At 40.4% G+C, this 72,089-nt stretch overlaps 1 protein-coding gene across 6 annotated transcripts; it reads right to left on the bottom strand.

Moving 5' to 3' along the window:
* Nucleotides 1-41,340: 41,340 nt before the first annotated feature.
* On the bottom strand, nucleotides 41,341-71,618 carry etv1 (ETS variant transcription factor 1). Of its 6 annotated transcripts, none has more exons than XM_033641507.2 (13): nucleotides 71,485-71,618; nucleotides 71,095-71,199; nucleotides 70,573-70,663; nucleotides 70,196-70,243; nucleotides 65,460-65,513; nucleotides 57,617-57,746; nucleotides 56,375-56,563; nucleotides 53,960-54,207; nucleotides 49,935-50,006; nucleotides 49,771-49,839; nucleotides 49,496-49,665; nucleotides 47,386-47,487; nucleotides 41,341-42,971 (listed from the first exon to the last, which is right to left on the bottom strand). In XM_033641507.2, the coding sequence occupies exons 2-13, from the start codon at nucleotides 71,137-71,139 to the stop codon at nucleotides 42,750-42,752; spliced, it is 1,440 nt and encodes a 479-aa protein (XP_033497398.1). In that variant the 5' UTR covers nucleotides 71,140-71,199; nucleotides 71,485-71,618; the 3' UTR covers nucleotides 41,341-42,749. The 6 variants fall into 6 exon arrangements, with proteins under 6 accessions (XP_033497398.1, XP_033497399.1, XP_078027504.1 ...); XM_033641508.2 differs by having other exon boundaries at nucleotides 49,935-50,003; XM_078171378.1 differs by having other exon boundaries at nucleotides 71,481-71,597.
* Between the last annotated feature and the right edge of the window lie 471 nt (nucleotides 71,619-72,089).

Below are 72,089 nucleotides of genomic sequence, written 5' to 3'. Positions count from 1 at the left end.
TTGAATTAAATAAAGCTTTCCTTCGGGGCAGCTGCCACAGCTGCTGTTTGTGGCATGTCAAAAGGCCCGCCACTTTAAGAGCACTTACATATGCTCCAAATTAGCAGGTCAGATAGGCGGACGCACGATGACAGGGCCGAGGCTGCCAGCGCGACAAGGGGCCCACAGCTGTGAGCAATTCACTGGCAGAGTGGGGGCTCTTTCAGACCCCTGATTATGAAGGGCAGCAGTGCACGTGCTCATACACACACATGCACTTCACAGGCGTGTAGCTGCAGGCACGTAGACACGCACCTATTCACAGATGTAGACGCAGGGGTCACTGCGGCATTTAAAAAGAATGACTGATTTATTAGAGGATGATGTGTACGGTGACCCGAGGAATCTTTTAGAAAACACTTATTAGAAATAATGAAAAAGAAATCAAACTGTGTCGACTGACACCAGACATCTGAAATATTTGTAACTGACTATTTGAACAGACAGGTGTAGTGCAATATTTTGTGTAGAAATATTGTATTGATTCAAATACATATATTTTTTTAAATCATTAATATTGTAAATACAAATTAAACTTTAAGAAGCCTTTTAATGAAATGAAATGCTTTTTCAGTCCACTATATTTTGCTTAAATAATTTAAATGAGGTGAACGGACTGAAAACTTTAACGTATTTGGTCAAACAGATGCTGGCTAATTTTTCCGTTGGGGACATAATCTGCAGTTAAATGAAGGCAATATATCGCAATATATGGTCTTGGTGTGACCAGTCTTTCCTCCACATCAATGTCTAAACCATCGAGATGTTTACTGATTTTTGGAGGAGGCCCTGCCACCTGCTCCTTGTGTGATCAAGAGGGAGCTGGTGGCAGTAGTGCAGCAGTACAAGTATTTTGGCACTGTCTTAGATGACAAGTTGAATTCTGACGTGAACAGGAAGCTGAGGAGTTTCAAAATTGCTCTACTCTGCTGTCATTGAGTCTGTTAATTCTTTTAACATTGTTGGTTTGGTAATCTGAGCCTTAAAAACAAGAACGAGTTGGGAAAAAGTGGTCAAGTTGTGCTGTAAGATCACTGGTGTTACTTTTAATAACCTGCAGCATCTGTATGAAGAGAGGGTCACCTCTAAAGCTCGGTCAACTGTCTCAGACTCTCAACATCACCTCCATGTTGAGTTTCAGATGCCTTACAGATCATCCTTTGTCTCGTCTGATATTGCTTATGTTAACCAGCAGTGACCACTAATGTCCATGATTTAGCCCTGACTGTCTGTTTTGTTGTACTCTGGACTACTGTCTGTATCTCAAATTGCCCCTCAAGGACATTAAAGCTTCACCTTATCTTATCTTATATATTTTATTACAATACTCAGCATATTGCAAGAAGTTTAAAATTTCAGTAACATTGTATCTTGACTTAAGTATTGTGCTAATATCATATCGTGGGGACTCTGGTGACTCCCACTCTTATTGCATTCATTGTTGTTGCTTTACTTTTTACTGCATTTATATCTGACAATTATTTTCACTGGCTAGATTTCAACTAAAAGAGGATTTAAAAATATTATTATACAGGGACAAGTAAGGAGCTCCAAGGTTTTTAGTAATAATTAGATAGATTGCGATAGTCTCTTTTGACATTGATTTATCATTTTGTGGCTGAGTAAATAGGCTTACTTGAGTACATTTTTGTTTTCTTAACTTACAGTAGGCTACATTCTGCACATATTTGGAATATGTTGTGAACAATTTAAAGTTAAATGAAGTCAAGGTTTTTAATACTCTGGATCGAATTCTTTGCAGTTAATGACTTGGTATTTTCCCTGGGGATGCAGTCGACCTCTGTTCCTTATCTTGGATACTGTTCTGCCTTTAGGCCTGTCTTACGCAAATAAACTGCATGTTTAAGTAGCAGTGATGTAATGTATATAGTGTGCCAGGTTTTGAAAGCTAATTTCATATGTGGTCAAATGTGGAATTACAGCATCTTAGTCCATTACATGATGCCACTGGGCTCAGAAAGATTCTCCCACTGACTGAAGGCCTTTGCAACCTGAATGTTTTTTTCGTCGGAAATTGTTGCACTGCAACTTTTTGCTGTCATTAGGAACAGGTTTGATTGTTCACGTTTTTCGCATCCTTTCGCATTCCTTTAGAGATGTTTGACCCAGAATCAGTGACACAGCTGCAACAAGACAGAGGAACGGGGCACACAGAATCATTTGACTAAGACGGCTCAGCTTCAACAGGTCAGATAGTGATATTCAGGTGGATGATGATAAAGAGCTCCGCCCCTTCCTGCAGCTGCGGTGCCAAATGAAAGACGGGCAGGAAGTGGTGACAGCCAGATAGGTGACTCTAGTGGAGAGAGGCAAAGGAGGACGTGTCTTATTGAAAGTCATGTGACATAGTCTGAGCAATAAGTGTACGTACGGAGGGGTGAAGTGGATGGTGAGTCAAACAAACACAGGGCTTTTACCCAGGAGACCATTGTACATGTCCCATTTAAAACCAAGAGTCAGCGTTGACTTATTTCAAGTTATGTCTGTAAGTTAAGCATGTTACATATAGGTAAGTAGTACATAGTGACAGTTACTTTAAACAAAACCATGAGCTTTTTTTTTTTTAAAAAAAAAAACCTTATCAAGCAGTTTTGGTGCCTAACTGCGACAATTAAACGTTAACTATGCGTTTAAAAAAGCAACCTTAGTACATGTTCCTGTCCCTGATAGCCCACTCTACAAGAGTCATGTATGTTGTTTTGGGCAACACATTCTCACTTTGACCTCGTCACATTTTGACATTTTGGTCATGGACTTTTCACATCCACATATGATATGCAAGGTACCCTGGGTGTGTTGGTTGTTGACATTCTGGAACACCGCGTCAAGTTTTCTACTTTCAAGATACACTTCCGTTTTCACAGGAAATTTAACATTTACATAGACTATAGTCTCTTTCAAAATAAACACACTACGTCAGTACAACACTGCGAATAGACTTTCTTTTCCTTCAACAACAAAAACATGTAGTTGGATTTAGGATTTACGTCTTTTTGCATTGGTTTGTGACGCTGCAGGTCACTGCCAATGCGATGGATTTCCACGACTTTGGAGTGAGATTGTGCTCTTTTGGGAGGCTTTGTTGACCTGAAACTTGTTTAGGTATGAGGACTTGTTGTGTACATAGAGTAGTTGCATGTTTAGGCTATAAATAAATTTCTCTGATGCATTGCCTGTATTTTTTACAAGCATTGTCCTAAATCTGGCTAACTGCGTTTACACTGAGCTTCAAGTCCTCCAGTACACAAGCTGACAATCTGAAGTTCAACCCGTCATAACCAACGAGCACTGTCCACATCCTCTCTGAGCTGTAAATCTGACTGCTACCATTTAATACTGCAAAAATAATGAACACAAAAAGGAAAATATTTGCGTCATAGCAACGTTGCTGTTTATTGAGGGTTTGGATGTGATGAGCAGAGGCCTTTTAAAATGATGTCAACACTTTACTTCACTTATGTATCCAGCGAGACACGCCTGTCACATCGTAATCAACCGTTGTGAACAATCATCTAATGACTTGTCACTCAAGGTCTGCTGGGCAATTATGTTGCATTTGCATGGCAGTGAATGGTGTTTATGACAAATAATCCCTGTCCTAATTGCTTGTCTGTTTTCCTTAAGATGTGTACTGCTGATAGGATGTGATTAGCTGGAGGCTGAAGAGTAAAGCAAAGTTGACACTGATCACGCAGGTTATGTTTAGCAGCAGAGGGCGGCCTTTTAAAGATTGTCTCAAATATTGGGGGCTGCTTTTGTGTTGTTTTTGTAGGAGCTCCTAGAGTACCCCACACACACACCGCCCCTGAGCAGTCCATATGGCTGTGCAACTTCACTGAAGTTCATCGAGTACAATTAACAAAAGTTGGGTGAAGCTTATAAATCAACAGAGCAGTATTCAGGAGAGAATTGTATGGAAGACCTGACAGGACGTTTGTGTAATAACAAAACTGTACCTACAAAAACTGAGTTTAATCTTATTGTTTGATGAAATCGTTTTACACCCCATTGATTTGAACTTTGTTTTTGTAGAGGCCTATTTATTTGGGGAGGGTTTGTTTGGGGATTTTTTATTTTGTTTTAACAGTCAAGACAATTACTTTATAGCATCATCCAGCAACTCCATACATCCTGCAAATCATTCAACTCTTAAACCAACCGAAGCACCTTGGCACATCAAACAGTGAGTGCAATTAAACCAAAGACGGCGTTGATCATATCTCCCGTTATGGTGTCTGTGGGCAGCTATATTTGAAATTAACTGATAGCCACAATAATAGATATGTCCTTCATGATAATCAGATTTGCAGGAGTCAGAGTGATGTGCCTAATGTTAACATATTTATGGAGGCAACAATGCAGAAGTGCTCACATTGACTTTAACAGTATATTTATCATGACCAAGGCCAAAAAAGTGCACCAGATATCCACCAGGCAGCACACTGAGGACAGTCCGCCCCAGTCAATAGTTGCGCATGGAGCAGGGGGTCCTGTCCCTCCCTACTGATAGCAGCGAGCATGAGTTCCATGTTCCCAGAAAGTGGTGAGGTCCGGGCGGGGGGGGGGGCAATGTAATGCGAGCCGCGCTCTGGCTGCTACGCGTCCGTCCAAGTGGATCGCGGTCGCTCTAGAAAATTCTTGTAATTCCAGAAGACGTGCTAAAGTATGTTTCAAAAGCTTCCCAGTAGGTTATCAGAATCGCCTCGCTTATTTTTGACAGGCCAAGTGTCGTAGATTTCAGCTGTGGCTCAGCTGAACTTTCATAAGCTTAAAAGGAATCAATACTAATTTTGGAGCGTTTACTTTGCAACTGGCCTTTCCTCACAGCTCCTGACAACCCGGTCTCACTCTGAAGTCGTCAAAATCCAGCGCTTAGGCAGTGACAGTGTCAGACACCAACGAAAAAAGCTATCCTTTAATGTCGGCATGATACGCAGCCGGTCGCTGTTATAGTTTAATGGTACCCGGCGACATCAGGGGAAACATGGCAGGACAAGAACAAAAATAGCCCGGTGAAAGTCTGAGTGGGGTGGTGGATGGGTCCAACAAACACTGACTTTCACCCAGGAGAGCAGTGTTTGCATCCCGTGATATTATAAAGCCAAACCCTGTTCTTTTTTCATAAACCCAACCACATGCTTTTGTTGTTGAAGGAAAAAAAAACGTTTATTACTGATGTAGTGCTTTTATTTTGAAAGAGACTGTATGTGAACGTTAAATTTCCTGTGAAAACAGAAGTGTATTTTGAAAGAAGACAATGCATGTAACAGGCAGAAGTTGACACGACGTACCAGTCCATCATGATGAGGTCGGAGTGAGAATTTGTTGACCCTGATGGTCCAGTCAAGGCATGAACTTGTTCAGAATTTGTTCAGAACATGTAGTGAGTTGACAACTTGCCACATATTGGACTGTCATTAAATATTGTTGCCCCTTCTACTTTTTGTTTCCATGATGGACCTTTATTTTTTTGCTCTAAACCATAATATGAAATGAAACACCTAGTTTCAAGTGTGATTGTTCTTGCAGTGACTAAAATCTGAGAAATGTACAAAATAAAATAAAAGTCTACAGCCACTTGGAGGAAACAGCATAATAATAATAATGATAATAAATAAATAATAAGAAGTAATCTATAGAGTGCTTTTCATGGTAATCAAAGATGCTTCATAAAAGGTTGAAAATGATCTTAAAAATAGAATACCCAAAAATATATTTCACACAACATTATTAAAAGCTCATACATTTGGTCTGTGTTAAAAGTTATGTTTTCTTTTCTCTATAATCGTTTCTGTTATTGACCTTTTCTCCTCTTCATACCAGTTAACACACAGGGATAAATAAAATGTGTTTGCAAGCTGTGTCCTGTTGTAAAATGATTACATTTTTGGCTCCTTTCAAAGTGTAGCTCAGTTTGAAGAGGACTAAAACCCAGATTTTTAGGAATCACTGAGGTTTGTTCTCACATGAATGAAACAACATTTCAAAGTTCAGAAAAGACATTTATTATTCCATTAAGACACAGCCGACAGAAGGCCACATCTGAACCAGATTACGACTCACTCAGGTTCTTTTCTGTGTCCTCTTCAATTATCACATATTACTTGACTTTATCCACAGACTCCTGCAGGAACAACAGTTGTCAAACACAATTTAGAATAAATATATCCTCTCTGACTGTATATCAGCGGACACCTTTATAACCGGGCACTCTGGTTCTGGATTTGAGGTCGTTATTGTTTCGTGTTGTCCTGTGGCGGGGCAGAAAGGCTGTGACTCAGCTGTTTGCATGCAACATTGGAGAATAATGGATGTGAAGGCACACCAAACACGGCCTTTAAAAAATGCATGAGCGCCCCCCAAAAACCTCCCTCTCCCTCCGCAGAATAGAGCTATCACTGGTGCCTGTTATCTCCCCGAACCCCCAGGTAGAAAATGGTAATGATACCACTTAACATCGCTGCACATATGGAGGGAAAATGGAAATGCCAACAGCACCTCAACTATAAAGCAAATCAAATTGAAATATTAATCCGCTGATTAATATAACATTATGAGAGCCCATTCTCTTTGTTGTTAAACAACAAAGGGTTGCAAAATAAGCAACTGCCTAAGAGGTAAGGGGTTTAAAAGAGTCCCACAGAGGTGCTAAAGCCCCTTTCAAACATCATTACTCTGCATAATGTATTCCCTTCCACAGTGCTGAGATTTGATATTGATGTTTACTCATTTATTTTTTAATTAACGTTCGTTGTTAATGAATTCTTTGATGAGAGGCATTTTGTAAATCATTATCCTTGGAAGAGGAAAAAAGGGATGCATAGCTCTTGCCCCTTATACTCGTGACAGAAGAAAAAATGCAAGGTGTAAGGGGAAAAAAGTTGCACACGAGAAGTAGGGTCATTGTTTAAAGTTTGTTTTTTGATGTGATGATTTTTTTTCTCCCCCCTTGCGCTCGCCTCCCCGTGTTGTTGCTGTTTTTCTGATTGCATCTTCTATCTACAGGGATGAGCGTTACGGAGCCGACCGGGGACTCGTGCAGGAGCTCTGTGTGTGAGGGAGCCAGTGTGGATACTTAGCTAATTACAGGAATATAACTCAAGGCTTTCGCAGAGTCGCTCCAGTGGGGGGAGGAGGAGGGCTGCAGTTGTACCCATGGAGCCCTTGGTGGAACTCTGTCCTTCCCCTCTTTAATATTGATCGCTGGGGAGCTCTTGGAGGACACAAAGTAGGCTCGGAGGCTGGGAAAGTTTGTTGGACCAACAGTTTACTCTTTCTCACAAGTGTTACAAACACCAAACACTTTTTCAATCACATGAGCTCGTCTGAGTGATCTGCTGCCCCTCATCCGTCCTCTGCTGTGTGTCTGACATCCAGTTTGTCTTGTACCAGATCAGTGATGATTATCAGAATGTCTTTTCCCTTTTTTCATGCAGTTAAAGTTGGAGTGATTTCAATCCGTTTACTTTTCAAAGTAAATCTTAAATAATACATAATTATTGTGTAATTTCTTCATTGTTAACAAATCCCAACAATCAGTCCTCCAGCACTGTTGGCAGAAGAAAATGTTGGCAAACTACAAATCACGTCAGCGATTGTGTCAGTGTCTCTTAAATGACCTAGTATTTGAGCTGAATGTGGGGCACCTGCTGTTCAGGAGGTACAGCAGATCGTCCACTAATCGGAAGTTTGGCGGTTCGACCCCGGCTCCTCCACTCCACATGTTGAAGTATTCTTGGGCAAGAAACTGAACCCCAAATTGCTCCCGATGGCTGTTGCATGGGTGTGTGAACGTGTGTGTGAACAGGTGAATGTGACATGTAGTGTAAAAGCGCTTTCAGTGGTCAGAAGACTAGAAAAGTGCTTCACAAGTCCAGTCCATTACTTTGTTATTGGGAGGCAGAGGGAATGTTCAATGGCGTGTCACCTGGGCGAAATGCCTGCCAAGTCCCAGACCACTGCAGACCACAATTTGAGACCAACAAACAATAAAACTGCTGGTTGGTAAGAGAATCCTCGTTGTGTTTCCAGCAGCTTTTTAGGCTCCAGACGTCGGTGTTTGTTGTGACCATCACTGTTATCACGGATAGTGTAGGCTGACCAAATGTCCTCTTTTGCCCGGACATGTCCACTTTTCACGTCCCGTCCGGGGCGTCCAGGGTTTTTTTATAAACTGATGATAATGTCCGGTTTTCCGTGTGTTTGTGTGTGTGTTAGAGTGCGGCACGGGCAGCGTATTTCTGTCCGAACCCGAACCGAGCCCGACATTATTTAATGACCAAAGCACTGAGTTTGTGTCACACAGTGGTTACAGGCTATTTAACAGGCCAGGCGTGCTCAGCTGTGGAGAGGGAGACCTCCGTGTTTGAGACGGAGCGGGAGGTGGGAGGTCCGACGCTTCTAGCGAGAGGAGAGGGAGAAATAAAACAAAATTAGATAAAATAGGAAAAACCTGTCTCCCTCTTTTATTTTCAGCGTTTAATCAAGGCGGAGGCGGGCGGCTGGAGGTCCGAGACTTCCAGCGAGGAGAGAGGTAGAAACAAACAGCCAGTGTGTGTGTGTTATGTTCAGGTGTTGTAACGTAAATAACAGTGCCCAAGCAATAAACAGGACAGACAATAGGATATTATTTATTTTTACACTACATTTTCACTGAAAGCTGACCGAATCCGACCCGAGCCCAAATACAATTTATAGCTACATTTCTGACCAAACCCGGCCCGACCTGTCAGGTACCATCGGGCTCAGATCGCCACACTCTAGTGTGCCGATGTGTCCCCTATTGGGGCCTATCTGAATTTCTGTCTTTGAGAGATATTATTTTGTAATATAACTGAATTTTCTATCCATACATATAAATTTTAAATATATTAAAATGATAAGGCATCTTTGAGTAAACTGCGAGTATCATTTAAGTAGGCTATGTCATGGCCGGCTGAGTGTCCACTTTTTTGGAAATCAAAATATGGTCACCCTAGGATAGTGCAACAAAATGTTTTATCGAGTAATTCCTACTTTTCGTGTTTGCACCCTATGTCATAGTGTGATGTGCACCTTCCTACAAAGGAACTACACGTCTATTTATTTACTTTTACTATTTATTTAGTATTTATTTACTTTAATTTCACAGATAAGAAACAATAAATTGTGAAGACAATAAAGCCTCCATGAAAATAGCATTGTAAGTCTTGTGTGTGATTTATACTTCGGGATTTATCTCAGCTTCATGGTAGAGGGATGCTCTGCTCATTGCTAGGCTAATTTATACAATGTAAAATACCATAGGCTTGTGCTAGAAACATTAGCATGTTGTATTTGTTTGGAAACGTGTTGACAGACACGACAGACAGTTGTTTTGTCAGTGAACCTTGTGAGTTGTAATGGAGCTGAATTTTGTAACATTACCTTTGTCAAATGTTGCTGTTGTCCCTGGCTTCATATGAGCAGAGGAAAAGTCCGCTAGCCACTAGGCCAATTTATACAATGTAAAATGCCATAGGCTTGTGCTAAAAACATTAGCATGTTGTATTTGTGGGAAAAATGTGTCCAGATAAAGACAAGTGTTTGTCTCTGAATGCTGCGAGTTATAGTGAAGCTGATTTGTGTATGTTTAATGTGTGTTTTGAATCAACTAAACTTCACTTCATAGAATCCCTGTTGCCGACTAGTGTTTTGGAGGTGTAACTGCAGAGTGACAGACACACTACTGAGCAAGTATAAATGCTCACAACGGCGTAGGCCATGTGTGTAGTGCTAAAATGCTATTCAAAGGTACTCTGTGGAGTTTTGACCACTAGTGGCGCTTTGGAGCCTCGTTGTGATGAGCAAGCTCCTTTTTTGGTTGATGTTTCGTGTTCTACTGACACGCCAGTCTGTACTCATGCACTGTTCGGATGTTTTCCTACACAAAGTAATGCACAGAAATTCGTAGGTATTCATTGTAATCATGAACCAGTAATTTGTGTATAATCCAAGTATTTGGGAGGGCTGTGATCACATGACTCAGGAGGCAGGTTAGGGTGGTGGATGGGTCACAAAACAAAATGTTTTCCCAAGAGAGTGGTGTTTGGAACCATGTGAACATCAAGCCCTTTTAAATTATGCTGTCAACATGTTTCTGTTACTAAACGTAATCTCCGTAACTCCAAGGTCAATACATAACTTTACATCAGGTATGTAAAGTCATTTGTGTAGCGCTAATTCGTAGGATATCACACCATGACCGTGCAGGTGCTGCAGGGAGGAAGGAGACTGCTTGCTGATGCACACATTGATGTATGAACAAAGCTGGTTTAAAACACCAAAAAATGTCTTTGCAAATGTTTAATGGGGAGGGAAATGCATTTAACATGCTTGTTAGACCTCGAGGATACACACAGTGTGTTTTGGTGTTTGTTGTTTACAAGAAAACTCCGTAGGGCTCATTTAAATCACAGCGAGGAGAGAGGTCAGCAGGGACACGCATCACTTAATAATGATTTTCCAATATTGACGAGAAGATGCGGGAAAATGTTGCAGAGTGTTGTTCAGGGACTGTGTGTCTATGATACTGTAGGCTAGTCTCAGTGTGAGGTTTGGACCAGTTGGCCACAGATGAGTCTCAAGCCCCCAACCCATCTGGAGCCATCTTGGAGATGAAGCAAAAACCTGGAGCCTGTCCATCTCTTGGCAGGGCCGGTCTCGTCTCTACACATACAACGCTGATCGTCTCTAATCCTACCAAAGAATTAATTGCTTAATTGGATCAATTAGATGTCCCAATAGGTCTTGATGACGTGCGGTAGGTGCATCAAATAATTATGAATCAAATCTGAATCAATATTTGAAAGGACTGTGTGGTTGTTTTATCCAGGTCTCTTGAATGCTGAGAGTTATTTGCATCTCCGTCACACGATATTGAGACAATGCCAGACAAGTTTCCAATCGTACTTAATATTCATTTGCTCGTGTCACAATCTCATTTCAATCATGCAAGCAGTTTTTCAAGTTTTGCGTCACTCGACGACATTATGCAGTGCTTGTTTTTAGAGACAGGAGAACTATTTTCATGACTTATGGCATTTGCAGTATCTCAAAGATCGCACTGCTGTTTTTCTTCCTTCAAGCCAGTTTTAAATGGAGCCAAACTGCACAGCTTTAAAGGCACATTCATCAAAAAGCGAGTGCGAGTGCACTGCAGATGCTGCCACTTTTTCTTAAAAAAAAAAAAAAAAAGAAAAAAAAAAGATTGCAAGTAGAATTATGGCTTTTCATCAGCCGATAAATTTCACTTGTGATTAATTGCAACACTCACTTTTGGGATCACTTCTACACAAAAGAGCATTTCTGCTTTGTAAAATTCATATAAAAGAAATGCAAATCAATGGTGTTCTTGGCACCAAACATATGCTGCCACAATGCCAACAAGCCTGCCCCTGACAACCCCAGCTGGGGGCTTGTAAGACTTGCTCTTGGCAAAAGACGTTTTTTCCACCCGCTTTGCAAATGATCACCAATTAATACGAACAGCATCCAATTCTAATTTTGCACCTGGTAAGATTGTGAGTATCTTGTAAAGCTCTTCTAAGCTATGGATCCAAATTACTGGATGTTTTCCTCCCCTCCCTTTTTGGGATCACAGCAGAAAAAAAAAAGGATGGCAAAAGTCCACAACCCATTGAGACCAACATCAGTGGGAACCATGAAAATGACCGTTTAGTCAGAAAGGTGTTTGTGTGCTTCGGATATGAAAAGGGAATTTAGCTGTGGGGGTTTCAGAGGCGAGAAAGTGTGGGATATTTTATCCTCCTGCATGCAACGATATGAGCCTAATGCAAAAATAGATCTGTAGAAGACAAAACATTTTCCTCTTCTTATGAAAATGTATTTTATTTTCTTGGATCCACACAACTTTATCCTCTATCATCTAAAAACAAGAGCCAGTTTTCCCAGTTTCTTCACTTTAAAACTTTCAGGAGATGCAGGAGAGAGAAACCAGGGATGTGTTTATCACTTGGTAACACAGCAGCATCCATCCATGTGATGAATTCCACATATTTCCCAAAGAAAATGAAAGTACAACAATTCAAAAGGCGTTTCACGTCACTAATTGCTCATCAGAGTTCTTAGCATCTCTCCCTCTCTCTTTCTCCTTCTCTCCATCTCTCACTCTGAAATTGATACTCGCCATACGACTTATGATGGATAGGAAGCTTTAATGAGCTCTTACAAGCAATTAAGTAATCAGGGAACCCTGCTGCTCGGCGCTGGAGCTAGCAAGAGCAGTGACAAACGGAGGCCCATCAGCACTGTAATCAGCACAGGACACAGTCACCGCTGCTCACCACTCCCTAACCAAGGGCAGCGATGGGCAGAGCAGCAGGCTCCCGGCTCCTGTTATTGTTTTGTCTGCAAATAGTCTGAACTTTGTGACTCCAAGATGTGCTCTCGCTCTCGAGAGTTACATAGCTGTCTCGTTGGCGTGAGGCTCGAAACTTTACACATGACGGCGTATAACAAAAACAAAGACAAGTGAATAAAGAGCACATCTGAGGTGTTTGTGCCAAACAGAGCAGTGACAGACTCACACACCTTTATACTGGAGGAGCAGTAACGGGAAACAGGTGTGGTGGCAGCTCCCAGATACTCCTCATTAGGCTCATAATACTCAGCACCTGTTTGTGGGAATATATGAGAAAAAAAGACACAAAAATACAAATAAAAACAACAAAAAATGAACTATTTTAAATAAAATCACACAAATTTATCAATTAAAAAGAAAACAAACCTGCAATTATTTAGCTGTTTTGCAAATATTATTGTAAAACATGATGTAAAACTAAGAGAAGTCCAGCAACTCAAATCTGTAAATTCAAGATTATTCCCTTATATTTTAGTGATTTTTTGGTTTTCTCCTGTGAACACAGTTTCAGTGTGAATCAAACTGGCTCTAATTTCTTTGTTGCAGTGATTCTGTTTCCATTATCCTTTAAATACAGATTTCTATCCTGCTATAAAAATAAAATATGAAGGAAATTTTGAGTTTATTGAAATGAAGATAACAGAATAAAGGCAGTAAAAGGAAAATCCTGCTTTAGGATCATCTACAAACAAACAAACAAACAAACAGAAAACATTATTTTTAATGATGCAGCCTTATAACATGCTGTCTCTCTTCCAGCATAACTTGTGTTTTTCTGACTTCTTTCAGCAATAGACCACATAAAATAAAAAAAATATATTTGATACTAACATACATTTAAACTTAAGGGCACTTGGAGACTGCAGATCTCCAAATGCCCTCTCTTAGGATGTTAATTGAAAAAAAAAAATCATGTAGCTGCCCAGTGATTTCGTATCCACTCCAAAATTAAATGGGTTCATCCTTCCTTGAATCATGCTTCACCCTTTCACCCAGTTTCATGAATATCAGGCCTGTCATTTTTCTGTAATCCTGCTGACAAACAAAAACACAAACAAACAGAGCAGAAAACATAACTTCTTTGGTGGAGTAATAATGTAGCTAGTGACAAACGTAAATTACTCACTGATAATCAGACCCAAGCAGAATCTGCAGATATTTTTTTTCACAGTTATCAGCTGTGATTCACAGTGAAAATCTAAGAAATTTAGCACAATGTTTTCATGCTTTTTTTTTTTATTCTCAGAAAATCTGCAGAGATGTCACCCGAACAGGGCCATCTGATGAATAATGCATCTGTGCAGCTAGAATGAGCTCTTAGCCTGTTTGAGCTCTTTGTTTTAGTTTAGTTTCCTAAATACAAACACGCTGTAGACAATCTGGTGTATCTGCCATTTTTAACAGATTCCGTCCTGTGTCATTGTTACAGATGTAAAATCAGTAGCATGCAGGGGAAAATGATTACAGAACCTTGAAGCACTTGAAACTGTAAAATAATGCTAACGCTGTGGGCTAGCTAACTGTTAGCATTAGCTTGATAGCAGCTAGGAATGCTTTAATGTGTTATTAAAATCTACCTTAACTCACTGATTCATAACTGTATCAGAAATGTATTTGGTGAACACATAACCTCACTAAGCTTTGTTAACTAACATTTTGGAAAATACTCTTATCTGCTTTCTTGCTAAGAAATCAACACTGTCGCTACAGCTTACCCTGATTTTAGTTAATGTGACTTACTCTTGTTTTAGTTATTTAATGTAGCTGTTTTAAGCCCGTCTGATCTTGTTACATTCTTGTTTATTTTTCATTTTTGTTGTAGAGTGGTTGCCTGTTGACATATTAAGTCCCTAAGACCTTTGCAGTTTTTGTGTTTTGCTATTAGCTAAAGCAATTTGTAACCTTTGTTTAGAAAAGTGCTCTATAAATTAAGTTTCTTATTATTATTATTATTTTCGTTTCCTCTCTTATCTGTGCTATAACAGGTAACTATACAGGCTGTTCTCATGCACTGTTTGTATGTTTTTCAACTAAAGTAATGCATCAAAATTCGCACATATCCTACGTAATGATGAGCATGTAATTTGTGCAATCATGTGACCAAAGTGCTGATGGGAATAAAGAAGGAAGTGGTCCTGAATGGTCTACTCAGGAGGCAGGTTGAGGTGGTGGATAGGTCACAAAACACAGGACTTTCCCCAGGAGACCAGTGTTCAGAACTTTGAGTCATATTAAGGTACATCGTCACCATGTTTCTTTTCCTAAACCCAACCACAGTCACTTTACTTGCCTAAATCTAACCTCTGTAACTTAACGCTAACATGTTACTTTATGGTACGGACATAATGTCATTCGTGGGGTGCTAATTTGTAGGATAGCATTTGAACCATTGTATGAGAATATGTTGAACTATGGAGCTGGAGCAGGGAGGTGATTAGCTTAGCTTAGCATAAAGACTAGAAGCAGGGAAAACAGCTGGCCTGAATCTGTCCTAAGTCCCAAAACAGGAAGTCACTGTGTGAAATATCTTGTTACAACTCCTTGTAAATCCACAACTTTTATATTTGTGTTAACGTGCTAATTAATGTTCTTTAGAGGTGATAGGCATATTTTTGAACAGTTGTAATGACCTAATGAGCTCTAATTATTTTAACTTTTACTCTTTTTAAATATAGTATTGAAACTCTTTGATGTTACAGGACAGTTTGACCTTCTGCTGTTTGTATGTGGTAAACAATTATGTTGTGACGGGGAAAATGAAATCTAACTCCAGGATTCTGCGTTCTCAGCTCGCTGCTCACCCGGGGCGTCTGAGCTGGTGAGCTCCACGTTCTCAGCTCCGCGTTCTCACCCACCCAAAGCATGTTGCACGCCCCAGGGCGGTGTGACACGTCTCCCACACTCTCCGACTCCTCTGAATAATTCTGCCCCGACCATACGCATCACATCTCATGCCGTTTTGGGGGGCCTGAGACAATGCATTGAAAATCAAATATGTTGCTTATTAATAGGACGACTTTGGCGAACGCTACCTGGAGAAATGCCGGAGGGGGGAGCTGCTGTAGCGGAGAGGGACGCCTACAGTGTGGTTTCTCTCTCTTCTGTGCAAAAGGAGAAAAAAACAGCTGAGGGTGCAGATTTCTCATCGCTAAACTGGCACAGTTGATGTAGGTGCACACACACACACACACACACACACACACGAGAGCGAGCACACACACTTTATGGAAATCAGAGAGCCAGGGTGTGTTAGTCAGCCATGCATGAACAGCACAGAGCTTCATGTGATTATTGTATGTATGGGGAGAAAGAGATGGAGAGATGAAGGGACAGAGGACAAAACAAAAATCATCCATTACATGGACTTTTCTTGGTTTCAAGCTAAGGGGAAATGTAACTAAGTACATTTACTCAAGTACTCCGAGTACAAATTTGAGGTACTTGTATTTCCACTATTGTCATTAAATGCTAATTTATACTAAACAACAGGCACTGCAAAACATCAAAATTAATTTGAAAGAAAAAATAAAACGACATAAAAACATAGATGAATTGTGCAGGAGTATGACAGGAAATAGATAAGTAGCATAGCGCATGAAAATGAAACAGCTATTGCCTTCCAGGGACAAACAGGTCAGAGTCTCTGCAGGAAGAAATGCAAGGCATTCTGAAATTTCCAGAATTTGTCTGATTTATGATCAAGATCATGAGTCAGTTTCTCCAAAGCAGAAAAGCCGAAGTGTGTGATATCCACATGCAGACCATGGGGACCTGTGGAGCGAACCACCACAGCAAGATACACTTTGTAATCCAAAATGAAAGTATTACTAACAGAGATATGGTGTGTGTGTATCAAAAAGATCTTCCAAAGCAGTGTTGTAAGGTAGTTACAATGGGCCGTAGTGCACGCTATCATGCACATATAATCTCATCACATGATCAGAGTCTTGACATTGGATAACATCAACATATTATATATCAACAATCATCACTGCTATCTGTACATTACAAAAAATACCCCCAAAAATAAAAAACACTAATTTATATTTAATAATTTCAATGGTTAATTTATGCAATAGTTGATTTATAGTTTTAGAATAAGCATATAACCACCTCACGGGTCCCTGGGCACCCACACTGCCCGCACTGTCTATATTTACGTCCCTGTTCCAAATCATGGTTTAACAGGTAAAATGACGAAGACAGTGTAAACTGTTAAGCTGTAACCTCCTGGATCAAAGAATGAACCTCTTTCCAAAATGTCTGGATGTGATCACATGACCAGAACAAACTGTGTTTTACACTTCACACACAGGTTTGAGCTGCTGGGGAATGTTTCTGAAGGCGAATAGGTATAAAATAAGACCTTTGGTAAAACTTAAAATTTTTGTTCATGTATATAAAGTACATTTCAGAAAGATTCGATTGCAAATCCTGGTCTAATCTGCACAACCATATAACTACCACAACAGCTTCACATGGTCATAAAGAATCAGAGTTCTGCAATGGAGCACACATCTCTGAGATTTTTTCCCATGAGGAATTTGAGACCATGGCATTTTCTAATCCTGACAGGTTCAGGTGGATCCATTCTTTCTTAAGAGAGATTCTACAAAGTGACAAATCTTAATGAGGGACGTTAAAATAAGTCTCAGTGGTAAATATTGTACTTTTTACTGCACCACATTTGTCTGACAGCTTCAGTTCACTTTACAAATCAGGGTTTCACTCATGCTGTTTGGCATGTCGGAGATGGGCCATTAGCTTAGTACCTGCTAGGCTGTGTGCTCACCTTTAATCTGGTAACTTAAGATCCAGACATTCAAGAGGTTTTTACTGGGAGATGAAGTATCAGCAGAGGTCTCTGTTTCTCCAAAACAAAGAGGATTGGTGATTTAAATCAGTAAAAAACACAGAATAAAACAGTTTCATATTAAAAAATGAGTGTTCATCTGACACTTCTGACTTCTAACTGTGGTGGCCGACGCGATAACGTGAATGGCCCTATATAGAGCCAGTGTTTGGTTTGTCTGTTGTGGGCTACTGTAGAAACATGGTGGTGCAACATGGTGATCTCGGAAGATGAGGACTCCCTATGTAGATATATACAGCTCATTCTACGGTGACAAAAACACAACAATTCTGATTTTCAGGTGATTATACACTAAAGAAAACATAATTATTATATTATATTCCATTTCTGACAATATTTCCCCCTAAATCCTACAAACTGGACCTTTAATATACAGTAGTAATAATATTAATCCAAAACATCATAAAGGCCTATATTAGCAACACAGACAAGGACCCAAGAATACTTTTACTTTCCATACCTTCACTGAATTTTACTGATACACTTACATACTTTAACTTTAGCAAGGTTTTGAATGCAGTACCTTTACTTGAAGTGGAGTATCTTTTACAGTGTACTTTAAAAGGGTGTGAATACTCCTTGCCCCACTGGATTGAAGACACACAAACACATATGCCACGTAAGTCAAAACACGGCCTGATGTTCAGGTGACAGCGCTATCATTAAAATAGTGCCAGTTATTTTCATTAGCTACCATCTGCTTCATTATATTGCTCTTTATACAAACATGGACTCCTCTCACACACTGTTCAGTTAGTTCATGAAATGGACTGAAAAAGGCTGCCGACATCTGCATGTGTCTCTCAGGCTAAACGGAGAGCGAGCAGCGCCGCGCCGCTAACTTGGCGTCATTTCCTCGGATTCCGTACAGATTGCAGCAGCTAATTATGATCTAATAACTGGCAGACTGTCTGTTTCAATATTATTACAGGAAGAGTAGGTTAAATGAATAGCTCATCATCTGCCCCCTGTATCAGTCATGTTGTTTTAATGATCATAATTCCACCATTAAATCTTAATAATACGTCAAGATCACAAGGGAGACATGTCAATTTGGGGCTTCAATGAGAATTAAGCCAAGGATCGCTGAAGTTGAGCCTGTTTTTTCTTTTTTCCTGGGAAGGCTTGATTTCGTTAGCCGTGTGTCCTCACACACACACACACACACACACACACACACAGAGCAGAACAGACACAGAGCTGTCTCTGAGTCAATCTGATACCAAGAAATTCATTTCTGTCCTCTGACTGATGTGTTGATGTTGAACAGGAAAGAAGCTAAATGTTTTGTAGCTGCGGTATTCTGTGTAATAATATCTAAATATATTTTCATTCTCATTTAGTGAGGAGCTCCTTTTTCTTTTCCTTTTTTTAGGAAGCCAAGCCTTTAGTTGCCAGAGGAAAATGTTGACATTCTGCATTTCTGCCCAGCACGGATATGTTACATTTACACGTTTCACATCAGCGTTTCTGAAGTGATGTAGTATATGAGCTGACTGAGTTGGAAGGGATGGTGGATAGCAAAGCTGCAGACCACTGTTCAAGACCAACAAACAACATAACTGCTTGTTTTTTATCGAGTCTTCAGTGGCTTTTTAGCCACCAGACCTGGGTGTTTTTTAGTGATCTATTTGTGCACCCCAGATCAGGTAATTTAAGGGTGCAGTCAGACCTAAAATTGTCTTGCTTTGGTCTGAATCAGGGATTAATTTTGTTCCAAAGTTGAATTGGTTCGTGTTCTCACGGCAGCATTTACAAGTGGACCAGATCAAATGCCTTGTGCGAGAAAGCTGCTCTTGATTGGTCAGAATTTCCATGTGGGAAAAATCCAGGAAGTAAAGCAAACGTTGAAGAAGAGTACACTTGCAAGATAAATGTGACACTTTCTAATGTCACAATGGAGGGACAACTACGCAGGTTGATTTTAGCGCTGCTCATCGTGGACTATATTGCTGTCATTGTTCATTTTAGTCAAACCATACAGTTTGAAAACGAGGCGCAGCTCCAACTAGAAAACAATGTTTTGATGCATTGGATGTGCTGAATGTGCATATTAAGGCAGTACAGGAGGAGGTGCACATTAATAATCCTCCAGGACTGTAACATGCTCATGTTTAACCCAAACAATGTGTCATGTGACTGCAGCTGGTTCAGATCCAGGTCGGAGCACGTTCTCACCACAAACGAACTGCACCAGAGTTTGTTTGTAACTGGACCGAGACCTTCTTGAAGAGGTGGACTCAGTCCGGGTGTTTTGGTGCACACCTGAGTGTGAATGCTTTCTTCACACCTGCCCAAATAAACTGCACTTAGGAGTCAAAACCAACTTGAGTCCGATTGAACCGAACCAAAGGTGTAAAAGAACCTTAAGTCAAAACATGATCTTTTTCTAACCATAACCAAGTGTATCTGTGCCCAAACCAACCACAGTTTAACCACAGCGTTGTTGAGTTTAAAAGTTTTAACATATCAGCTACACATTAATGTACAATTTCAACTGATTCACAGTTTGCAAAAACATACAATGCCGACATTTATTCTGGTGACTGGGTCAAAAAATGTGTCATGACCTGGGAAACAGCAATTGACAAAACAGTGTCAAATAAGGTCCATGTAGAAGCTGTTCTGGAGCTTTCAATTATATAACATGATCTTCATCAGTAGATGAAGATAGCCCAGTTGGAAATGAAGATTCTCATTTTTCCCTTTTTCACCAAGTGTTCATGATTTAGTTTCAAAGTCCATTCTTTACCTTATGGTCCATTTAGTAGCTGCCTTGGAACTTTTGAGCATATTACATGACCTTTATTAGAAAATGGGACTTGCCCAGTTGACCTGAAAATGGATATATGTATATGTAAATATATTTATTTATTTTAACTGAGCACTTTAAACATTTTTTGTCTTTGTTTCTCTTCAAAGTTGAGTTTTGAAGTTCATTCTTGACACTGGAAACAGCAGCTGACAAAACAGTCTAACCTCAGAGTCTATTTAGTAGCTGTTTGGAGCTTTTGATAATATTACATGATCTTCATCAACAGACTGAATTGACATGGAAATGTACATGTTTATATAAATGTTGCAAAAAGTCGATTCATGGTCTTGGAAACAGACAAAATCTCATGGTACATGTGGTAGCTTTTCTAATTTAAAAGCCTTTTTCACACATACTGAAGTCCTTAAAATGAAATTTAAAACATATATTTGTTTACTGTTGTTTATCTTCTTTATTATTATCACAATTGTTTTCGTTATCTTTCATCATGTACTGACCGTCTAAATTTTGTGTTCTCGAATGACTTGAAAAGCGCTTATGAATGAAATACATTTTTATTTTATTATTATCATTTAAAATATTATATAAATATATTTTTGTACAAAATTACACTTTTGAGAAAAACTCAAAAAGGGTACCTTAAAAGTTTTAAGATTTTTTGAAAGCCAACATCTGAAGAAAATAAGTCGAGACTAAAATGGCGGTGTGTTTGATGCTGGAGGATCATTTCTTGGAAGACTCTTTGGATCCTCTGTTGGAGTCTCAATTACAGCACATTAAACTTTGAAAGGCCTCCAAGGACCTGGAGTACCGGCACTTTTTGGATGGACTTCTAGAGTCTCTTTTAAAAAAAGAAAAAGAAATGCAGTGCTTTGAGGTACAAACCTGTATTCTAATCACTCTTCCCTCAAGGTTTTCTGTTTGTGAGGTAGAGACAGTGACTGCACACAGCTCCCAGCTAAGAATAGCTGCAGGAGAGGGGAGAAAGTGAGGAAAGTGAGGCAACACGAAAGGCAGAGAGAGGAAAAAAACGGTGGGGAGAAAAAAGAGGAAGTGGGCGACAGAGAGGAAAATAACTCAGGAGGGAGTGTGAATGAGACAATGGCTCTGTCAAAGAGTCAAACGAAGTAAACATCAGCGGTGCGATCCGGCGGTGACTCGGTCTGGCTCGGGACTAAACACGACACTGGGACGATCAATCTAAATCAATCAAGTGTCTGAGGGGGTGGTGTGTGTGTGTGTGTGTGTGTGTGTGTGTGTGGACAGGCGTGGGTGGCATTGTTGTGGTGACGGGGTGTACCCTGTCCCGAGGCCACTGTCCTTGTTAGAAAGAGTGGAAATACATGTGTGTACACAGTATGTGTGTGTGAGAATGAGTCTATTGCTGCACAGTTAATAACAGATCATTGTGTGTGTGTGTGTGTGTGTGTGTGTGTGTGTGTGTGTGTGTGTACAGCTAATGAATGTATTGAAGGACAGTCGATCGGGGTGCACAGAGGTCGTATTCTGTAGTTGTAATATGTTGCCACAGCCACTAACGGAGGAGGGGACGCTCACACAGGAAGTTCACTTTACATTGTTAAGAGACGTCGGTTCATTAGTGTCGTGGTTCCATTGTCCCCATGAGTTACATCCATATAGGATGATGTGGCGCCTCAGGATTTATGTCCATCTGATACAGCTTGTCCTTTATGTAGCAAAGTGGAAGTAAGTCATGGAAGAAGTACTCTGATTGTTTTCTGAAGTAAAGGTAGCGATACAAAAGTGTAGAAATACTCTGTTACAAGCAGCGTTGGAGGTATCACATTACAAAATAATATGTAAAAGTCCTCAGAATGATTTTTGTTGTAACATAACACATTAGTTTTGCAATTCAAGTAATCAGTTATTTAGTTACTTTTAAAATCTTATTGTATTTCCTTGTTTCTTTTGTTGCCATTAGTTGCATGTTTGAGAGACAGTGGGGGAAAACAGCATGTTGATTAGCACATTTCACTCAGGACCACTTTCGTCAAAGAAATCTTTGTTTCCATTTGCAGTATTATATTTGGCGGTATGGCTCTGTTCTGGGGCCTCTCTGCCTTTCCTAGGTCTATGCAGAAAGCCTAAGGTGGAGAGAGCATAAAACCTTTTTAGAACACTGCAGAGAAAAGTTGCAGCAGTGTGAACTGGCCGGTCTCAGCTCAACTCAAGCTGGCTTATGGTGTCAAATTGCCGGCAGCTGGTTTTAGAACGTCAAGCTTGTTGGCTGTTTTAACAGCCAGTCCACTGGTTGAGTCAAAATGACCGTAGACGACATGTTCACTCACTGCAGCAGGTGCTCCATCTCCACCAAGCACTCTGTTTCCGTGTGCCAGTGTCGGACAGTGGGTCATTGACTGATTAATTGCCGCTGGTTACTTAAATTATTGTGGCATATCTATGATGAATACAGTCCATCTGATGTCCGTTTTTTGATTTTTGCCGTTTCATGACGATTACAAATGCAGCTGTATCCAGTATCTCACTATCACTATCCTCATTCATATTTTAAGAAGCCATAAATTATATTCAGCCACAAAATAAACCTGAAAAGCTGCAAATCAGAACAGAGGTACAGAGAGCTGTTGCATAGAGATGACACACTGTCTCATCTAGTTGCATTTGTGTGAACCAGCAGGTTTTTTAGAACGTTGCATTGCAAGTAGTTGCCTGTTTCAACTCGTCTTGTCTCGAATATTTGGTCTGAACTGAGCTTAACGTGTTACTTTTTCAGTAGGTAATGCTGTAATGTAACAAGTTACTTTTGAAAATAATGTTACAAGTAAAAGTCTTGCATTTAAAATTTTATCATAATTATTGATGCATCTATCCATCCATCCATCCATCATCCATCCATCCATCCATCCATCCATCTATCTCGTTGTTTCTATCAGACCATCAGCTACCAAACATCCCCGCTGTTGAAGTGGACACCTAAAATAAAGCACTGCCAAAAATAACAATGTCTCTTCACATGCTCTAATGCCAGTTGATCAATAGTAATTACCTACCTGTGGACCTGGCTAGCGGAGCCTCTCGGGCCCCTGGGGGTTTCACTATAGACAGCTCACTATCCAGTCCCAGGTAACTCCATAGGACAGACCTTTTAATTGCTTTGTTCACTGCAAGTAATTGAGGGTTGGAGCGCGTTTGCCACGAGGAGTGTGACTTCACTTGGCCTCCGTTTAATTATTCCCGTAACACGAGCCTTCTGCCTTAATTTTCACTTTGCGCGCGGCATCTTGAGGTGCGAATACAACTGGAAATATAGGTTGGTAACTGTATACGGCACGCTGAGCGGAGCCAGATGCACTACAAACGCAGCCATATGGATAGACGGAGAAGTGTTTCTGTGTGTTTTTCTCCATCAGTGCGGAGGAACATATTGCCAGACACTCGATGCATCTTTTTAGCACAGCAACTGTCCCACTGCTCTAATTTGATCTCATCCCTTGCTAGGCCTCAAACCAGACACGTGGAACTGTATCAATATAGTTTCATTAGCATACTGATTAATCAACTGGTTAATTAGACAAATTTCCTATAGGCTGATTACGCCTCCCGACCTCTTGGTGTGAAGACATATAGAGTGCATGAGTAATTTAATTATTCTGACTGTCAGACGAGGCAAGGTAGGAATTTATATTTTATATTTTATAACACTCGTCACACACAAAGAGAGTTCACAGTGCTTCAGGTTAGACATCAAAGTAACATTGCAAACATGTAAAACTTCAGGAGAAACAGAAACCATGTCGTCTGTTTGCGTCTATGTGCATGTTTGTAAACATAAAGCAAGTTTTAAGACATGTAAAAATACTCTACTTTGGTACTTTTGGTGCCTTTAAGTGTATTCTATGCAGGAATAGTCGATTACTGTTTGTAAACCCAACATTCATTGGGGCTCAGGAGCTAGACAGGGTCCACTAATTGAAAATCGATGGGTGATCCCGGCTCCTTCAGTCCGCATGTTAAAGTATCCTTGGGCAAGACACTTAACCCCAAATTGTGTGTGAGTGTGTGTGAATGTTTAACTAGGCAGGTGGCACCTTGTGTGGTAATCTTGGCCACCAGTGTTTGAATGTGTGGGCGCAACCCGTTCTCATTCACCTAAATCCCGAAGCTTTGTCACACTCCTCAGTTTCTTATAGTGACGCAGAGGGAACCCTTTAGCATATCAGTATGATGCACAGCTGAAACACATCGGAACACGTGGTTGTTATTGTGAAACTGTCCACTTAGACTTTGTTAGGTTTAGAAAAACAGATCATGTTTGGCTTAAAATAAACATTTTCGTCACATAACATAATGTGCCATCAATACGTTATGTGAGTGATGTCAGTGTGTGACGACATCATGCCGGACAGAAACTGTGGTCTCCTGGATGAAAGTCCTGTTTTGTTTGACCCACCCATCTCCCCTTTATCCCACCCTCCGGACTTTCTCACTTTATATACTACGTCAGTTGCTCCCAGCGTCAAGTATTATCATGGATGGGTTTCTGCTTAACATGCTGAAGGGTGCCTTTGGTGTCGATATCACACATAGCATCAGTATTTAACATCCCAGGAATGAGAACAAGCAGCCTTTGAGTGGTCAGAAGACTAGAAAGGTGCTTTATAAATGTAAGTCCAATTACCATTTCATCACAGCACATCCTCCCCACACTTCAAGCCACTGTTGTAGGAACATCACATTTGTTGTAATGTAAAAGCCGATACTCTAGCAAGCTAACTAAGCTAACCGCCAGCACTGACCTGTCCAACAGAGAACAGGCTGACTTCAGTGTCATCAGCAAAAGTGGAAGTGAATGTTTTAAGCTTTGGATGAGCGGAAAGTTGCTTAGTGGCGCATGAAGCCAAAAAAGCTCAAATTCTGTGGTATAAAATGACCCTGATCTGCGGCATCATGTGGCCCAAAGAGGAAGCACATCAGAGACTTACACCAGCTGAGCAGCTAACTTAAGATTTAGTTTTCCGCTAACTTGAGTGGGCATGAAATGATTCAATTGAAATTCTTCTAAACATTCAAATTGTGATCAATTCGGATAGTGAAGTGAGTCATTTTGCGAAGGATGTGACGCTTAAAAAAATGTATCCACTCATTTCGAGAAGTCTTTAACAGTGTAAGTCTATGGGCGCCTTTTTGGAAGTTGTAATTCCACTGTTTGACCACTATGTAAAATTGGTTTCAAAGCCCAGCACGGTTCTTGGGGGCTTGGTCCCAACCTCACCTGACTGCTGTGCCCAGGAGCATCTCCAACCTCCTCCAAAGATTCATAAATAACCCTTTTCAGCCATTGTTGAAATTCCACTTTTTCTCTACATGAGCAAAGTCATCTGAGATAACACTGCAGTTTGTGGTACTCTGCAAACTCTCTAGAAAAAATTACTTATTTCTACTGCTGAAGCTTTACATGTTCAACTCTACATGCTTGTACTTAGGGTGAGAATACTGTGGGCTATTTGGACCAATGGTCAAAAAATAAATATGAAAACAATACTAAACTGATGGGACACAAAAAAGCTTCTGTCCAGATATTACTCTGATCTATAACCTTTAAAACAACCTCAGTGTTCAACTCTACAGCATGAACTCGTCCCCGTGCTCTTGGCCTCTGTTTGTCCTGTATAACCCACACTTGCAGCAGTGAGGCGGAGCGGGTGCTGCCGTGAGGTGCGATGGGTGCCGGCGCTGGCACCGCCAGGCTCGGGTGGCCGTGCAACAGTATCTGCAGGCTGCCATCCTTCTGTTCGCAGAGCATCTGAAGAAAGCAAACTGCACTGTTGCTCACACTCCCCGATCCCGTTGTTGTCATTGGCTGGCAGCCACCAATAGTGAGCCAACTGAGTTAACAGACACTTCCGCTCAGCACATAAGGAACCATCTGTTTTAAAAGCTAGAAATAAATAAATAAAGGGCGCTCTCTCCCTCTCGTGCTTCCTCTCTCCCCCACTTTCTCCTTCCACCACGAATCTACAGTAAGCAGAGCCCTGCTATTATCTTGCACCTCACTCTTCATCATTTGCAATCAACAGCCAGCTACTAAAATTACTGCTGTGACTATATTGAATCTCTACTGCCCTGTATTGGCCTTTCAAATTTAGCCAGGACGAGAAACTAACCAATTTCTTATTTGAGAAAACTATTTTATTCCATCTATTTTTCTGGTAAATAACAAAATTGTCAATTTATTTTTTTTGCCTCGCTCATAACGCATCATCAAATGTGGTGTTGCAGCATTTACAGCACACAAAAGTAATTTGTAATTTATTGGACATTAGCGAGGTCAGAATCATATTGAAGCCTGATGTTTGTAACATCTTGAAAATCACGGTTGTGCACCCACTCTTGGCTGCGTCGAGCTCCTCAGACGTGCCAGCTTGTAGCTAAATAAATATTGGCTGAGGGGCATTTGAAAAAACATATTGTCCTGGCTCAGCACTCGGTCCCCCTGCCCTCTGTTGCCAAAACAAGACGACGGGGGTCCGGAGCAGAATCTCTTCTCACATGAGCGCTCTGGTAATGGTCAGCTCGCTGCCGCGGCCCTGCAGCCTTTGTGTCTGTGCTTGCAGGTCCTTGAGTGTAATGTATTTACTCGGCTCTTCATGGCGTGGCTTGCGGAGAGAGGGTCCTGGAAGCGTGCCATTTGCGCTATCACACTACGCCTTTGTTTCTCATGCGGCTTACGAGAAGAAGGGTGTGCTTGTCCTGTGTGTTTTGCAGGTTTCGTGATAGCCAGAGATATCTTTGACGCTGCTATTTCTGACATGTGTTTTGAGATAGAGCCTTTAAATACGACTGTTTACCACAGCAGGGTTTATTTTTTCTGGCATTTTTAGTGACTGTGAACTCCTCCTGTATGTTGACAATTGCTCACTTTGGTTTGTGTGCATTCACTGTACATGTGATCTAATTTAAGGCCAAGACGTGATGCTTTCATGGATTTCAAAATTACCTCATGCAGGAAAACAGTAGTTATACTGTATTTATATTTATGTTTGACATAATTATTGTTATATTATGATATGCTCCCAAATGTTCCCTTTTCCCTTCTGAGCACACATTTAATTTTCACTTTTTCCCCCCACGGTTCATCTTGTGCAGAGAAACAGAATAACTTTAAGAAAAATATTACTAAAACATTACCGCCTGCATTCAATTTAACCGGCGAATACCCCATGAGTTCCTCTCTCCAAGAAATTAAGGTGTATCGTAACAAGTGCATTATTTAGTAGATTTGACATGGCTGCCACATATTCGCAGAGAAAGAATTAATACGCCCGTGGAAAGGAAAGCAGAAGAAGAAGAAGAAGAAGAAGAGAACTGAAAATAATTAATTATCAGAGCCTATTTCGAGTCCTCCTCTTAAGCCTATTTAAGGGGCATTAGGTATTATGAATGTGAGGTGGTCTAAATTTACCCCCGTAATATCTATCCTCATCTGACTACATTAGTATACTTTTCCAGGCTCTGCAGGCTCCTCGCTTGCTATTTAAATCACATTGCATGACTCTGAAATCCAGACTCGTCTGTTTCTTCTTTCACATGCAGATATTTTTCTTCCCACCAGGATTAATCTCTCCGTGTGGTTTACAATCAGATTTACACACCTGAAACTGAAAAAAGATAAACCTGACATAAGTATTTGCTAAACGGGTGAAAGGCGCCTGTAAGTGACTTCAAGAAATGAATTATGTATACGCTAAAGAGAACTCATTTGGGAATTAAGGAGGATAAGTAGCAGTCCATTTTGTGCCTGTTAGGGGCCCTCTCTGAGCTACGGTGGCTGCATTAGGGGAGAGCTAATGGGCCCTGGGGGGGGGGGGTGAGAGTGGGATGGAGGAGCAGAGGGGGGGAGGGGTTGGGCCCTTTGCCGCCCGAGGTCTGTGGGCCCCGGTGACAGATGGTTGGCCACCTCACTGGGTGGCTGCGGCTGCAAGGTCTGTCGTGAGGCTGATCCGCGGCGTTGACAGCGACGCAAAGATCAAACGACATTGTGGAAGGTGAAGAGACGGGTGGCGTGCCCCGCCAGAGACGGAGAGACGGGGTTAGAGCTCCGCCGATTTGGGATTTTTGGAGGAAGTTGCCAATGTGGATATTTTTAGACCTAAGTCAGTGTTGTTCAGTGCCTGGAAAACCCCCTGAAATACTGGAAAAATCACAAGTGTTGGCATCGTTTTGTAACAAGATGCTCCTGGATACAGAACACAGAGCATCATGGGACACTAATACATATAAGCTTTAAAGAAATACCTGATACTCAGTCATGTGTATCAGTCCATGTCAATCTGATGACCACAGAGCATAAAACTGTTTGTTGAACCTTCCCTACGACTCTATTCTCCTTTGTAGCATTTTATTCATTCATCAATAATGTTTCTTGGTAATTAATTCCTGATTTAAAGGCAGCAGTGAATCACAGAGATTCTCCTCCACTGAATAAATGCTGTGGGTCAACCTGTGTGAAAGAGCTGCTAACATCACCAGAGTTTATGGTTTTATGGGGTTAATTTAACATTTTATTGTTCCATGATGTAAATACAGACTGTTTGCACCTTGACAAGAACACATCAGATTTTTTTTTTCCTTCAATTTTTTTAATGGGAAAGCAAATTTTTAGATTTAAACATATTGGCTCCTGGCAACTGTTTGGCTTTTATGAGGAGTTGTGCAAATGTTTGGAAGTGTGTTGTTTTCTCCTCCTTTGATCCGAAATTTGTCTTGTGTTTAAATATTTGAACTTTCGCCGCAGATTTTGGACAGACTGTGTAGTGGTTTTAGAAAATAAAGCACGTAACCTGTTTCTACAGCCAATCAGCTTGTTGTGAAGTCCACTGGTCAAGTCAAAATGACTGCAGATGGCGAGTTCACTTACCGCTGAGTCCTCTGTTTCTGTTGTCACGATGTGCCAGTGTCAGATGCTGCTGTTGTTCGCTGTATGTGCTTATGCCCCGCCCACATACACACATATCTTATTGACTGATTAATGGATTAATTGGAACTGATTATTTTTATCATTGTGGCATATTGATTATGAAAACAGTCCATCTGATGCTGGTTTTGTTTCTGTTTTTCACTGTTTCATCACTACTACAAATGCAGCTGTAGCCAGTATCTCACTATCACTATCCTCATTCATATTTTAGAAGCTACAAATTATATTGAGCCACAAAATAAACCTGAAAAGCTGCAAATCAGAACAGAAGTACAGAGAGTTGTTGCACAGAGATGATACACCGTCTCATTTCATTGCATTGGTGTGAACCATCAGGTTTTCACAACGTTGCACAACAGCACAGTTAGGCAACTACTTGCCTGTTTCAACTCATCTTGTCATGTATCTTTGGTCTGAACTGGGCGTAAGGGAATTATTTGACGGCATGTTTAGCTAATACTGGTTGCATGCTAGCTGCATAACATATAGAGTGCATGCATGGTGGTTAATACGTCTTGTAACAAAATATTCATATAAAATAATGGACATAGGTTCTGTAAAGTGACCCATTGGTTTGTGGACTGTTGCTCTGAAGCCTAAAGCTGGCTTTTCGGCCATCTCCATCTTGGTTTTTTGATTTGATTTGATTTATTTATTTTGAACATTTAAAACAAATATCAAAAAAATGAATTAAAAAATATAGTACAGTTGTCATTAAGGGGGAAATTAGCCATAGAGACCAAACCGTTTTTTGTACCAGGCTGTAAACACGTTTATTTCTGCTGTGCAGTTGGGCATTTTAACATGGGGGTCTATGGGGACAAACTCACTTCTGGAGCCAGCCTCAAGTGGCCATTAGAGGAACTGCAGTTTTTGAAACTTCCTCATTGGCTTCATTTTTCAGCCTTGGAGGTTGCAGCTTGGGAATATTTCATAAAACTGGCTACGCACCTGACAGACCAACCTCCTTATTTACTTGTCGCCATGTGTTACTGTTTATGTGTCAGTGATGCTCCATGGGCGTATTGATGGCTACAAACAGACAAATACACTTCTCTCCCATTTCCATAAAGAGATGCATTTCCTTGCAGGTGTCAATGTGTACTTTAATAACGGTCACAAAATAAAACTGTGTAGAAATGAAGTCTTAAAACAGTGACGTACTGTACTGTATTTTATCCAACAGGAATAAAACCTCCTCTTTATAAAATACTCTCTTGGTTGAAGTGTTTTTCTCGAACACAGAGCCATACTTCATTCATCCCAACAAAATCACTCAACACATCTTACACTCAAAAATATAGTTACTAAGAAAGACACCATCTAAAAACATTGGTACTGTTGTATTAAAGCCCTTGAATGCTGATTAATTGTTACTACAGTAGAAACACAAATTATTGCTGCTTATGAATGTGAATTTAATCAAGTTATAGAATAAACCAAAATCCAAACACATTAACGTCACTGCAGGTGTTATAGCCTGTTTTTATCTACCTGTCAGGTCAGAAAGAAACTGCATCACATCAGCAGTGAACTGCGTGAAACTGCCAATATCCAATTTTTCATTAAAGTGAAGTAGCCGCACGCTGTGTTCTCATTTTTGGATAACTGTTTATTAAGACAGCAACATTACAGCAAACAGCTTTCATCAGGTTTCATCACACTCTGATGAAAGCTGTTTGCACAAACACTGGTGTCTTTATAAAGTTACAGAAATGAGAACATCACGTGCAGCCATACTTCACATGAATGTGAAATAATTTTCACCTTAGCCAGCACCCATATATTTAAAGTCATATATGTTCTAGTAACTGAATGTCAGTTTCATACGTTGAGCTGCCTGAGTTGAGTTTGTCTGTGCAGATAGACTGCAGAGTGTGTGTTAGCAGGTAGTTTGCACCATGTGCTGGGTGAAGTCTGTCAAATCTCGTTACAACGACAGAAGGCATCACATTCATTCATCTAAAAATAAGGTCTTAATTGGGATTGAAATGTCTTAAATAAATCCTTCCAAAGTCCTAAAATGTTAACACATGGGAAGTAGGCTTTTCTAATCTTTATCTTTTTTTCTGATTTTCCATTTTCTCATGACTCTCAGAGTCTTATTTTACACCTTTTTTCGTCCCCGTCTTTACCTCAGTACTTCACATGTTCACCTTTACTCCTGTATTAATGTGTTTTTATTATGTGTGGTCATTGCTGGACCTCCCTATAGACAACATAGGCAGCCACTTAGGGTGCCATCCAGAGGGTGGGGGTGACGAAATAGCTAATTTATTAATTCATATATTTATTTTTTTACATTCAAAAAAATCCGACCTAATGGAAATGGTTGACTGGACTGTATATGGAGAGCATTAAAGTAAGGATGCTTTCGCACCTGCCTGTTTGGTTTGGTTCAATCCAACTCAAGTTTGTTTGCCCCCTCAGTGCGGTTCGTTTGGGCAGGTGTGAACACAGCAATCACACTCAGGTGTGCACCAAAACAACCAGACTGAGACCTTCTTGAAGAGGTGGTCTCAGTCCGGTTACAAACAAACTCTGGTGCGGTTGGTTTGTGGTGAGAAGGTGTTCCGACCTGGATGTGAACCAACTGCAGTCACATGACACATTGTTTGGGTTAAACATGAGCATGTTACAGTCCTGGAGGATTATTAACGTGCACCTCCTCCTGTACTGCCTTAATATGCACATTCAGCACATCCAATGCATCAAAACATTGTTTTCTAGTTGGAGCAATAATACTAATACTTGTTTTGGGGGCTGACAGAGGAAGCTTACCTAGAGCGCTGAACGCGCTGGGTCCAGCACTGTGTGTGGTTATGTATGAGTGTTTTTTATCTTGTGTGTCCTGTGCCACTGTGGCAAAACCAATTGCCCCTCGGGGACAAATAAAGGTCTTGAACTTTAACTTAATGTCCTGCAGATCAAGATCCTGGAACCAAAAACAATTATAGGTTTTATTTCCGGTTTATGATGCTAAAAGCAGAGGAACAACTGTCTGCTAGCTAGCTGTCACTGCACCCTGGACGATGTGGGAAAGTGCCAGTTCAATGGAAATGGTCTGTTTTACCAAGTTTTTGTGACATGGCTGAAACCAGCACAATGCAAAGCATAAGCGGTTGATGTATTTTATGCACATTTTTTTTAAACTTGGCATGATGGGAATTTAGGAGGAGGAATCCTGCACACAGAGTGAGAAACAAAACCGCCAAGAAAACCAACAAATACTTGGTCTCAGCCACAAGACAAAAAAAGTCATGTTTTATGTTGTTTCTAATCCGAAGTAACTGATATTCATGGTTTATTTTTTCCTTTTCAATATTCATTTTTGTAAAACTTGTATCAAATTTAATTCTTGGCGGGAAAAAAAGTCCTACAGTGTCTTAAATTTAACATGCTTAAAGCTGTGGGAACCCTGGGAAGGAAATACAAAACAAAGCTTTACATCAAGCCTCTTTTTAGTTTCACTTATTTGTTTTCTGTAACATTGTTTTTATTAAATGAAGTTTAAAATGTGTGTAAATGTCCAAACTGTCATGATTTAATTGAATAAAATGGTATTAAAGAAGAACAAAGAAACTGCCTATATATTGCTCCATTGCAGTGTAGTTCATGCTCTGGACATACTGCATTACACAGTAACATGTCATTGCTCATGTAATTTACCAACATTGTGACAAGCGAAAGACATAAAAGTGTTTTTACGAGTGTCTGTGAAACTAAAGACTTGATAAATCCCCATTCAAAACGAGTACGGCATCAATTCCCCACCGCCAGAGCCCCATGGGCACGAGAGACTGGGCCCGTCGGGCGATTAGCCCGTCTTACATTCCCGGTGATCGGATTAGACGATTCCCACAGTCTAGTCTGAAACTACTCCCGACCCGCAGCTCCGGAGAGCATCTCAATATCCAATTTCACAGCTTTCTAAACCTGGATCACGGAGGCTATTTATTACTGTCACAGGCTTTTGTGTTGGGGGGCGGAGGAGTTTGGCTTTTGTGTTTCATCTGCTGTGGAGCAGGAAGATGATCAACAAGAGTGTAAGAAGTGTAATGAGTGGGGAACCAGTGGTGTTGCCTCAAACCTCCTAAATAAAAAACACAGCAGCTAAATTAGACCAGGACGACGCAGCAGTCAGCAGCTTCTCCAGGACCTTTGATCCACACGCTGCAGTGACGACTGCTCAACACAATTATGACCCCTGTGTGTGTGTGTGTGTGTGTGTGTGTGTGTGTGTGTGTGTGTGTGTGTGTCCTACAGTACACCAGGCCTCATGCAGCAACATTCCCTTAAATTTCTCTTATATTTTCTCTAAATTTTCTGTTAAGAGAAAAAAAATCAACTCCACATGCACCAAACATTCTTAAGGGCTCAGTCACACATGAGCAAATTAACAGTGGCTAATATTCACTCCCGTCCTCCTCAATTCAGTGCGAGCAGAGGAGTGCATAAAACATACGACATATGCTTCCAGTGACATAGCAAATTTGCATTGTCTGTAGTTCAACCTTGACCTACGAAATCGCAGCTTCAACCAGTGTGGAGGAAACTGATTGTTGCCTCATCTTACCAGTCAATGATACTGACCATGAAAAACCACAAACAATCTGACATGAGAGATGCTAACTGATTGGCAGCGAGTCTGGAGACGGGCATGTAATGTAAGAAAATGGAAAATGTACCAAAAACATCATATTTCACTGTATTTATCAGCAAGCTTGCTAACATTAGCTAGCAAGCTCGGTTTCTGTGTCCGTCGCGTCAGGCACTGCCCTTGTTCAGCACGAATACAGCCTCAGCAAGCAATAGTCACTCATCTATAGACCCTTTAACTGTTAGCAAACAGTATGACGTGTTTTGGTGGGCGGGACTTAGCTGGAGGGAAAACAATTCTCCACAAACATTAGCTAGCGCTAGCAAGTTCTTTTGGCGCACACTGGCACAAACTGGACGGTTTGTAAATGCGGAGCACTGTCTGAATGTACTGTTTGGTTATCCAGAGCACCACACTCCAAGAGTGACAGAGCGCACTCTCGGGACTCGGTCTGTGGAGACGGAGCAGCAGAACGCTGAGCAGACTGAATCTGTGATTAACTTAACCGTTGGTTAATCCATGTAGAAATATAACGCTCTGTTTCTTCAACCAGCAGGGCTCTCATTTTAGTGTAGAGCATCAGACTGAATTTATGAACGCACCATGTCAGGTCACTCACCCTCCAGGACCATGTGTGTTACTTGAATAACTCATATTTATTAGACACAAATTCTTTCGATGCAATGGGCGTGACACGAATTATGTGAAATAGGTGAATTAAGCAGCACAAATTATCTGAGTAGCACGACTTCGCATTATACTCTTATTCGCAAGAGGAAAATCTGAACGACCAATTTGCGCCGTGATAGCCAATCAGCATTGAGATCCTCCTGGGATGTGTGACGCTGAAGACATACCAGCGGAAGTTCATTCATTGATTCACTAACTTTGGGCCTTGCTAAAATATAAATGGGTGTCTTATAAAAAATCTGCTCCTGCGTACAGTTAAAATTAGCTGAAAAAAAACAAACAAACATTTTTTGTACCAGGCTGTAAACATGTTTATTTCTGCTGTAAAGTTTGGCATTTTAACATGGAGTTCTATGGGGACTGATTCTTGTTTTAGAGCCAGCCCCAAGTGGCCATTCAATGAACTGCAGTTTTTGGCACTTCTTCATTTACTTCATTTTCAGCCTGGAGGGTTGGCGCTTAGCATTGTGTTTTCCTCAAAGAGTATTTACTGTTTCAAATTAGTAGAAAAAACATGTCATTTCTGGGAGACGGGGCTGGTTTCCTTGTGTTTGACAGTTTGACGAGATGTTTTGAGTCCTCTTGACCACACGTACATTTTTTCCTTTATTTAGACATTTTAAGAGTTGAATAAATCTGTTGAATCCCAGAAATCAATTTGTACTAACAAAGTCAAAACAAACTGTGGATACAAATAAAAAAGTTGAAATTTTTTTTTGTATATTGTTTCCTTAATGAGGCCCGTTGTGTTTTCTGTAACTAACACAAAAAGAAATGAAAAACAAAAATGTTGACCTGAATTTGGGAATTGTGACTTCTGCAGAAAATGGGGATGTTTTGTGAAGTTTGTGATTACGGCTCAGGATAGTGTTCAGGAGTAAAATAGAGTTCACTAAGTGATTTTGGACAGATGTAGCCTTAGTGCTGGTTGGCTGGCCAGAAAAGAGCCTCCTGGATAATAAAAGCATTTATAAGGCAGTCTTAAAGTGGACCAGCAGCTGTAATAGGGGCCTCCATTATAGAGGCTTTATAATTTCCTTGCTTTTTCCTTTTAGAGCCTCTGTTGTTCCTCTGAATTACCCCTGAATGATTTATGCTCACTGGTCTGGCCACTGATAGACCCTGGCAACACAGATAGAAACACACTTAGGGCTTTTTGGTGTGTAAACACACTGTATTAAAAGCCAACTTGTTTCAAACAGCCAAACACATTTGCCGCGGCGGGGGCCTGCTTGGTGTCATTTCACTCGTCAAACACTGCAGTGTCACAGCCAATCAGGGGACTCCAGGGGCAACACAAGCCATTTAACCTGAGCAAACACAGCGTGTCACGAAGCCTGAGGATGACTTAAGAGCCTGAGCAAACACTGGCGTGAGCCATCGGGCACGAATCAAGGCGGCCCGGCTGAGGACAAGTCACTCTTGTAATGGCTTTGTGATGACTCAAGATCGAGCGGCCATCTGTTTGTTACAGTGGGGGAGGACCACAATTCGCAGTTCAGATACACAGAATATTAGCTGGTAGTGCAGCGGAGGAGGGGAGGATTTGGCTGGTGGCACAGGATGTAAAGCATATGTCCATAAATGGTGAATATGTTGATAGCTGAGGCCCTGATTCCCTGAACTGGGGCCAGATAACAGGATTTGCATGGTGATTTTCAGCCTCAGTGACACAACACCTTCAGAGGTGTAAGACAAGTAATCCTGCGAGTGACCTTAAGACTCTCCTCTCCTCGAACAGACACACAGGTGGAAAACACTCTCATCAGACATTCACCGCTGACATGAAAAACTCACCACATATTTAAAGCACCGAGACGTTTGCATGAGATTTCAATGATGTGAGTTTGAATAAACCGCAGTCATTTGTGTCCGGTCTGTAACCGTGAAGTTCATTTGAACAGCAAAAGTCAAACCACATGCAGCCTCAGAGGCTGAGCGCACGGCCATGAACCAGGACTTTAGACACAATGAGGTCCCCTTTGACCATGGGTGGATTGTGAGACAGTGGGGCCCTGGGCACAGACAGGCAGAGGGCCCCACCACCTCTGCTACAAACAAGCAAAACACACGCATCTTTCTATGTTTCTTTATGGTCATTTTTGTTCTCCATGTAGTTGTTTTCTGTCTTCTTTTAGTTGCTTTGCCCAATTTTGTAGTTGTTTTGTGTCTCTCAGCAGTTCCTCCTCATCTCTCAGTGGTCTCTTAAAGTCTTTCCCTGGTTGGGTGAGTGTGTGCAGGTGAAGGCCCAGTTCAGTAATCCCTTCATGGCCTCAACATATTATACCTCCCCCACCTTCCTCTTACAAATTCAGATGAGTGAGTTAAAGTAATGTAAAATACTCCATGCTAAACAAAAATCTGAACATTGGATGAAGCCAGGTTCAAAATTCTTGTTTCATTTCACTGACATATTAAAAGTCAAAAGTTCTTCCAGAAGGAATTTGGGATCTCTCTTTTATCATGTATTAAATCAGAAGATACTGTCAACAGCCACAAAAAAAGATGTATGACCAAACCCCTGTGTGAAAACCTTGAGAACATAGACAGGAATAAAACTGTGAAGTTTGGTGAGTGTAGGAGCTGCTGCAGTGAAGATTGCTGGCTCAGTATGAGAGAAAACTCATTTTTACTAATGGCCTTAGTTTGAAAGGTATCACACATCCAACTGTCTCAGATGCAGGTGTGCTGGAAAATATCACTTGAGTCTTTAAGCAGACACACACTGCTCCTGCTCAGCGTCACAATTTATTATTAACGTTTCGGTCCAGCTGGACCTTGGTCAAGAGTGTTCAACACCAATATTTCTAACACTGAGCTTAAATAAACTGCCCCACCCATTTCACAGGTGTGCACAGGTGACAGCCTGTGCAACATGTCACATATCCAGCAAACGAAAGATGTTTGTTGGTGGTGTTGAACACTCTTGATGAAGGTTTTCATAGACAATGATCTAAAAAGATGTGTAGCTATTATTTTTAGACCAAAACTAAAACACTTCAGGTGAATAGGGTAAAAATGTTTAACTTCTAGATGTCAGCGTGAAACTTCCCCAGTTGATTACTAACATTAAGACATGTATTTTTTGTATTAGAAGTTTCCAGAAAATTGAATGTAAAAATATGCAAATGAGGCATTATTTTTTATTAAATATGCACAACTCTAGCACAGAAATCTGAACTAAATAAACACCTCAATGTGTTTTTTGGACGTTTTCTTTCCACTAGTCTGAAAGACGACATGTTACGGTAGCAAAGGAGCCCAAATTCTTAAACTCACCAGTGCATGAAAAACTTAAATCACATTTTTGGGACGATCTAAGCACTGTATCAAAGCCAGTGATATACTTCTGGTTGGAAAATGATCACTGTTATTGGCCAAAAAGCATTTAAATTTTAAATATTATATATTTAGTATTTAAATTTTAAATATTATATACTATAAACACCCTGGAAAATATCTGCCACATTTAAGTTTCAGTTGTGGGCAGTAAACCCTTCAAAATCCCCTAAATTACTCCTCAAAAATACAGAGAAAAGGACCAGTTTCCTCAAATAGAAGCTTCAACTGAGCGACTGTCTTTAATATTAGAAATGATGTTAAGAGTTACAGTATCAGAGCCTCCTTGGTCAAACTGCACCAGGGTGTCTACAGGTATCAAACAGTTAAGTTTAATGCTTTTTAAAACCAATTGTAACATTAGAAATGTGGACTTTTGCATGGAAAGACTTCAGTATTTTCACAAAAATAAATCTAAAAATTGATTAACAAAATTAGATAAAATGTTTGTAGTAGTTAGGACCTCACAAACTTAAATTTAAGACCATTTTATTACTATTAAAGCCTTGTTGTAACACTCAATGTAAGACTTTTTAAGGACCTGTAATACCTGTGCACTGATAGAATTAAACCTAGATGATGTTGTTTATTGTAGTCTTTTCATAATATAATGTTTGCACAGTATTTTCTCACAGAGGTTATTATTTCAGATTATGGGGGAAAATCCAAATTAGAAGTGTCATTCATCATATTAAAGGCTTTACTGCTGTTTTCTGGTTTGTACATGTCGGATTAGATGTTGTTAAATATCCTCAGGGAAGCAATCAGGTGTTTTAAGTTAAGGGCAATTCCCTGCTCTACACACAATCAATAAAAAAATCTAAGAGTGGGGACTGTAATGGGGTTGGCTCGTAACCTGCTCTGACAAATTAAGGCAAGTCGTGTTTTTTCATTACTTACACATCCGTTTTCATTTTTCCCATCAGTGGAACCAATTAAACAATGCTTCCTTAAATTAGTCATTGATTTTTTAGCAATAGTGACACTTTGCAGAAGGAAATAATAACTTTAAGGGAGTGTTACTGTTGTGGGTTTTTTTCATTACTGCCAGTCTTGTGAGAGCAGAGACAATTCACCTACATGAAAAAGTGGTGTCTTAAATTAGCCATTGATTTTTCCTCAGGTGTCACTTTGGTTAAATGCTTTGTGGTTGGGAGTTTTCTCTCCAACCTGGAAATTGACAAGAGTCCATAATCTATTAGTCTTCTCACACACAGACACACATTTGTTTGGCGTTTTTTCACTTACAGTATGTAAATTTATGACCTGAAACTCTTTTCAGCCCACAGAGAAGTGATAAAGTTCATTGTTCCCGCATATTTTCATGGACAAAAAATTTAAAACGTTTCCATGACTTTCAAGGACCCATAATAAAATTTCCACGATCATTCACAATGTATAAAACAAACAGAACTGTATAGTACACTATAGTACTCCAAATGTTAATTATATAATTATATGTAATTATAGGCACATGTGGAGCAGCAGAGTGGGGGAGTGACAGCTGACAGATCGATCAGCGTGTTGCTTAATTTGTTTTAAAAAGAAAAAAAAGAAGCTTCGAAAATCTTCGTAACTACCACGCTCAACATTCAGAGCAGCTAAAACCAAACCAAAGGGCCAGTGACGCTCCAAGTGACAAATGTCCTACACTGTCCATGTTAATTACTCAATCTCAAAAATATGGTCCAGTTAAAAAGTATTCATGCGGCAAAGGTCTGGAAACTGTGAGATTCATGACCCTACATGTTAAATCACACTGTCACAACATTATTTTTCTTGCCCCAGTTGCACAGCGTTATTCAAACACATCAGATTCAAACTCCATTCAAACATAATTCCAGCTACATGTAGCTGCATATATGGAGGGATAGATAGAAGACAATGAAGAAACGTGAAAATGGCGCATATTAAAGCAACATATGAGTTACGGAAAATATATTAGTCTCGTTATGTTGCATTATGTGAAAGGTTTTCCACGGAACAGTGCTGTAACAGTTAATTCAAGGGATGCGCCGACTGTAAAATTGTAGGCTGATACCAATGATTTTTATGTTGTTGTTGGTTATTTTGTTCTTTTTTATTAATTGTGTCTTTTGTGATGGAGGAAAAAAAAAAATCACCGTAAAACTGTTTTAAAGACATTCAGCTCTTCATCACACTCTCTGAATGAGCACATGATTAATCTTACAAATTTAGGAAAGAACCTTTAAAATACTTCCTTTCGTAATAAAAATATTTCAAAAACAAAAACTGCTTTATAATATCTATTTTATATCACTGTGAGTTCGTACAACTGTATTTATTTCTCACCAAAATCTACATTTTACAAGATTACATTTCATGACATTTTAATTTATCTTCACCCAACACTCATTTTTACTCGATAGAGCTTGAAGGCATCATATTGTAATTTAACGCAACCTCCATCAGCAGTTAGTTTTATTTACTGCTCACAGCGTAGCATTGTCATGGAAACAGGGAGCATCCCCTGATGTCGATAGTGAGTTTACTGTGTCCTTTTGTCCCGACGGTGTCACGGGTAAGATTTGTTCGCCCCAAACATATTTTCTATTGTCACAGGGAAGACGAGATGCTGTTAGTCTCAAGCCCTGCTTTTTAGCCCGTGAACAATTGATGTGACACAACTGAAAAACATCGGCTGCTGCCGTCAGTGAATGGAGTCTCATCAGCCGAGAGGCCGATGGTAGTCAACAAGGTGAATTCCGGCTGATACCGATGTGCGGCTGATGAATCGGTGCATCCCTAATTAATTTCATTATACACAACTAAATTGCATGACTTTTCCAAGACTTTCAAGGACTTTACTAATTCCATGACATTTCCAAAACTTTTAAGTATTTTACTAATCCCTTGATGTTTCAAAAACATTTAAGGTTTTCACTAATTCCATGACTTTTCCAAAACTTACAAGAATTTTACTAACCCATGATGTTTCCAAAACCTTTAAGGATTTTACTAATTCCATGACTTTTCCAAAACTTTCAAAAATGTTTTACGAATTCCACAAATTTTCCAACGTTTTAAGTATTTTACCAATCCCATAGCTTTTCAAAAACTTAAAATAATTTTCCTAATTCCATGACTTTTCCACAGCTTTTAAATTTTTTTTACAAATTCCACAAATTTTCTGAAACTTTAAAGTATTTTACTATTTCCATGACATTTCCAAAACTTTAAACTTTCAAAAACTGTTCTTATTCCAAGACTTTTCCAAAACCTTCAAGTATTTTACTAATTCCATTACTTTTAAAAAACTTTTAAGTATTTTGATTATTCCATGATGTTTCCAAGAGTTTCAAGCATTTTACTTATCCCAACTTTCAAAAATTTTACTAATTTTAATAACTCGTCCGGGGCCTGGAAAACAAGACTGTCGAACTCGGTGACTTTTCTAGGTTGGTAAAACAGTGGGAAACCTGAAAGTTTGAGTGTAAAATTGCCTCAGACTTGGAACTGAGAAGAAATGCCACCGTTTTTAGCAACAAAACTTTTGTGATGAGTAATTATGAAACAAAATCTGAAAGTTGGCAATAACTTGATTTTCAGAGCTATTTTATTACAGAAGTTTTGCTATTGCCGGTCCCATCCCACACACGTGAACACTGAGAAACAAAACTCAGACCAGATTTTTTTAATGCTCAAATTGAAAAAAACAAAAGAAAAACAAAAAACAACAAACCAAATAGAAGAAAAAAAATCCAGAATAGCAGACGGTGACTGCCGCACTTCTTTTTTTTTCTTTAAACTAGAAAATACACTTACAATTTGAAGCAGCAACAAAATGTGCATTTACCTGATTATACAATGGAACATTATTTGTGTTATAACATGAATGTTTTTTCATCACATTATAAAACTCTAAATATTTCTTATACTTTTTTTAAAACAAAAAAAAAGCAACCCTATCGATGGCAAAGCAGAATGTACACCTCACGTTCACCTGGAACAAAACAGAAAGGAAATCAGGGAAGTTTTGGACTTTTATTTTGTCATTTTTTTTAACGATTAAGCCAATAAAATCTTACTTTATTTGGGTTTGAAAATAAAATCCTAAATGTGTTGACTGACTGGTTGCTGTGTCCACTTTAACTGTACATACACTTTCACCTGTTATTCATTGAAAATGACAAACGGACGACTGCTGCTCTGATGAGTTTCAGAATATAAAGAAAAATGTCTGTTTACAGTGGATGAGTTATTTTACAGCGGCCTGAAGCTTTATTGATTATCCTAAACACAGGCCGTATTTTCTTCAGTACAATTCGAGGTGCATCTTTGTGTCTTTACTTTACTAACCCACGAGGTTGCTGAGTTAATTATCCAGGGTTTTGTGTCATTACAGCAAAAACACCTACATGATGAGATCTACAGTTTGATTGGACGAGGGGCATCGACAGACGACAGGCGTTGTGATCAAACTGGCGGCGAGGCAGTTCTCACTGATGGTAGCTAAATGTCTCTTATTATCACATTACTGTTTCAAGTCTATAATCATGTCACTTCACCATAAAAGCATCGTTACAATACGCTGCCACTTTAAATGAGCATGAAGGTACAGGATGGCTGTTTGAGGACAAACTAGTCGAGCAGAAGTGATCATCCTTCGATTTGTGTGGAGACGAGTTTCTTTCGCAGGAGGATTCGGTCCTTGTGTGACCACGAGTTGGCCGGTGAGTCCTGTCTCTGCAGGGCGCCACATGCTCAAAATCATAGGATTAAAAATAAACAGAATGATTTCCACATTAATGTACAAACATAAACAAAGCCAACCACATAGCCAGCCCCTGGCAGGTTATCACCGCGCTTCCTGTCCATAAAGTGCACTCTCCATCCTGCTGTGCGGCTTCAACGTCAGAAAAAAAAGAGGATGTGTGTGTTTCTGTGAGAGAGAGAAGGGAAGCTCCGCTGCATGTGTGTGTTCAGTCTTACTCCCGGAGCGACTGTGAATTAGAGGACATGACAGTCTCAGGTGTATGGACGGAGGAGGCAGGGGGGGAGGGGAGAGTGGAGGTGTGTGTGTGGCTGACGTTAATAAACGTAGCCCTCGTTGTAGGGGTGCGGCGGACAGTAGGGCCCCTCCTGTACGTAGGCCATGTTTTCATCAAAGTGCGACAGCGGCACTGTGTCCTCCTCGTTGATCTGCCGCTCCATGTCCGTCTTCAGCACCGGCCGCTGATTGTCGGGAAACGCCATGGAGAACAAGGCCTCGGGGTCGCACACAAACTTGTAGACGTATCTCTCGCCGGCCACCTGGATGGAGCAGACGAGGGGGAGAAATAAATTAGGTTTGGTGTTTTGTAACTTTGAGAATGCAAACACAGAGACAAGGAGTCCTTTAAATGAAAACCTGGCTGATAAATCACCACAGATACCAAGACTACAGAACATGATCATCATGCTTTTTTTTTTTTTTTTTTTTTAAACTTTTCACATAAAATATTCTTAGTGGAAACAAAAAAGAAATAAATAAAAAATATAAATGACTGTAAATAAAAATCATCTTTTTAAAATATTGGCTCACAAATACAGCTAGTGGGTAAAAACATTAAATATCCATGTGTCAACACACGGTGATAAATGATCTATTTCATTAATCACATTTTTAAAAACACATTTTCTCAGGTCTCTTCCACCTCTTAAAGTTCATGCACAACCCTCGTGAACTTCAGAGTGACTCTACAAAAACACCTTCAAGTCAAGTTTGTCTCAGCAAAGACAGAAAACATTTGGTGAATAAAGCATAGTGGTTATGGTCACATGATTGTCTTGTACAGTCAGACGTGTCAGAGAGCACCTAAAATGATTCATGAGGTCAGTAGATAACATTTAAAAGAAAGAAGTTTTTCAGCATAAAAAGATTAACTTTGTTTCAGTAACAGGTTTTAGTCAGTTAACAACTTGTTACAAGTTGGTCAAAATAAAAAACAAACACTTCTGACATTTTTGAGTAGGATGTTATTAAATTGAACAAGTTAAAATATCTTAAACAAAATAATTTGACCACTTAGTATCACCACAACTTTTGGATAAATATTAGGTTGGTTCAACTTAAAAGGTCAAAGCAGAGCATGTTGGTTGTACTAAATTAACTGAGTTTGTCAGATTATAAAAGTCTCACAGGACTGACTCACTGATTCCAGAGTTGGAACTACTTAAGAAGATGCACGCAAATTGTTCCCTTCATTTTTTGACGGTGAACCAGTGGCTTATTTTTTTGAGTGTACACTGTAAACCCCAAATTTTATTGTAAAGTCTACACAAATGCCCCGGACTGTCAAAATGACAAAAACTTCAAGTTCACTTGACACAAAGACTCATCCCTCCCTTGTGAGTTTGACATATTTTTTTTATGTTAATTCAACAATTTTTGAGTTAATGTGACAAAAATTTACAAAAGCTGATTTCACCTAATTAGTTTAAGGCCAATAAAAAAACACTATCACTGTGGACTTAACATATTGTAGTGTGTTGGGGTGAAATGGGCGGAGTTTCCCAGCATGCCATGAGACATTGTGTTTCACAATGGTTCTATTGAGTTACAGTTAATGTCGTGGTAAAGGACATTTTGCAACATGAGTTAAGTTGTACAGTTAGTGAGATGAAATAAAGAGCACTTCCTGGTTCAGAACTCATCTCTTTGCCTTATTCTGGCACTCGAGAAAAAAAAAAAAATGTTGTGAAATGTGCACTCAATGTTTTTTTGTTTATATGACACAGAATTTAATGCTCAAACAACAATAAAAAGTAAAACTGACATAAAATTCCTGTCAGACGAGGGTCATGTGACACATTTATTTTGGGTTTGGTGAACTCAAAACTTTGATGTTATTGTGTTGGAACTAAACTAAAAGTTTCGAGTGCAAGCTGTTCCCAAAAAAATTTAAGTTGACTGAGCGCACTGGGGTTTACAGTGTACGACGTGCACATGCATGCACGCTCACAATTTAACTATAGTTTGCTTCAAAGGTTATGTAACCCTACAGTGGCCAGTGATTTCCACTGGATGCGTGTCCGTTGCAGAACGGCAGCGCTGGTTATCTGCTGCGTGCTCCGCCGTCCGTCAATACCCACCAGCTGCGTTTGCTGCGCGGTGCGGTGCAGCTCTGCCGGAAGACATCTTGGTGCACTGCCATGATTAATATCTCCTCGCCCATGGTGTTCACGGGGTGAAATGACGTCTGAAAACCTCTGACCTGTTGACTTCAGGCCTGCCTCTGCCCATTATGTAGTTTTTAAGGTGTAGTGCAGGGAAATATGATCCGCCATGAACACTATGTACTTTATTTTGAAAATTAACCGGATGTTTTATTGTGTTTCTGTGCACGACTTCCTGCCCCGCACGATCTGCTCTGTGCTGAATTGCTGCGTTGTGCTCCAGCGTCCGGCAAAAATAGAAGTCCTGCGTATCTGTTGCGGAGGGCTCCGGAGTGCCGGAGCTGAGACGGAGCCGGAACGCAGCACAGCCGCAGCTGGTGGAAACACACGCATTGACTAGAATGGAATCCTATCGGCTCCGCTGCCGTGCCGGAGCGCAGACGCAACCAACACGCATCTGGTGGAAATTGGCCTTTATACATGTCTACAGTATTTAACTCTCATTGACACAATCTAATGTTAGACAGAATTTTATGAAGAGTTTCAACATGTTGAGAATTTTTTTATTAGATCCTGTTTTGTGCTTTCATGGAAGTCGGTGGTGATATCTGGCAGTGATTCCTCTGGGAGTTTTAGTGGACAGGTGCGATTCTGACTCATAAAGCAAACTGCTGCTGTAATGCAACAACACTATTAATTTAATCCTGTTTACAACTTGTTACACTGTGTTCCTGAGTAATCAGGTCACTGGGGACTGTGCACTTGACCCGTAACTCCTACATAATTTTTCATTGCTGTTGAAGGCCTGCACTGTAGCTACTGGAGCATCCCCAGTAATTTTAGAACCATTTTTCCTGGAACCAGGCCGACGCTATCATAATCAGTGATAATTAGCTATCTAGCATTCGTAGAAGCTGACCTGTTAGCTAGCCCAAGGCGGGTGTGGGCTTGGTTTTATTGTTGTTTAACTAATGTTACATCATTTTAAACTTTTACCTTTTCAGCTGTTCCAAAAATGTACGTTTTCTCATGTTACTTAACACATGAGGTGACGCTGTGAATCAGTTAACACACTTTAAATGTCAATATGACTAATCTGAAATTTGTTTTTGTTGGCTCTTTTGCATGACATTCGTTTGAGTCATGATTGGGTCTTAAAGCACTTAAAAAATGTGTATGAATTTCAACAGCTTTACATGAACTGCAAATATTCTCTTTTGTAACTTGGAGGAAAATAAATCATTCTGGTGTGTTCTGGTAGCACTACACCTCAGCTTAGAGCAGGTGTCAGCAACCTTATTGGTGAAAGCAAACAATTTTGTCCACTCACTATGAAATTCTCTATTTGCCTCTGAGACATTTTCTCTTTTTGGATTTAGAATCAACAGCTAGCCTCACTAAGGGGACTCAAGACGAGCCATCGCTTCTGATTTTGGGCAAATTTTAGGAAAAGGCGCCAGGCTGTAAACATGTGACGCACATAGTTGATGAGATGTTAAAATATGTTTTTTAATTCAGTGTATAGTCTACACATTTATACAGTTGGAAAATGTTAGGATCACTTTAGGGCTACAACAATGATAAATGAAAATTAAAATGTTTAAAACAACATTCATTTCCATATCATTTTTTGTCAAAGCCACAGAGAGCCACTGGAGAAGGGCTGAAGAGCTGCATGTGGGTCCAGAGCTGCAGATCGCTTACACCTGGCTCAGAGTCAAACACAGTCGCAGTGGACAGAGTTCCTTCTTCAAGAAACTTCATTGAAGTTTACCTGATTACCAGCTGACACATGTAAGCTCTACACACTCAGGTTTAACTCCATCAGTGAGATCATCGTGTCCCAAATCCATGTTACATACCAACTGTGAGCAGAGTTTGAGTTTCAAGTGTACTCGCACTAAATAAGGATTAGAAAATCCTTATTTGGTTGCCTGAAAGTGTGATTCAGCCACAATGCATGGAACAAAGGAAACGAAGGAGCTGCTCACAGCTGGAAAAAATCAAGACTAATTGTGGACTGTGGTGAAACAGCTCCAGGAACACCTCCGAAAACAAAAGGAAAGTAACTCTGTAAGTCTCTTTGTGAAGTTTAACTGGCAGTGACATTTTAAAGCTGCAGTTTGATTGACATCTGACGGAGGGATTTTATCATTTGCTGTTACTTTAAAACTGTGATATATGTTGATTTCTTGTGCTCTAACATGGAACAACAAATCTCCCCAATCATCCATGATGTCCAGAACACAGTATATGACTTTTTTAACACTAAAGTGTGCAGGAGCAAAGTTTCATTGTCTTGAGCTTCATCAGGTTTACCGTTTCTGAGCTGCTCCACCTCCTTATATGAGCTACCTCAGGGAGGGGAGGTGCACATGCTCCTCTTTTCACACAGGTGGTATCAATCAGGCCATTAACATGCGCATGAGCTCCAAACTTTTCATCTTAAAACGGTGATTTTTCATGATTTAAATAAAGCTGAACAGAGATTTGAATCTCTTTTAATATTTCCCCTCTTTACTTTTAATCTTTGGTTTATATTCTCTGTCTTATGTTGTCTTTCTTTTACCTTTTGCATGATTCCCTTCTCGTAGTAGTAGCGCAGCGATCGGCTGAGCTTGTCGTAATTCATCGCCGGTCGATTCTTCTGTATCCCCCACCGACGTGCCACCTTTGTACCACACAGATAAACAACACAAAGACAGTGGGTAAACAGAAGCAGAGAAGCAGGATGCCAAAATGCAGATGCATCAAACACAAACACGCGCGGCCGACCTGATTTCCTGACAACACGGCGGCAGCAGCTGAAATGTTAAACAAACTTATTAATCCATATTTTCCTAATAACAGTAATTAGAGTGCGTCCAGCCTGAGCAGACCTGACCAGGGATGTGTTCATTAGGAGCTTGTCACACACCCAGCGGAGGAGGCAGCAGATGTTACAGCACCTGTCTACCAGACCACCCACCACCCGGCCACGCAGTCCAAACCCACAGTGCTCTCCTCAGCTTCTCCTCCGCAGAGTCTGCTCTCACTTTTCCTCTCTTCCCTTCCTCCTGTTGTTCATCTCTCTGTTTTCCTAACACCAAAAACATCAGTGCAGTCTGTCCTTGCCGACACGCTACACCTGCCCGCTGAAAAGCCAGAAGCCGCTAGCTAACGTTTGTCTGCAGCGTCCCAAATCGAGTGCGTTTGGTCACCTGATGGCATGAATGGGCCCCCCTGTTAGCTGCAGCTGGCCCGTGTCTCTGCACACTGTCGGGCTGCGTGGACCGCTGCCAGGTACCCCTCTATCTCCTCCGCTCTACACCCCCAACCCCCCGCCTGCACCCTGTATCCTCCTCCATCCTCCCAACAGTGACTGAGCCCCACTGTGTGTGATGTGGGCACACAGACGCAGCCTCTGTTTCCATTTCAAAAGGCCCAACCGTCAACATAGGTTATATTTTTAGGATTGGGTCCTGTGAAATATTTAGCAGGCGCTGGCCCTAAGGGTCAGCTGGATAGATGTGGTAGAGAAATAAAATAGAAGAAAAATAACAAAATACTATCACAGCAGATCCAGGCATGATTTTACCACTTAAAGAGCAGAGAACATTTTTCATTTCACTTCAAATGTTGACCTTTGACATCGTCTAATCCTGCCTGGGTGTATCACACACTTCTTTTCTCTCACATACTGGCAAATATATGAATATAACACACAGAAATGTTACATTCATTATCAGTTAATCTGCTGATTATTAATACATTTAATCAATTCAAATTTTAGTTCATAAAATATCAGAAAACAGTGAAAATGGCCGCCATGACTTCCCAGAGTCCAAGTCAAAACCTAAAAACATTCAGTTCAGACAGATATAAAAATGAGAAAAGCAACAAATTAATTTTAAGAAGCTGGACGCAGCTGACATTTGGCATTTTTCTTCAATTATCAACACTGTGGGCGATTTTCTGACAAGTGACAAATTGTTAAAGGTGATAAACTGAAACACTGACAGATTCAAACATTTGCTTGTGACATAAATAAGCAATGTGTGGGGTGCTCCTATGGCTGTGTGGAGAGAGTAGTTTACATATACAAAAGATGAGCTTTTAATTGACACAAATGTTTTGCTTGTTGATTGTTAACTGATTTTAAGCTCCTCCTCCTTGTACACAAAGCCCTACGTGGGCTGGGACTGAGCTACGTTGCTAACTCCCTTGTTAACTTTTAGCCTTCGAGAACAGTGCGATCATCTGCTGCTGGTTTATTGGAGGTTCCCAGAAACAAGAAGAAGAAGATCGGGGTTGCAGCCTTTGTCAGTGACGCCCCAAAGCTATAACGATTATTTTAAAATGTTGTGTTTTGCTTGATTTTATGATTTATGTTTTTGTTTTCATAAGTTTAGCTAATATGGAGCTGTGATGCCTCCTACAGACTCTATTTTCATCTTATTGTTTGTTTTTAATTACATTTAAATGTCCTTTTATATTGAATTGCTTGTTTTATGTTCATTCTGTCTATGTGATGCATTTCTTGTATGAAAGGTGCTGTATAAATAAACTTTATTATTATGATTATATACTGTTCCCTGTTTGTAAAGTGTAAATAAAGGCTCTTAAAATCAAATCTTTAATTCTATAAACATTCAATACAAAAAGATTTAATTGTAAGTAGCAGTGTTTCTCTGTCTCACCTCCTCTGGCTCGATGAGTTTGAACTCCATGCCACGGCCGGTCCAGGCGATAAAGTGGGAGTTGGACGGGTCGTCCAGCAGAGCGACCAAGAACTGCCAGAGCTGCAGCGAGCCTCTGCGCTGGTACGACGGGCCCTCGCGGTACAGGCCTGACTCCTGCTTGATGTCACCTGCAGGACACATGACGCACCTTTACTATGTGCTGTCTCAACACAGCTACACAAGGAGCAAGTTTCAGTGTCGTATGTTAAAAGGTGCACTCGGGGAGGACTCACCTTCAACCTTTTCAGGCACCACGCAGGTGTCATCGTAGAAATGCCTCGCCACTTTGTCAAACATACAACCTGCAAAACAAGATTATATAACAGGAGCTTTTGACGCAAGTCGGCTCAAATCCAAAGTGCACCATCACAACATTCACTTGTATCATCGCTGGTACCTTCAGTCCTGTTAGTGTGAGCCAGATAGCCGTCTTGCCGTAAGTAGACAGAATGGCAGCTAGGCACTTCTGCTGAAAGCCGGGCAAGAAGGGGAGAGTGGGTGTTAAAGGGCCCGAAGGCAGCATTAAGAACACTATCTCAGTTATCTGAGAGCAGTCAAAGCCTGTTCACTCAATGCACCACTGGCTCTGATTAAAGAATATGCCCCCCAGCAATGGCTCCCAGCCACAGGCGAGCTCACTATATCACCCTGCTAATACTCGCTCCCAGCGTCGTCTCCACTCACAGGAAGATTTACTACTGAATAAAAACACGGCGCTTGTGTGAAAACACAGGCTGACATGATGTAAGTTTCTTCGTAATGTGTGGAGGTCAACATGAAGCTTTAACACACTTTTCAGATCAAAGACCTGAAGGTGACTTTGACACTGGATACTGTGTCACTGCAGCACATTAGCTGTTGTGTTTGATTGAAAGTCCCTGAGAACTTCTCAATCAGGTTGGTAAGTGTTTAGATCCTGTATGAGCAGGATACTTTCTGCTTAAGTTAAAACAGTTTAGGTCAGGGATATGTAGCTTGATTTGCCTGAGGACAACTTTTGCAAAATGCCAGAAAGCCAGGGTTCAGTTCATGAATCAGATAAAATGAATCAACATTAAACATCTGAAAGCTTTTTTCTTTATTTTTAAATTAACTGACTTATTAACTTATTACCTAAATTAACTTGGCACAAGGACTGACACCAGGCCTGTATAACAGATGAATCAAATTTCACAGCCTGTCGCAGCAGCCTCACACGGGTCAGGTGTACGCAGGGGTGTTTCTAGGATTTGAGGACCTCTGTTGGGGGCCCAGGGGACCCTCCCTGGCTCTTTTTTTTTTAATAAACAAGCTCTATTTAGATGCGTTCTTTTAAAAGCACTTTGGCACCTTATTTACATTCAAAGTACAAAAAAATTCTCAGTGTTAATTATTTCATTTCCATTGTGAATTACAAAATGCCCAGGGCCACCTGGCACCCTATGGCGGGCCACATTTGGCCTACGGGCTGTAAGCTGAGTTTCACTGGTTTTGGTTGTTTCCCATGAAATATTTCTACTTTCTATTTTTCTCTGAGCTCTTCTCACAGGTTTGAAGTGGGCGGGGCTCCACTCAAAAAAAAGTGACATCACGTATTTTACACCAATCAAGATTTAGGAACATTTAAAGTCCCACTGAAATGAAAAATACATTTTCCCAGTTGTAACTTATCATTTATATGCCAAATATGCTAAAAAAGAGTGTTTTTAAACGAAAATCCCTGTCTCTTCTTTTTCTGGAAGAACAGTTTCAAATGTTTGATGACTCATCCTGCATTCCGGGGGTGTTTACAAAAGTTCTTCCAACCCAATATGACACTTTGAGCAACCAGCTAGCCTCACCAGTCATATAAAACTGCACTTTTCTGTTAGCTAACAGAGAAATATGGAGAGTGATAGGAAGTGATGTGAGTTTGGATATCTGTCAGGGTGTAAATCATAAGTTTCTAAATTATACCATATTTTATCAATTCTTTGGACGACGATACAATATTTGCTGATATCACAAAGTCTGCCAGGATACGATTTTGACTAGATTTAGCACAGGGGGCTGGGACCGATATGTGGCGACATATAAATATATACAATATATACAAATATTATGAACGAGGTTTCACAGATGTGCTATGGGAATTTCAAAATAAAGGCGATATCTTGACGATAGGTATTGATGTTTTAACTCTGCATCGATGATATTAGGTCACTTATCACCAAATCAATGAATCATTACACCCCTCGTTACACCCCTAGTGGGGTTGTTTTTATTTCCAACACAATGTGGCAGAGGTCTAACTCATTCACCTCTCCCTCGTCTTCCTCCTGATCTAACGGTGAGGGAGGTGTGTGTAAAGCCAGTAGTCTGCTCAGCAGTGGACTCCGCTGTAGCTCTGTATCACGCTAAACTCTAACCCCGCCCACTATTTAGCGGTCCAATCAAATGTGAAGGATTTGATTTAAATCTCTCTTCTAACTGTACACCGCTCAAATACTCAATTTCACTGGGAAATACATCACAGTACAGACGGCAAAGACGCTGTAACTTCCATTTGATTGGGACTTTTTTAACTAATATTCATTGTTATAGAGAAAACTAATATAATATACTTGACGCTGCATTTTCAGGGTCTTCAGGGTGAAATAAAAATATTGGTAGAGCTTTTCTAATATCGATGATTGTCTTAACTTTTGAAGTGCAAAGCTCTGACTCCTTTAACAAACTGTTTCTGTTTATTATTTCTTTTCTTCATCAACATCATGGATTTAACAAGAGAACAAACTTTCTCCTGGATTCTCCTCTACTGTACTGCTTTTCATCCAAAACATCATCTTCCTTGAAAGATTTCCCCCCTAAAACCACACATTTCATCATGTAATTATTTAAAAATTACTTAAACTTTTGCACAGACAGCTGTATTCACCAGTTCACTTTACAACACTGTTCAAACTGCCTCCTCCATTTATACTGTGGATGTCAGAACCTCCCACAACACAGACATCACGGCCGTGGCTTGTGATAAAAAAAAAACAGCCAAACAGGTTACAAAGTGAATGTTCAATAAACAGACTGAGGCCCTTCATTTGGGCCCATAAACATTTCTCTGAACTTCATCAAAGTAATGGGCTTGTGGAGGAAATTGCTGCTAATGAAATTACCAGCTCCCCTCCCATCCTTTCCAACAGGCCTGCTCCAGTCAACATGCTCCACTGTGACTGCTAATAAATTCACTCAGATGCTCCATCTTGGACGTACAGTACGGTACAGTAATGGACAAAACACTAAATACATATATATATAATCTCTACAGTGAACTCTAACATTCACATTTTGAACTGCTGGTTGCTTATGATGACAGTTAAGAAAGAACTGAACTTTAATTCACTTTTGCACTCTGTAAGTCAGTGAAATGTACATTTAACATCCTGACTAGTGTTGAATCAAATTAGTGTTGTCAGAAAGTTATCATGTTTATCACTGAATAACTGTCTAAGCCATTATCAAGCAAACATGTAATGAACAATTTGCTGGCTTGAGCCCCTAAATGTGAGATATTCTCTGTTTCTTATTATAAATATAATATATTTTGATTTTTGACTGCTGATTGGACAAAACAAACAAATTGGAGACATCACATTGGACTGCAGGAAATTTTGTTGCCCGTTTTAACAAAATAATTGATAAAAAAATTAAATAACATATGATTCAATAATAAAAATGACTGTTAGTTGCAGCCCTGTTATTGAGACATGCTCCTGCTAATGGGCTACGACATGGTAGCTACAGAGTTTATGAAGCCACACGGTTGTGAAACACATCTATAGCAAAGTGAACTTTCCATTATAAAGTGACAAAAGCACCTACAACCAGTTTCTTGGTGACAGAAGCTGCAGAGCTGCTGCAGTCTAACGTAAACGAGACCTTAAAGAGGCCCAGAGTGTTTTTCTCATCGCCATGGGAGGAGGCTGCTTTTCTCCCTGACTGGTCACACAGACTCTCCTCCAGCTCGGCCTCTCCTGGGTCCTCTCTGTCCGCCTTGTGAATGAACCCGGCAGTCCGGCGTATGTTCATTCATGTCCTGATGTAGCCTCGGGCTCCACAGAGGCCGTGGGCTGATGATTAGGTCCCTTTACTCTCTAACTAAAGGGAGCGGACAAGCGTGGGAGGGCGGATTTTGGATTGTGACCAGGCATAGCCCCCCACCCCACCCCCCTCTTCCTCTTTTCTATTAAAGCACCACAGGAAATGGCGACCGGCACAGACACCCGGCCCAACCAGATCCCCTGCCCTAATAATGGGCAAACTCAATAAACGCCACCCCCTCCTCTCATGTCTTCTCCCATTCCTGAGATGATAACGCTCCAGCAGAAAGATCAAGCTGCTCTCTCTTCACGGCTCCTTCACTTACCAAGTTCAAGTGCTTTTTTAAAAACAAATAACAACTCTCACCTGAGTCGTAGGTGAAGTCCCGCGGCTCCTGTTTGATCATCATGGTGGCGGGGTATGCGTGGGGTAGCGGCGCGCCCATCATGGCCGGGTGTTCGAACAGGGGGTCAGCATACTCCTGCTTGAAGCCTTGAGGAGGGAAGGGGATGTTGGGCTCCGACATCTGCCTGTGGTAGATGGGCCGGCCGTCCCGAGCCATCGTCGGCGGGGAGGGGAACGAGTGGCACGGCTCTGAGAGCTGACGTCGAAATCTGAGGAGGAAGAGAAAACCAGTGGATTCATTATCAGCAAGACACAAAGAGCCATGAACTTCATTTTGTTTACAGACGAGAGTGATGACAAAGACGACCAAGTTAGAACAACTGACTTCAAGAAAACAAAAGTAAAAGCTCGAAGACGATGAGAGGTGATTGAAAGCACGGCTGTAACTAGTTTCCTTCATTAATCAATGAATCTTTTGGTCTATAAAACATCACAGACTGCTCCCTGACATTTTCAAATTGCCTGTTATTTGTCCAAAACCCCAAAATATTCACTTTACTATCACATTAACAGAAAATTCCCACAATATAAATCGCTGCAACTCCAACTGTGTGACACTGTTTGCTTGAAAAAAGACTTACCATGTAGGCGATTATCACAGTAGTTGCTGATTATTTTGTGTCGATTGACTAATTGATTATGTCCCAGTTTTAAGCTCCAAAAAGCTTAATTAATTTTGTCGCATTCAGTGTTCCCAAAGGTCGGAAATGATCTTCCGCGCTCAAATGAGATTAGAAATGTAACAGATTGAGCGAAGTGAGCAAGAGGAGCAGAACTGAGGACCTAAAGTATATAAAATGAATGGCTAGATTTTAATTAGAAGTCTTGTAAATTGAAAATCTAAACAAAAAAGCAACAGTGGTGTCCAACCTGAGGGTCAGGACCTGCAGAGGTGTCACACAATATATCTGAAGGCTCATGCGATGATTAAAGTTGTGGTTGGTAACTTTTATAAAATCAACTTTTTGTCATATTTGCTGAAACTGTCACTGTATCCACACAGAAGTGCATGAGACAGATTATCATGCTCCTCTGCCTACTCATACTGCTTATAATGGCCTTATGGCCCATGAATGAAAACAACCAATCAGAGCTGAGGAGTCTCTAAAGCAGCTGTCAATCATGTCAATCGCTGCTCGTAAACTGCTGTCAAACTGTCAAACGAGGCAGTGCTGATTGAAGATTAATCACATTTCCGTTAACTGCATAGACTATGTCTCACCTCAAATGTTTTCAGACACATATTTTAGTGTACTGTTTAGCTGTAATATGAGAACGTTTGTGACCCAGTGTTGGAAACAGTCGAGCCAAAACAAAACATCGCCCATATGCCAGGGCAAACTGTCTCATTTTACAGCTAAACAGTCACTAAAATATGTTGCTGAAAACATCTGAGGTGAGAAAAAGGCAATGCAGTAACAGAATCTTTATTCATATTTGATCAGTTCACGAGCAGTGACGGACATGATTTGACAACTGCGTTAGATACTTCTCGGCTCGGATTGGTTGTTTTTGGTAAGCTGCGGTCAGTTAGAAGCAGTAGGAAGAGGAGGAACATGATTTCTTTCAAGAAACTTCAATTAGTAGCCCAGGCTATTATTTGTTTAGATCACTGAAATCAACAGGCCTATATTAGGGACAGGCCTTAACTGTTGCTCAGCAAAGATGGAAAAGACAAACACATTCTTTAATTAAATCAATATGAATATAAGCTGCACATAATATGTTAATTATGAATCATTAGTTTGATCTAGCTCCGACAGACAGCCCATCAGAGAGAGAGTGAGTTACGGCACTCAAGGTTTACGGCACCTGGCAAATATGTATAGCCACACCAGGCTAGTATAAGGGACTGGGCGCTTAACTGAAGTTTTACGGCATGTGTCTCATGTACTTCTGTAAGAATATAGTGACAGTCTTTTAGCAAATATGACAAATAGTTATTTTCATTAAAAATAGCAACTGTATCTTTAACAAGGCAGGAAAAGCGGAAACTACTTCTAGTTTTCATGCTAGACCAAAATATACCTTTTTACTTTTTTGTTTTTATCCCTATCTAAATTATTTTCTTAAGAATTACTGATTTTTTTTACTCTTCAAACCTCTAAAATTATTCAACAGAAACAGGAAAACATGGATCTTTGGTTGATCTGGTAAAAGCTTTTAAATATTCTGTATGAGTATTTGTCTTCCAGTATATTGAGATTTAGCCGTCAAATAACATTAGTTGCAGTCTGCAGGCTCCTCCCATTTAACATCTAATCGACCAATGAGATTCTGCTGTAACTAAATCTCTGATCTACATCTTGTTATAATCTGATCTGAGCTCCAGATGTAAATATGATGTAAATATAAAAAGCTGCGGGGCGGCAGTACCTGTGGTCCATAGAGTAGGCGTTGTCAGGGAGCGGCTGTGAGGCCGGTATGTGGGCGTAGGTCCTGTCTGGTTTGGGCGTCGGGGCAGCCGTGGGTGAGGCATGATGAAGGGGGGACACAGGGGTGCTACAGGGGGGCGTCACTGGGCTGGAGGGCTTCATTCCTGCGGGCTGCTTCTGCTCATAGGCACTGTGGCAAACACAAAACGACAAGAGTCAAATACGCTCCTGGTACTGCCTGTGGTTTGATTCTCTCTGGAGACATGAGCTTTTATGATGATGGAGCATTTTTGAATCACAGAATTCATCGTATACTTTGTGTTGTATCTTATATGTGCTGGAATAAGGCTTTATCCACATGGTTGTGTGTCAGATTCTACCAATGAAAAGAGATACAGTAGTGCTCAAGAAATGAAATGAAAAAAAGGGTGATTTTAAATTATAGTGGCTCTTTTGTTATTTAATTTCATATGACTTAACTTTACAGTACTTCAGAGCGCCATGCAGAGAAACATGTCTCTGAGTTCACAAACTGCCAAACAAAACACTGATTGAGACTTATTTCTATAAAGTTAAATCAAACTGGATTGTTGCTTTCGCGCTTTTTCTGATGTTACATTTGAACATTTTTGAAGGGAGTTTGGTAAAAAAGAATTCCTACATTCTCTGTGTTATTATAAAACTCTTGTTTGCCACAATTTCGTTCTTCCACTTTGTCATTTATTAAATCAAATATGTGCTCAGACTTGTTTCAATGGATATATTAAGGAACGTCACACTGCCTCTTGGCGTACACTGTGGAGATTTTGATGCAAAGCAAACGCTGCCAAATGTTGGACTTTGCATTTTTTTTGTCACCAGGTGAGCATAAGTGATGAATCACACATATGATTCATCACTTATGAAAGAGTTTGTCGCTGTATGCAAGGTCAATGTACGAGCATGCGAATATACTGAATGTCATGGATTAAAAATCAGCTCAAGCTCATTTGAAGTTAGAAAAATAAAACACTTAAAATGATTTCACTTGTCTAACGGTGCTTTGGTTACACACGGACGTAAAATAAGAGATTTTCTGAAATGTAATTTTCAGATAAATAAAATAATGTTATGTCGAGCTGAACAATAAAAAATGAATACAACTGCAATTTTTTGTGGTCAGTTTAAAACCGTCACAGATTCATCCTTTAGAGGAATATTCAAAGTCTTTTGGAGGTATATGTCGGTGTCATGCGGTGCCCACCTGACGTTGTACGGGCACTTCTCTCCATACTGGAGTTTGAAGGGCCGCTCCTGACTACAGTTGGAGCTCAGCTCTGAACACGGGCTGTGCAGCTCCCTCTTGATCTTCAGCTGCAGTCCGTGGAAAGCCACTACACCCCGAGAGAGAAGGAGAGAAGTGAAAAACTAATTTAGATACTGAATGACGATGAACAACCTCCCTATCTAAATAAGTCAGGTATCAGAGAATGTGGGGTTTGAGAGCAGCTGCAAATTATTTTCTTGATAGTGCTCAGCATTTTTGCATAGATTTACAGCAGAGTGTTATTTCTGGCAGAATGAATAAGCCCTTAAAATAGCATATATACAATCACTGGACTGAAATTCACCTCTATTGTCAGTTACAACAGCTCCTACAAATACTTCACATGAACAAAAACAATCTGATTAACACATTTTGAAAGGAAAATACTGCTGTTTTTAATCACTTCCTTTATGTACCTGTAGTGGATGATGTGACTGGCCATCAGTGCTGTCAAAATTACCAATTTATCGATAGGTATTGATTCTAAAAATTAAAAATGGTTTCATCCGCTGATAAGAAAACCATCACAAGACACTGGCTGCTTTGTCTTTCAAAATGTAAAATAGTTAAAGGAAACTTTGTAGGTACACACTGTTTGAAAAAGGATAATGAGAAAAGAAGGTCTTAAGTCATGCTGTATACGTACATATATATATTGTATTCTTTTTTTTGGTAATTGGTTGTCTGCTTGCAATTAACCCTTTAATAATAATTTTCAAAAATGGTTTGAATACCCTCTTTCCACAGGATCAATACACCGGCACCAGCTGTGTTTTCTTGCTCTCTCTTATTGTTAATGTTTACTGCAGTCATCATGCTGATCTTTGCCACTACCAAAGAAGAGACAAGTTGTCATGTTATAGAAAAAAATAATAATTAATTACAGGGTACCCACACATTTCATGGACAAAATTTCAAAACTTTTCCATGACTTTCAAGGGCTTATTATAATTTTATTTTTGTTCTTGCTCTACTTGCAGGGTGTATTTTTTTTTTAACATTTCAGATTCAAACTCTATTCAAACATAATTTCAGCAAACTGGCATACGTAAAGAGGGAGAGGAAAGATGGGGAGAGAATGGGGAAACGTACGAGATGGTAAACAAAATGTCACACATTGATGCATATTAGAACAACGTTATGTCAGCAGCTACAGAAAATAAATTTGCTCTAATGTTAAATTATGTGGAAGAGTTATCCATGAAAGATTACTATAACAATTTCCCTCCACACAACAAATTCCATGACTTTTCCAAAAATTTCAATGATTTTTACTAATTCAGTGACTTTTCCAGGCCTGGAAATGATGACTTTTCCAGGTTTCAGGCCTGTTATTGTATGCCCTCAATGTCATTTTTCCCCCAGTGGTATCGAAAAATGGTTTTAAATATTTATATTTTTAAAGGTGTTGTATCAAAAGTAAAAATTCCAGTATCCTGACAACACGACTGGTATTTATATATTATTAAAAAACAAACAAAGCTGTCTGACCCTTGCTTTTCGTAGTCAAGTACAGACCACGTCAAACAGCCACGCTGCTGCACAGATACTGATATGTGTAACTGTATGAATTATTACCAGGCCGTCACTGATTAAGAGAATTCATGATGGATAAGTTGAAGTTAAAAGACTTCTCCAAGCATCCGTCCGCCAACAGATTTGACATCTCTGTGACATCACTTACACAAACAGCTCACTTCAAATCTCATTTCTTCTGCCTTTTTCCTGACAGGGACTCTGTTAGTGAAATATGACAATCATAAATCTGGGTGTGCAGCACGCTCCTATAAATGCTTTATCTGCTTTCAGCTGGCTGTCAATACGTTCCAGACGACGACAACAGTGCTCATTGATCTGAAGGGGGGGGGGGGGGGGGGGAGGGGTGCGGGGGCTCTCTACCTATGGCCCCACAGTGAGCCTGGTGCATCTGAGAGGCTGTTAAGTGCCTGATCAGTCCTGATTAACATGCCATCATCTCAAGTCATGATCAACGCTAATCCAATTGGCTGCGCCTCTGACGAAAACCCAGTCAGTCAGAATGAAGTCAGGCTCGGGTTGCCTCGCAGATCGCCGTCTCACCGCGACTGCACACAAAGCGGTGGTGAGGCCGTCCCCACAGCATCCCACAGCAATGAGGGGAATGATTTTTGACTGACGTTCCAGGCTGAGAGACGGCCTTTTTCCTGAGTTAAAAACATGAAATCATGAACGGAGAAAGGAAATCCATCAACTCCTGGTTCAACTAGAGTACAAACATTTAGACACTCGATGACCCAAAAGACTCAAATCTGTGGTTTGGGAGTATTTTTCTTTCAAATACACCCACAGTCTGGAGGGTCTCTGCGGCTGCGAGGGGCTGAGAGAGGAGGATGTTTTGGGGAGTTTTCTCACGGCTGACTGACAGCTGCCGTACGAGCAGGGGTCGATCTGCCAACACCCCATCTGACGCACAGCCGAGCCCCTGGGGGACGGGCCACACGGGCCCGGCATGACAAAGCTCAGGGGTTGTTCGCAGCCCTCGCTGGGGGCCTGACCTTTCCAGGTCATCGATCGGAGGTCAAAGAGACACTTCCTGAGGGGAGACCTTTGACGACGCTGACATGGCTGAGCCTCGTTAAAGGCTTACAGAGTCAAAACAGTGCCTCAGTTTTGAATGTCGAGATCATAATCAGCATCTCTTTAATTACCAACTACAATAAACATACATTTATTTTGTTTTCTGGGCTCAGAACGTGCCCCTGACTTCTGGTGTGCAGCTCACCTCATCCTAAACTGCCTTTTTTTTCTTCAATTAACACTGAATCAACATGAGTTTATTTAACAGAAATACATCTATAAAAATGCTGTGTTTAACTGTATGCATCACACCAGCTATTAGCAACAGCTCCATGTGTGCAGCAGCACAGGGCCTTAAATTAGAAATGGAAATGTCACAATAGATTTCGTCAGTGGGGTGCCAAGGTACACAAATCAATAGCAAGGGCATTGCCTCTGACTAAAACAGAGACTTCCTTTTTAGTCCAGAATGTCATGCCCATCACTGCTTGATTGCTCTCATTATCTACATATTGATTAACTGAGATGGTAGGGTGTTTAAAAGTAGCAGCAGTTAGAACAATTACTGGGTCTATTTTGAATGCAAATGTTTTTGTTTTTTTCTGTGTCATTAACTCCAATATTCTGCAATTTTCTTTGGTATTTGGTGCACAGAGTCAATAAAAATCTTTGCTTTTAACAGAATAAACAATAAGGTCACGTTAAAAGGACAATTCGTCCTTCGTTTCAGCTCTGTTATACACGTAAGGAAATTATTCAGGGTCAAAATGAATTTTCCTTCTCAACTTTTGTTCTAATAATTCCATATTAATTGCCATTTTTCTGGCAATCCTTTTGGTACATTATCAAAGAACTCTTGGCCGCAAACGTTCAGTTATTCTCAGGTACAAATGGTGTGTTTTGGCAGAACCAGAGCCTACGTTTGGCAGATATTTCTCCAGTCCATTCATAAAAAAATACAGGTCTTTTGGCAACAGCGAAAAACCTTCCATTCCATTTTCACCTACTGTAGGTGCTCGCCTTTGCTGTTAAATGATGGAGGCTCAGATCGGCTGGTAACGTGTGGCCTCATTTTACACCTCCTCTACTCCTTCGTTCCCTGCTAAGTTATGCTAATGGTAAGCATCTGTGTCGGAGTTTGGAGACAAAGAAAATTCTCCTTCTCCTCCTTCAGCCCGAGGACACTTTTGCTTCGAGGCCGCTCACATGCTGCTTCTGTGCTGCATGGATGGAGAGTGCGTAGTCGACATTGAGACAAACTGTCATGGCTTCTCGAGAGGTGATAAATCTAAGGCCATGGAAATATAAAATTACACACAGGGAAAGGAATTTCAAAGCTGTCTTTCTGACACAATCTTTGAAGCTACAGTCGCCTCGACAGATTCGTTTCTTTCATTATTTTTGTTTCACCATTTTCTCATTCTAGCTGTGAACTAAACAGATTACCAGAACATATAAAAAATACTGTCGCTTACTATTGCTGTTAAGTTCACTGAAGCAATCATGAGCTAAAACTACCAGTGTAAAACTATAACTACATGAAAAATAAAAAGTAGTTAATCCAAAATAGAGTATGAGTACAGTTAGAAAACAATAAAGAATTAGGGCGAACATTTAGGACTGTTCTAAAACATACTGTATATTTTAATGGCTTTATTTTCCTTAAAATAAGATTCAACAATTCATTAAACTCCTGTCAGAATATGTTGATATGAAAAAAATACATATACTTTTGCCACGTTAGTTGTTTCTTTTGCTAATGCTACCATGTAGCTAGCACAAATAGCAAGGGACGTTAGCTAGTTGAAAATAAAAACAAACAACACAACCGGACAAATTATTTTTTGGACTAGTGCTAATTATGCTACTCTCAAAGACATGTTTCAGCATTTTAAGTTAACACTATTACACTTATAAAAGAAATTCAACTGTTGCCACACTCTCAGCTGGTTACAACTGTCTTTACATTTTAAAATTTGGTTGAATTTAGGTTGTGATATTTGGTGACCAAAATTTAACGTCAACGTCTAATGTCAGCATTAACTGATGTTGAATACTGATGACAGATGACGTTAACATTTTGTTAGTTTTAAGTTGTACTGTTAAGTAACAAAAATCCAACATCTTCCAAACATCTCATGCCAGCGTCATCTTGACCTAGAATATTGAAAACGCAAAATGTCTATACAACCTGAAATTCTATTGTCATTAGACATTTAAAATATCTTCAACCTCATTTTCATTCTAACCAAAATTTAACATCTGCCTGACGTAACAGTGCAACGTCTTTCTGGTGTCATTTTAATGTCCGTTGCCAGCAGGGCTTGTTGTTTCTTTTGCTAATGCTATCAACTGGCTAGCACAGACAGCCTCCTAGCTAGCAATTAGGCTAAAGACGCAACTGGACAAATTTTGGCCAATGCTAACTCTGCTATGCATGTTTCAGCATTTACAGATAACACTAAAGAAATGCTATTGTTGCTACACTAATTGTTTTTTTGCTAATACTACTAACTAGTTAGCACAAATAGCAAACTAGCTAGCAACACAACAGGAAAAAATACATTTTGGCTAACGCTAGCTATGCCTCCGTCAAAGACGTGCTCCAGCTTTTACAATTGAAGATAGGTAACTTTATATTTGGTTTAAACAAACTTTGATACAGGTAAGATTTACAACTGATGCTAATGCTGTATGAAAAGTAATACAATTAATTAAACTGCAATGGAGTTTTTTTTATTTTATATCTCAGTGCAACACCAATTGTTTTCAAGTAAAGGGCTACAGAAATATTTTACAGGACAAGGCTGCTGTTATTTTGTATTTTTTAATTGCCAACAAATCCCATGAAAAGATAAAAACTTACAGTAATTCGCCCCCCATGCGCACTCATTTAAAGATGTACCACAAATCTTTAAAAACAGGTCACAAACATGTCGTTCAAATTTTAAATACCAGTACACAATTTCCTGAAACAGCTCAGCACTTTAGGTTTTAGGAAACATAACTCAAGGAGGAGTAAACAATGCATTTGTTGGGAACTCTTTAACAGTTTGACGACAACAGTGGAGCTCTGTAGCACAGAGGAAAAAGATGTTCGTCTTTTGATACGCTGATTAGTTTGGGTCTTTTCGTAGGATTTGTTGACAATAAGGAGAATATAGTATATCGCTAGGACTGTTCTTAATGTACCCATCGAAGCTGCTTTGTTGCAGTATTGAGATTTACTACATGTAATTACTTCCACTCTTACTCACTGTCCTTCTCTTCTCAGTCTCACAACTTCTAGCTACATCTTTTTCCATCTCTGTCTCTCAACCCCACCGTCCGCCCCTCCATCTCTCGGCTCGGTGAAACCCATATGGGAGAGCTGCCGGCTGGGATGCCTGCTCGAGTGCCCAACCACGGTGCCCTCACCCTCCCGCCATCTGTTAGTGCCTCTCCAGTCTGCTGCAGGTTTGCCAACAGGACAATTCAGATGGTCAGCAGTCTCCTGCCACCATGGCCACCCACCCTGGCTACCTCTGAAGGACAACGGGACAGTCTCGGTGACCTCTGGTTCTCTATTGTACACCAACATCGCTCCTCCATCTTGGATTTTAGGGCAAGGTAATTCACACCCATGGGTCAGGTTTTATATTTATTGCTGTGGCATTCTGAACAATACAAAGTCAAGCAAGATGAATGAAAAGGATCTCAGAGGGCAAAATATTCAAGGACACGGGAGGATTCGTCACAACTATGGTTTACTTATTCTAAGCTCGTCTTTGTTCAGAATGAGGAGCAAAAATAGGTCTAAATAAATAAATTCATGAAGAAAATTCAACAAAATCGACGACAAAAGTTGCAAATCCGGGTATGACATTTAAAGGCATGCATTAAGTTTGTAACATTAAAGCAAGATTTGTAAGAAGTGTTTAAAAGGATGATGAAAGTGTTCTCATCAACCTGAGAATTGATGATAAAAAGACAGAGAGAAAACACAGACCCCCCTCTGGTTTTTAATCTAGGCAACCAACAGGAACCTGCTGGAGGATCTCAGGCTGTGATCTGGCTCACAAGGGGTTAAAAGGTCCGAGATCTAGCTTTATGTTTTCTAAAATCGTACAATCTAAGACTAGGAGATTTCCAATGACAATATCAAATGTGACCTTTTCTCTTTGTTCTAGTTTCACACTTTTGTATTCTGTCCAACTTTACTTCCAGGTTAAAGGGCGTAGAGGACATAGGGAAGACTTATTTTGTGTCTTTTCTCACAGTTTCATGGGCGTTTTGGCTCATCTGAAAGACATGTGCTCGCTCCGGGTCCCACTGAGCTCCACTCACTCCATTTCTGTCCCCACCTTGGCACTACTTCCCCCAGAAGTGGACCGTGCCAAGTCACCAGTCACCATGTGCAGCCACCGTGCACGACCAGGTGAAGTACGGCTAACTACCTCGTCCTTATTAATGTGAGTGTAAGATCAGCTCAGGTCCAGCGATGGAATTTTTTTTTATCAAACTCTTGGAGAGTATTCTTAGAAATTGTTTTTCTTGCAGGGAAAAAATAGAGAAAGCAGGAAATAAAATCATGCTTACTTTCAAGCTGTATACCAGAAGGCCAACAAGCCTTCAACTGGGAAGGATAAATGTAGTATTAACTAATATTAAACTGCCAGATTTAGAAAATCTAACCACACTCGATGGTTTGCACAAAAAGCTCTTCGAGGAGAGGTTACCTAGGAGCAATTTTTAAAAGATTTTATTATAAAAAGCCATCAATTGACAGCAGTTTGGCCTACCTGGAGTTAAAAATATCACTTCAACCCCCTGAAAAAAATCTGCCACAATATTGTGATGTTTATGCAAATAAATCACAGTGCAATAATATCTGAGTGGTGGTGAGAGGTACATGAGCAACAGAGGGAAGGGAGAGACAGATATAGAGCTAGAGAGAGACAGAGGGAGAAGGACACCCCCCCCACCCCCACCTTCCTCCACCCATGCACCTGTCTGCAGACCCGCAAGACTGCTGCAGCTCTCCAGAGAGCACTTGTGCGAGCAAAGGTGAGGGTACCGAGAGACACGGAAAAACACACACCGCCACATGCACTCTCCCCGAGTACAAACACACCAGTCGAGACGAGTGGAAAGATAAAAAAAAAACACCACAGATGTTCACACACATAAACACAAACGTGCACACAGACACAGAGAGAGAAAAGAGACGTGGCCTCTTACTCACAGTTTTCAGTCTGGAAGTCTGGAACGAACTGCTCGTCATTGTCGGGAACTTGAGCTAAAGACACAAGCAAGAGAAGAAGAAAGGGAATGATTGTTTCTGATGTTGATGGACAACGCAGCATTGATCACAGCTCTCTGCAGCCCAGTACCCTCCTCTGGCAAACAGTCTCCTGGGATATTAGGTTGGCTTATCCCAGCATTGTTTGCCTCTGCTGTCGGCTCAAGAACACAGCTGCGAAAAATATGTTTTACAGGAAATCAGGGCAAGGAGTACTTTGTTTTTCCTTGGTGCCCATGTTAAAAAAAAAGTGCAGTAATCTTGTATATGCTGTCATAACTAAAAAAAAAAATCAAAACTAAACTCTAGAAGTCTTTGTATTTTTTACTTTAGAAACATCAAAATTTAGATTATTTTTTAACAAATCATCTCCTTAAAAAATAATCAAATTAGATTTTACATAACAAAACAATCTCACAACAAAGTCCGTTTAGTCGACATTTTAGAGCTTTCAATCGTCTTACACAATCTTCCTCAGCAGATGAAGACTTCACGGTTGTAGTTGTTCAGATTTCCATTTTTGTGACTTAAAATTTAATTAAACCAAATCTCAATGTAGTTTTCCTTTTAGTGCAACAGTCTTGTCTCAACATACAAACACTCATATCTAAAACATTTCAGGTTGATTTGTATTATTATTATTTTTTCACTTGTTTTAATAAAATCAGAGTTCTGTAGCTTAACAATAGAAAAATAAAAGACTTGTGAACAGCCAGGAAATGCACCATAATTACAGATCTGGCAACAACCATGTACAAAATAACCTTGAAATGTTATGAGCAATATGTTTTCCCTGATTTACGAAAGAAGTTGTAGAATGTAATTTTTCCAACAAACGCCAGCCTGCGAGGGATTTAATATTTTGCTTTAGGTGGCCGTCTACTTCCTAATTCCACTTCCTGAGGTCGCTTTGTCCATTGACTGCTCCGCAGCCTCGGCTCTCACTCCTTGCCAGCAGCCAAACACCCATTGTTAACAGTATCTAATTGGCTTCTTCCCTACTGGTGAATCCACCTGTACCTACCGAGTTAGGTCTGTTCCAAACCTTCCAATGCCTCACCTGCGCTTCAAACGCCCCTGCACTCGGCCTAATGCTAAAATAATGAAGTCTGCACTGCTCCGGCTCCAATTAGACATGTACATATTTATATCACACATATTTACACTCAGTGACAGTTCTCCGTGTCCCTCAAGTTCGTCTCTCTCTGGCGAAAGGCAAAAGGAGATTTAAATGTGTCATTAGCACGTCTATTTATACACACAATGAGGTGGATCCTCATTATCACAGGATCAGTAACATGCCTCAACATGTCGAGAGATCTTGGAAAAAAAATCACTGATGTTCCTTTTTTGTCACTCTTGATGTGATCAGGGATGTTTTTTCTCACCAGAGGTGTGAATTGAGGAGAGTAAACAATCAACAGATCAAGAGGAGAAATTGCTCCATATTTTCCAACAACGTCAAGCGGGTGCAGAGAGCAGCAAACAAAGACTTGTAATGACTTCACTCCAGATTCTGCTGTGGTTAAAGCCATCAACTCTCTATTGTATGCAACTGCTTTCAACGCAATTTGTATTTCAACCTGGTTTAATTACGTCTGATCTGGAAACAAGTTTGCTGTATTACTCCACTTTGTTGCCTGCTTTCTTAAAGGGCCACGACAAGATAATTTGAATTATCTATTAGGTGAAAACAAATACGAAGGGAAGTCCTTACATGTTAAGGCATACTCAAATCTTCTGAAGCCTCAAAGCTTTGACTCTCTAAATCATATTTTTTTTCTCTTTTGTCTTCAGTAGTCAAAACCACAACATACACATCTGCAAAACCGACACAAGAATGAAAAATACGCAAATGAAAATGGAACTCAGAGAGAGCTCTCGTCTCACGATTACAACTCAAACAAACTTGCAGAAACTTCACAAAACCTAACTTGGAAAAGGGACAAAGAGAGAAGAGAAACAAAAAAAAAAGAAAAAAAAAAGAAGGCAGCAGTGTTTCTGTGTCCAAAAAGGAAGTACAGGATGGATGAGTCACCGGCCTCAGTCTGTGAATGAGCCAGCTGATCTCTGCAACAAACTCCTGGGGAGAACGGCAGAGCTGGAAATCTGCCGCCATTCACAAAAAAACAAAAAGAAAAAAAGAGAGAAAGGAAGGACAGAAGGGAAAAAAGGAGCAAGGATGAAAAAGGAGAAGTTGTAAACACGAGGCCTGAGCAGGAGACACAATCAGAGGCGTTTCCTAAACCCTGCGACAGCTCTGCAAACGAGGTGGAGTTTTAAACAAATTTCACATTTTGCCTGCGCTGATTTCAGAGACAAATTATGCTGTGAGATATCACTGTATAAACAACAACAACAAAAAAAAGATAAGAAATCTCTAGAATTAATGAGACTTTTTTCCCCCAATAGAAAAGGTACTTTAAGTTAAAAAAAAAAAAAAAACCTAGGTGGAGGTGGAGGTGGAGAAGTGGTTTGTGGGGGTCAAGCGTGCGCCTGTCAGCTGACAAACACCCTCAACCTCTCGGTCTTTGAGTCGGAAATTCAGTCTGTCTCTCATAATTCCTCCTCTTGTTCCAATTACCTGAACTAATAAATCTTAGAAATGGGAAGGTATTCCTTTTCATCTTAATGGACAGGAAGTCATTCATTAAATCTACAATCTGGACGCGCACATCATCACATTGATCCATGACAGGCAGAACTGTAATCTTTAACAGTAATACCTCTTATCAGCCGCCGCCGTCTCTTTTCTCACTTTGGATACTGAAATATTAAAATCATGTCTTATTCTTTTTACACGCCCTGCGGTGTGCACCGTGCCGCGCCGCCTCATAATCTAACTGCTGCTCAGATTCACCTACTCAACTACTCCAATATCTGTTTCAAAGCATACTTTTCATTTTTTAAAAGCTTTGGATTGCACTGCGAGGATTTTCAAATGTGTTAAAGAATAGATGGAGCCCATAAATGATTGAGAGTCTTCTTCACCTGTGTGAGGCGTGCAAGCTAAAATTTCTCCTGACACTTTTCCAGGGGATGTATTACGCCTCAATCCTTATTTTTATAAAAAGTATTAAAGTTGATTGAATTACAGCGTGCACTTGAGAGTTCTACTTTACAGCTAGAATTATGGCTTTACAACCTGAGCACTGACTGGTATGTTGAAATAGATACAGCTGGCATTTTATTGCTGCAATGACATGATATAAAATGTTTAATTTCAAAAATTCAAATTCTAATTGGCTTATTTTACACAAATAAAACAGCACAATATTGATAAAAAGATATATTTGAGCCTTCGTACATTAGATGTGGATCTGTTCTCACAACTTCTAATTATCCAAATTTTAATTAAAAGACTAAAAATAACCCTAACAGTAATTTTACACATTAAAACTGAGCTTTTTTTTTTTTTTAAAGCACTACATTTTTCACATATAAATTATTTTTTAAAATAAATTAACGCAAACTTTTACTACAAAACAATTTGGTTTTTCTACTCTTATAACACTGTATGTACAAACCAGTACGGTGTAGTAAAGGGAAGATGCCTTCTATCATTACCAAGTGTCATAAACGTAATTTTAACACCACTGCTTTGGTCAATTTGCATAAAAAAATACTTTACTTTTTGACTTATATACATGCAAAAATTACTTTAAATCCCCTGTTCCAAGCAATGATGTGCTTACACACTGCACAAATTCACACTGTCTGGATTTAAAATCAAAAACTACTTCCAGTAACCCTGAACATGTTCCAAACTCTAAAATATGCACGCTACTGAGATACAAACTTTCAGATTACATGCAATATTCAAAGAAATTCGCATCTGAGTGAGATGCAAATACAACAGTCAAGCAAAGAAGCCAAGTGGAACATGCACATGCACATAAAAAAAAGTCAATAAGATGAACAATATTCACCACTAACCAAAACTTCGGTGCTGCAGACACGGTGGAAAGAGGACACTCGCACTTAAATCCTGAAGCATCACGTCTCAGTTAGACCACAATGAGCAAGTCTTGCCATTAGAGAAAAAAATATATTAAAAAAGCAAAGAAATTGATAAATATGTTTTTCTGTAAAAATCAATCGTTGCTTTGAGAGACTGATTCTGGTGTTTTAAAAGTCTGCGATTAAAAGAAAAATTATAGATCCATTCTTTTTTTTTTTTTCTTGCCGCCAAGAAATGAAATTGAAGAAGACAAGGTGATGGTACAGCTGGAGAAGATAGAGAGGTGTGCTGAGAGGAAGCAGAGAGAGAGAGAGAGAGAGAGGGAGAGGGAGGGAGAGAAAGGGGGAGAGCAGATGAGAGAGAGAGAGAGAGAGCCGGTAGGCTACAGCAGAGCTCTGGTGGAGGTGGAGGTGGTGGCGGTTGCTGGCGTGCAGCGTGTTAGCTCCTGCCAAAAGCAGAAGAGACAGTGAGCGTCGGAGAGCCTTCTCCTGGTAATTTGTGATGACACTCTCTGGGTAGAGCCTCCTCGGTCTCCCTCAAGACCCCTCTCTCACAGTCTCTAATGTATGCATGACACACAAGGTGCCTCTTCCACACAGGCTTTTAATTGGACTGCGACGCTAGGCTTGTAACTCCAGGCAGCTTTTTTCCCCCCTCACAACCTATCCATTTTTACCCATCTCTCCTCCTTTTCTTGCTCGAGATTTAAAACACTCACCTTCCGCCAGCCAAGTCTCCTGCAGCTGACTGAGGTCCTGGAAGAGCTCTGGAAGGGGGGGAAACGAAGCAAGAGAACAAGGCTTGAAGGCAGTTAAAAAACACAGTCAAAGCCCTGGAGGAGCATCAGAAACAACTGACTTCATTACAGCGGGCTGATACGCCGTCAGAGCCATTGGAGCTCAGTGGGCACGTGTGCAGCTAATAACAAGTCAATTTGTGTCTCTGACCACTGACAGAGCCTTGTGAGACTCATCACAGGCCGCTGTGTTGTAATTGAGACTCTGTAGTTAGCAGCGCAGGTGGCCACAAACCAATTGAATTTTGCTAAATGTTTAGGAGCCGTGAAATTAACTTCTCCCCCTGCCCTCTGCCTACCTTCAGTGTCCAAAGCCAGGTCGGACTTAATGAATTTTCTCTTTCTGTCATTTGCTGGCCTCTCGCAGCTCGTTGTCTTTTCTTGCGGCTTCTGCAACAAAAACAAAGGAAAAAAAAGAAAGAAGACACAAATCAATTTATTCTTCTCCTCATTGGAGCAGTGATTCTGTTGTTGGCTGCTGCACACATGCAACTGAAAGAGCCACTCATTGATGCCTTTTAAAGCCATGCAAAGGGACCTGTGCTTCAGGTATAATTAACATGGTGCATGACCAATAACAGTGTAGTAGTGGGCACCTTGTTTAGCTGTTTATCTTTGATTATTAGATGAAACTTAAATGGTCCCTGAGAGAGAAATGAGTCTTGGCAGCAGCAGGAAGAAAGACAAGAGATGAGATCAGAAGAAATAGAAAAGTATTAGAAAGAAGAACAAGCAGGAAAGATATTAAAGATGATGTGAAAGTTCTGCATCTGTTATTTGATTTGCTTCCAAGTTTGTTTTTTTGGTTAATGATAACTCACTTTGGAGTTACAGTAAGGCACTTGCTGGTCGTGAAATCTATCCATGCTGCACCGCTGTGGCTTTAATTGACGAGCAGAGTCCTCAGAGTCTCCTGTCCGGTCACCCTTCAAAGAAGCGAGATGGATAGAAAGCAGAAAGACAGAGCACATGAATGGATGTCTCTGAGTTTCATTCATTAAGGCACAGTTGAGTTCAGGAACCTCTTGCGATGGTTTTAAGACGGAAATCACCGACAACACCTCCGGCGATGCTGTAAAGTTAAGTTGACAATCTGCAAATTTCGTGCGTAATCGAGGAGCGAGCTGGGCTGCAGGGCGCGCCGAAATGTTTTACACGATAGAATAAAGTTATGGAGCAGAGGAAGTGTGGAGAAACTGACACGTACTTACCCAGCGACCTCGCTTTCATCCGCGCGCAGAGTGCCACGGAGCGGCTGCAGGATCTCCACAGTCCCGGCTGCTGCTTGCGCTTCTCCCCGCTCACTGTGTTGCTTTCTAGCGGCTTGGCATCGCCTCCCGGGGCCTCCCATGGAAACAAGCCGCACTCCGCTTCCTATTGGTCGTCAATGTCTTTCACTGGATCAGATTGCTGGCAGTCAATCACGCACGGCTGCAGGCGGTAAGCATCGGAGAAGTCAATGGTCACATTCAAGTGTCGTGCGCTTTTATAATTAAAAAAAAGTTTGGACTTTTGGAGTTATTTTTCAACAGGAAATACGCACCAAACTTACGCATAATTTTGTCATGCTTTTAAAGTTACACACATGCAAACTGCACCTGCACACCCCCTCCCCTAACACACACACACACACACACAGTCCTGTCTTTACCCCCTCTCCCTCTCGTTTTCCTCGCGCACAGTGTGTGTACACACAAACACACTCCTCACTCCTCTCCCGGTCAAGTTTGTGTCCATGGTAACTGTGTTTTGAAGAGTCTCCAGAGGGACTTGCTTGAACGGCCAGCTCTTCCCTCTCCTGTAAGGGATACATTGT

Source organism: Epinephelus lanceolatus, chromosome 10 (genome assembly GCF_041903045.1).
Source record: "Epinephelus lanceolatus isolate andai-2023 chromosome 10, ASM4190304v1, whole genome shotgun sequence".
Lineage (NCBI taxonomy): Eukaryota > Metazoa > Chordata > Actinopteri > Perciformes > Serranidae > Epinephelus > Epinephelus lanceolatus.
Note: the sequence above shows the minus strand (reverse complement) of the source record. Positions and strands in the feature narration are given on the sequence as shown.

Bases quoted from the DNA above. Each gene is read 5' to 3' on its own strand.
- etv1 (XM_033641507.2), bottom strand. From the start codon at position 71,139: ATGGATAGATTTCACGACCAGCAAGTGCCTTACTGTAACTCCAAA. The intron at 70,664-71,094 runs GTGAGTTATCAT...TTTTTGTTGCAG, and splicing joins TGCCTTACTGTAACTCCAAA to AAGCCGCAAGAAAAGACAAC. The intron at 57,747-65,459 runs GTGAGTAAGAGG...CTCGGGGTGTAG, and splicing joins AGACTTCCAGACTGAAAACT to TGGCTTTCCACGGACTGCAG.